Here is a 69260-nt window from a genome sequence, read left to right as displayed (position 1 = left end):
GTAACACCCCTTACCCTATCAAAGAGTAGATAGAGCAAGGAATGTCACAAACTATACCTTTTTAGATATATCAGGACTAAACAATTTCTTTTATCTGTAAATACCAAGTTTTTAGGTAATGCATGTAACTTTCATCAAGATTAAAATAAGCGTGAGATTTTTAAACCAAAATTTTCGGCAGAGTTTTCTCTATTTCATTAGCACTTTAACCTGTAATACATATGAACATCACACTTATAATAACACTAACAACTGTCACTTGATATCTTACTATTCTTTGATTTACATAACCTTCACAACTCACTCTATTTAATATGTACATGCCAAAATAAAACTGTACTATGACTCCGAGACTCAAAACAACCAGCTATGATAATGGCCTTGATATCTGATGTAGATCTCTGATAACTTCTGTTGCCCTATTTTATCTACAACCTGCGTGAGGTAAAAACCAACACGCTGAGCTAATGCTCAGTGGGTGATAGCAAACAAATAACAAAATAGAGCAAACAAGTTCACGTATACAGATAATCGGAATAAAAACATCTTCTTTTTCCGTTATTGCACATTTTCTATTTATAATAAATTACCACAGCTTAGTGCATGTAAGAGATGCAAACATATTAACACTCACTAATAAGTTCACAAAATCAAGTGTCAATCTTAATTAAGATCTTAGCCCTTATAAACACATAGTAGGATCGTCTAGGTAGATAAGGAGTTATAACGGTAGGCACAGAGTGCCGAACGGTAGGCTCAGAGGCCAAAACTGTGATAGCAGGGCTCTATGACCGTGCTTATGAGGTACCTGATATGTAACCTCAAATAAAAATCATGTATCGGTAGCAGTACTGCGAACTCTGTATGTTTATATGGCATGCCATACCCTTATACTAACCTCGACTCCTATTACGTTTACCAGGGCCAAGCACTATTAATTCAATGTATCAATGTAAAATGCATGCCATTTGAAGCTATTTGAATTCATTTTCCAAAGTCCATATATCATATGCCAAGATTTACAATATGGAAAACTCATGGCAAATAGTGCAAAACTTTATTGACTTAGCATTTTAATGTAGAAAACTACATTCTGCCATATATTGCATCAACTTTTCAAGTAGTTTAGAGTTATAATTTAACTTCATTTTCTTCATAAGAAATGTACATTTATGTCTTATCTTTCCAACAAGGTATGATTTATGCAATTCTGATCATCCTAACTTAAGTTATGAATTTTTCTTTACCAGCTGCTCAATCAGGTCTTAATCAGTCCAGTATTAGTACCTGTTTATAGTATCACAAAAATTATCAGATTCATACATTTCCATACAAATTCAAGCTTAAGTGTCTTCTACAAAGTTTTAGGTCTACTTCTTAGGATTCATTTGGCACTGGTATTAACACATTTCACTGAGTACATAATTAGTTATAGTATAATCAATACACACTGTTCTGGATGCACTAACTCTGTATCCAGTTTAGGTTCACTTCAAATTTTCATCATCTTACCTACAGATTCAGAATTTGGTCAATTCATAAAAGTTTTATATCTTTGTCTTATCTTTCATTTGGTATATCTTAGGACTAATTTCAATAAATACACAATAAGTTATAAGGCTTCCAACACTGACTGTCCTGTTAGAACCTATTCTGGCAGATTTGCACTTTTAGCTCTCATGTTAAATTTCTTTACTCTAAGCCTTTCAAACATCATTTTAACATTCATATAACATATTTATACAGTCAAAGCAACATTTCCAGCAAGTAAAATCAACCCCTAATTTCACTTATTCATGGCAGAATCCAAGGAAAACAGAAAATCATACAAACACCAAACCTTTCTTGAATTCCTCCTTTCTTTTCCTCTTCTAATCTCTAGCTATCTCCTTTCCCTTTGATGTTCCTTCACCTAGGTCAATTTATGTCTTAGGAAAGGATTGAATAAACTATAAATTAAAGTTTTATAATTCAAATCCATGCATGAAGAAATGAGATGATGCTATTTCCTACTCATTTCTAAACTTACCTTTGATTTTCAAGCTTGGTGTATATGGAACCCTAAACTTTTCTTCTTCAATCCCTTCAATATATGGCTCTTCCTTTAGATCTTGATCTTAGGATGAATTTTGGTTAAAGAAAGAAGTTGATTTGGTGAGGTTTTGGCTTGGCTTTGGTGGGAGAAAGAAAAGAAATTCTTTGGTTTCCTATGGTGTGAGCTACGGCAAAGTGAAATGGAGAAGATGACAATCCCTTTTTCAAATTGCTTGGTCATTTCTTCATCCAATAGCTAGGTGACACATGGAAAGTAAAATTTGACTTTTATATTTTAACTTTCCATATTTATACTTTAACCCACTAAACTTTTTACCATATTTCAATTTAGTTTTTAAACTTTCAATAATCATAGATTGACCTACTAAAATATGCTTTTAGCCTTTAGAAGTCCTTTCCACTTAAGCAAGCATGACGGATTTAAAACAAACACCTCAAGCAAGCACGTCAGAAAACCCTAAGCACCTCCCAAAAGTGACTCGTTCCCGACTCGCTAATCACACTGTCTACTTTATTTCTGAATATGTCCGTTTCTATATTTGAGTTTTCTATAATTCAGTTATTAGCAGATTAGAGTTATGCTAGTACCTCCCCTAAGTAGCTCGGGGTAAGCTAGCACCTCCCCTAATGCCACTTACTTTAGTAGTGAAATAGCCTAACCCATACCTAGTGATGTCACTGCTCTAGCTATGGGTTTGAGGATGTTACATCACCCCTCTCCCCTAACCCTCAGGTTTGCAGGTTCAGGATAGACCGGGAAATCGTCAAGGGTAAAAGCTATGTCTATGTAATAGTTTAGTAGTGGATATGATATGTAAAATGATGTAATGTAATGTAGGGATATGTTTCATGGTCTAGTATTGTGCTTGCCCTAATGTATAGTTAATCCCTTTTGTACATGATCTTATGAAATGTTTTTATGATGAGTTATGTTGAACCAGGCTTGACATATGTTATGTTGACCCAGCTAGAGCATTTGATCAGGGCTCTAGTATGGGGTTTGTCTGTTTAATGTTATGGTGTATGCACAGGTCAAGCTTGGTACATGGAAAGTTTAAAATTTTTATGCAAATGTATGATCATGTATGGGATTTTATCAGATGTACATGATGCATTGTAGGCTTGCTACGGGTCCCGGCGACCTTATATCGATCTGGATCCTAGTGCCGATAGCGGTCCGGTTTCCAGATCGTTACATGCAAGCTTCCGAGCATCCGAGCACTCCTTCCTGCCTTGCAAGCTTTCGAGCATCTGTTCACTCCTTTCTGCCTTGCAAGCTTCTGAGCATCCGAGCACTCTTTCTTGCCTTGCAAGCTTCTGAGCATCCGAGCATGGCCTGCCTTGATGATCGTCCGGGCTCCACCATCCCTATGAGCATCTGGGCTCCACCAGCGCTGTGAGCATCCTGGGAACTTCAGCCCTTTCAAGCTTCTAGGCGCTCTCTGGCCCTCCAACAGCTCATTCCATCAACAACTCTCTCCTGCTTCGCGACTCATCCTACTTGGTTTGGCAAGTCATCCCAGCTAGTTCGACCTCAGTAGACCAGCTTGTCCGCCAGACTCCAAAACCTTGCCTCGCTTACAAATTTGGCCATGACTTCCTAATTTGCTTTTAATCTCTTCTATAGATGTGAAGGCAAAAGCCACAGTCTTAGCCTCATTATATCTTGAAGGGGGTTTGATTTCTCTTCTACCTCTATCCCTTGCAAGCATATAATCACTAAGATCTTCTTGCTCAGAATCAACCTCTTCTTCTAGTCTTTGTCCTGATTTTACATCTTTAGTGTTCTCGAATTCATTATCTAAAGAGATGTCCTTCTCTTTAAATCCTGATGAACTCTCAATTGTTCTTTGATGAACTCTCAATTGTTCTTTGAGGAACTCCACCTTGATTTTTAGTCCTTTTACTATTCTTGTTCTGTAATGTAGGAACCTAAACAGTAATAATCTCATTTCCTGAGATTTGCCCTGTAACCTCTTCCTCTTTCTCTTCCTGCTGGTCCTTGAACACTTGTTCTTCATTGAATTTGACATCTCTGCTAATGACATACTTCTTCTCCTCCAATAACTAGATCCTGTAATCTTTGACTCCTTGAGGATATCCAATGAATATACCCTTTCTTGCTCTTGGCAACAGTTTACCCTGATCTGTATGAATGTAAACCACACAACCAAACCTCCTTAAGTGTGAATAAGAAGGCTCAGTCCCTGACCACATCTATTCTGGAACTTTCAACTCTATAGCAGTAGATGGGGACTTATTGATCAGGTAACACATAGCTGTAGCTTCAGCCCAAAAATTTTGTGACAAACTCAACTCACTGAGCAAGCTTCTGACCTTTTCCATTATTGTTCTATTCATTCTTTCTACAACACCATTCTGCTGTGGTGTATAAGCACATGTTTCGTGCCTTTGGATTCCTTGCTTCTTACAAAATGAATCAAACCATTAATTATAGAATTTAAGACCATTGACTATCTTTAATGTCTTGATCTTCTTTCATGTATGATTCTCCACTAAGCATTTTCATTTCACAAACTTCTCAAAAGCTTCATCCTTCGATTTCAAAAAAAGAATCCAAACTTTCCTCGAGTAATCATCAATAAAATAGATGAAATATTGACATTTTGACAGAGAGAAATGAATATTTGGTGATCCCTATAAATCTGAGCGAATGTAGTCAATAATTCCGTTTGTTGCATGCTTACCAGTTTCAAAAGACAATCTATGAGATTTACCAAGGACATAGCTTTTACATAAACTTAGAGATGATAGTTTGGTACCTTGAAGTAATCCCTTTTTCACCAAAGTCTCCATTCCCTTTTGACTCATGTGTCCAAGTCTGTTGTACCAAAGACAGGTTTGATCCTGAGTAGTCTCGGATAGATTTGTTTCACCAGAAATCTTTTTGCCTTACAAAACATATAGACCGTCTATCAACTCTCTTTTCATTATAATCCTACAACCTTTAACAATTTTCATTATGTCTTTCTTAGTCTTGTACCAGTAATCTTGTAATTCCAATGTACAAAGAGAAATAAGGTTTTTCTTGAGTTCAGGAATATACCTCACTTGAGTTAACATCACAGTAGAGCCATCATGAATCATGATCCTCATTGTTCCAACTCATTTGACATCGTAGGTTGTGTTGTTTCCTATTTTGACTCCATCTCTTTCTTCAAATGTGGCAAACCATTCTTTTCTCGGAGTCATGTGGAATGTGCAGTCTGAATCCAATATCTGTTATTCTTTATTCTTTGACTCAATGTTGGACAATACCTCTAAAGTTTCTGCAGTCAAAACTTCATAATCTTGCATATTGCTATTTGTAATTGTTGCTTCACCCTTCTCATTCTGAGAACCCTTATGATTGCTTTTTTCGAGTAGCAATCCTTCTTAAAATGACCTTTCTTGCCACCACACCAGCACTCTGCTTTGCTCTTGGACTTAGATATTGCCCTCAATTTGTTCTTGCCCCTATTCTTGTTGTTTCTATACTAAGATCTTTCCCTTACTACCAAACCTTCACTCTGATTTTTTATACCCTTCTGAGTATTGAGTTATACTTCTTTGGACCTTGCTGTAGTCTTCACTTCTTCAGCCTTGATACTGGTTCTTGAATACGTTAGAACCTCCCTCAACTATTTATGAGGAGGTAAAAAATTCAACAGATACACTGCTTAGAATTCTTCCTCCACCTTAGCCTGCAGATTCTGCAAATCGGACATCATCTTCTGAAAAGCGTCAAGTTCTCCTTAATGGTCTTGCCCTCGTCCATCTTGAAGCCTGAAATTAGGTACATTCTGTTAGGTAAAAGTTGTTCTAGGTAGAGTTTCTCCGGAAGTCTCCAGATTCCAAAAGCAGTCTTCTCATGGATCACCTTTTTGAGAATTTGATATAAGAGACATATAATTATCAAGTTTCTAGCCTTCTTACTCATTTCTCTTCTTGACCATTTGACCGACTGCTCAATCTCTTTCTCTTTTAATCTTACTTCTTGATCCGAGGTGATGATTAAAGCAACTCTAGAAGATTTCGAGGTCTTAGGAGTTGAAGAAAGAATTCTTTTTTGGACTGAAGTTTTGAATTTCTTTGATTCATTTTTTTTTTTTTAAGATTTCATGTTTTTGTATTATCATTGGGAGCATCTTGTAGCCCCATGATATCGAGATTTATCTCGACCTTTTCTTTCTAAAGCATGAAATATCTTCTCCCATCAAACTTTTCAACATTAAGTTTCTACATCGTCGACGCTATTCTTTTCTCAATACTAGGCTTCAAGAAAATTGATCGTCGATGAACCTCTCTGCTTACGAACTGTGCTCTGATTTTCTAAAAAACTGATCGGCGATGAACCTCCCTGCTCACAAATCGGGCTCTGATACCACTTGATGTTGCTGGAGGCTTAAACTCTTATATCTGGTGAGCAATGCAACAGAAACAAGATATAAAAAAAAAAAAGAAAGATCGAAAGAAAGAACAGACAAGAATAAAACATAGAGAGATTTACGAGTTCGGATCGATCTTTTGAGGATCGTCTTACATCTCGAAAGAGGGAATCATTTATTCACGATGAGTTACAGAAAAGAGAACCACCACATACGTGTACAAGCTCGATTACAGACCAATAAATGGAAACAACAATCTTGGCACTTTTTCATTTCGTACACTTTTTCACACCCAAAATAGAGAGATGTTTGTTCCTTAAATAACAGACTCAACGACCTTGGTAATTAAAAAACCAAAATGCCCTTTGTTTGTTTAATGAAGCTGGGTAAACTAAAAATGTCATCATTCCTCTTAATACTCTCTCACTTATCAGATGTTCTGAGCTCTTTGAAGAATCCGTGCATGCAGAGCTTTCAAGCACTCCAACCCTTCTTTTATCAGGCCTGTCTTCCTCAATCTTACTTCCATCAGACCGGTCGGCCCTTCCTTCTGGCAAGTCGGTCTTTCAGCAAATCATCCCGTTAACAAGTCATCACTTTGTCACAAATCTAATCATCTGATATCTCGCTAGAAGTTCTGAGCTCTTTTGAAGAATTCGAGTATCAGTCTTTCATTTTAGATATAAATGTGAAGTAACGTAAACGTTTAGATTTTTTTTATTCAATAGGTCTTTTAAGACATATAATACTAAAATTAAAATTTTGTTTATTAAAATTAATTAAGATAAATAGTTAAAATTGAAGCAAACGTAAAAGAAGTGACTTTATTATTTAAGATTTTAAGATTAAGATATAAATGTAAAAAATAATAAATGTTTAGATTTTTTTAATACATATTTTTTTAAAATTTAATCCATATATTATTTATTACTTTATTATAATTTTAAAAAATTACTATTAATTATATTTTATTAATCCATCAAATATGTTTCAATTCTCTAACTAAACTAATAAGCAATCCTTCCAAAAGCACGCAAAATAAAAAAAAAAAAAGGAAAACCCAAAAACTAATTATGGTTGCTTATTTATTTATTATTATTTTTATTACTTATTTATTTTAAATATCAACATTAAATAATATTTTGACTAGATAAAGTGTTTAAATTATTTTTAGTAACAGTAGCTTGTAATAATTATAATATTAAAATAATATAAATAATTAGCAAAAATGAAATTAAAATTAATATTTAAAAAATTTATGAATTATTATAATTTAGTTAATATTAAATATCTATTTTATTTATTTATAATATTTAATTTTAAGAAAAAAGATAGATAATAACAGTTAAAAAGTAAAGGAAATAAAAGTTTATATCTAAAAATTAAAGACAATAAAAAGAAATTATATGATGTGGTTGGTGTAAATATTTTGTTATTATATAAAAGATGAAATTACGAGAGAGGCGAGAAATAATATTTTATTTATGTTATTAGAAATTTAATATAGGAGTTAAAAGGGAGTTTAATAATACTAAAGGTGGAGGAGTTTTAAGAAATAAATTAAAATTAAGAAATTAAATTGAAAATGTTGTTAAGGTAGGATTTTGACCTTTTTCAAGTAGTAGGCTCTCACTTTTAGTGGATGGGTGGTTGATATTGTTGGTTTTATTTATTTATTTATTTATTGTTTTGGCATATATATATGAACCCTTAAATGTGAGAAAGAGTCTTTTTTTATATATATCATGTGTGTGTTTGGTTCCAATCTTTCAAAAACTAAAAGTGCTGAATAAGCTCTAGTTGGCACTTTTCTTGTGTTTGCCTTCTCTCTTGGGTGCTACCATTTGAGTTTGCCAGTTTATAGATTTTTATACTCTGGCATAAAGACTAACGGGCGGTTCTGTTTCTCCTGAAATCTTCTTTTTTGTCCTTTAGTTTTACTAGGCTCTATACTTTTCAGGAAGGTTTTTTGGGCAACAATAATTTATGGGATGAATTTGTATATAATTCTATCATAATTAACTATTATATATATATAATATTAAGAAAAAATAAAAAATGATATAAAGTTTTAACTACCAAGAAGTAACATGTTTGATTTGCTTGTCTTTGCATATATATGAAATAGATAGTTTGAATATGATATGCAAAATACTTGATATTCTTGATAATGCCTTGAACCTTGAATAGGCATAAAGGAACTATCAATGGCTGCAACAGTATTTTGAGAGTCTCTTTTAATAAGAACATTGATCAAACCCAAGTTTTTTTTGCAAGCAAAACAACCTTCCTATGGGGTAAGGATTCCACACGTATTTTCTATATTATCACGACCCAAAACATCTTAAATGTAAGGATACTTGTTATAGTTTAAGTTAAACTATTTTTCACGTTATTACGATCTACAGCTGTTATAAACCTTATTTTCTTCCGCTTATCAATACTAACATCAAAATTAATTTTAATGGACGAGGAGGTAAAATCCAACCCGATGTAGGATTCATCGAATGTATTTTGCTTAGTTCTTGAGTAGAAATAGCAATTTAAAAATTTTACCCGTGAAAAATAATTTCAATTAAAGAAAATTGTTGATATTTGAACACATAGAGGTTTTTGCATTTCCACATTTACTACCACATAAAAATAAAAAATGATAAGTTATCTCAGTCGTTAACTGGACCAACTCTCAGAACATGGATGATTTTAATTGCAAACTCAAAATTGAATTACTTTCGAGCACTTAAAAATAAAGATATTGGTGAGTTTTCGATTCTCCACAAAAGGGGCAATTATGTGGTATGTGAGGAAAACAATTCATTTGCTAATCCACTCGGATAGACATGCCTTAATTAACTGGTTGTATTTTTTATATAATATAATATTCTCTTCCACTTCATATTTCCTTCGTCCATAAAAAAGGAAGAAAAAAAGAATAAAAGAAAAACATGAGGACTTTTGTCGTGCTTGTGGCACTGAGCTTGCAATTTGGTGCAGTGTAGAAGCAGCACCGCAAACAAAACCAAAGGTGCCTTGTTACTTCGTTTTTGGAACTGTGTATTACGACAATGGCAACAATAACCGTCTTTTGACCCTCGCCAAAACCAATTTTGCTCCCTATAGAATTGATTTTCCTCTAGGCCCCACTGGTAGATTTACAAACGGTCTCACTGCTGATTTTTAGGTTTCCTTCTTTTCTTTTCTTTTCTTTTTTTTTTCATCATCATACATATGTCCCTCCACACTCAGATTATATATATGCTTCTTTTCCCTTTTCCATAACTTGAAATGAAAAACTCTCTTTGTTTTAGCTGAACTTTTTGGATTCACCCACTTCATTCCATCCTTTGCAAGCCAAAGTAACAGGGAATGAGGACATTCTCCAAGGTACAAATCATGCCTCTGGCTCATCTGGCATTCTTAGAGAAACTGGGAGGCACGCATTATGCATAATACATTAATTAATTTAACTGTCGTTTATTTTTTAAGTTACGTGAATTTTTAGCAGTTCAAATCAATTACATATTCTCTTTCTTTTAATATTATAATTAAGAGGTAATAACAAAAAAAACTTATATTTTTTATTTTATTGTAATTATACCATATTTTTTTTCAATTAAAATCTAATTTTTTAAAATTATTCAAATCATATCTGTTTTATTTAAAAATTAAGAGATTTGTCGCCTTATTCGTCATATCAATATTGATAATCATTATATCAATTCAGCATGTAACGTGAATAAATAGGTGAAATTAATAATAATTTAAAATTTTATAATAAAATCCCAACAAAACTAAAAATATAGAGTTTTTTTATAATTGTTTATTTTATTAATAATTTCTTTCAGAGATAACAAAAATAAAAACTGAATTTATAATTTCAGATCAACTATATATTTTGTTTTTACCACTTAAATAAGTCAGACTATATAATCAAATATTTAATTTATATATTATTAATTTTTTAAAATTCACTATAACTAGTAGTATAATTTAGAAAAAAGTGGTAAATTAATATTATACTTGAAAGTTAAAAGAATGATTTAATGCATTCTAAAAAATTATTTTATTATTTTTAATATTTTCAAATTAAATCATGTTAAATATTATTTTAAAATTAACTTTTAATACTTTATAATTAATGTATTTAATAAGGTTATTTTTTTAATTATAGTTTTAAAAATAAGCATATTAGACAAATTTAAGAAGAATAGGTTGATAATGATTTTAGTCAAAATAAGATTAAAGATAAATTATTATTATAAAATTATTGATAAAAAAATAAATAATAATATAAATAGTCATTTTTAAATATATTTAATAATGAAATAAATAACTTGATAAATTTATGAATTTTTAATTATATCTTATAATGATAGAGTGTGTTTGATTAAAAAAAAAATAAAGATATAAAGTGGAATTGCAATAAAAATAAAATATGTAACTTTTTTATGATTAATTCTAAATTTTGATAATGTGGCGTGGTAATATAATATTGACGTGTCAAGTTACGTGACAGTTTTATTAAATTTAATAACACAAGTAAGTAACGATCGATATAAATAAAATAACTTTAAAAAATTTAAATTTTAATTAGTTATTAATTTTAAATTTTAGTAATGCTAATATAGCATTTAACGTATTAATTTTTTAACGGTATAAATAACAATAAATATAATTGAAATAATTTTTAAAGATTAAATTTTAATTAATAATTAATTTTAAATTTTAGTTAATATATAGTATAGTAACATATGACGTGATAATTTTATTATTTTTTTAATGATATAAATAATGATGGATATAATTAGGATAGTTTTAAAAAATTAAATTTTAATAAGTATAATTATAATAAAATTAAAAGTAATATGTTTTTTTAACCGTTAACTCTATAGTTAATTAATATTCATAACAAAAAAAATTTGGCGCTCGAATCAAAATAGAGTTTTAAATCACAATAATCTCACGAAATTAATTGAATTAAATTAATATAAAATTTTTCTTTTTAAATAGAGAGTTAATAAAAAAATTATATATTTTTAATTATTTTCATAATAAATATATTTATAATTAATTTTAATTAAATATATTAATTTTTATATATCATTTATAAACACCTATATGCTCAAAATTTAAAAGCCTTTATAAGCTCAACTAAATTTCATAAATTAAATCAAACCGCTTTTCATATGAGCAACTATTTTCTGCCACTACTTTGTAATACAATTTAGAACTATTCTCCTCAGCAGTATTCTCTTCAGCTTCTTGAACGATACCTCTCAACAATTAACGGTTACTGGCTTAGATGTTAATTAGTTTTGCTTAAGATGGTTTAAATCTCACTTTATTATGGGATTTAGTTAGAGTCTCTACGAGCTTGGAGGCAGAAAGATAGCACTGTTCTCCTGAAGCCAACTCCGAACTTTTTTGCAGCCAAAACTCAAAAGTGATTCTGAGTACGCAAGGGAAAAGACCCATGCCATCAGTCTTTTCAACGAAGCGCTTGAAGGACTTGTTGTTCAACTTAATAAAGATCTGAACGGTGCCAGATTTATGTTGGTGGACGCCTATGGGATATCTAGATCTTCAGTAGCCAGTAATGTCCTTTTACATTCTTATGAATTTGTGATGGCTCACGTGGAGTTTGATTATTTACTGGGGTTTCATTTTGATCAGAATTTAAGGTGAGAGATGCGACTTGTTGTAAAACGGAGGCAAAAGTGGGCCATTCCATATCTATTGTCCACGTTGCTCCTTGTGACGAAAGGAGCGACTACATGTGGTTCATCAGACGGAGGCTGCCTATAGGATCAATGCAGATAGAGCTTTAAAGGCATAATCTCCTACTGATACCTATCCGGTTGACGTTGCTCCCTTCAATAATTGGCCTCCCTAGCTAGATGCTTTATCAGATTTCTAGATTAATAATTTTTGTCCTTTTTTAACTCTAGCTTAGTCTATTTTTTTCTGTTAAGTCCTTTTTGGGAAATTTCCTAGATGCTTCTTCCACCTGGAAAGAAAATACTCTGTTCTATACATTGAAGTTGGATTGCGTAGATGTTTAAATTAAAAAGCCTTTAATACGATCATATTTGCAGTTCAATAAAAAGACTAAATTCTGTTAGGAAACTATTTTTTTTTTTTCTCAAAGTTAGGAATCTATATAATATTACATGATTCAGCTCCGTGAACAGGTTGTATAACGATGTCCATAGAGCTAATTTACCGTTCAAAACAAATTAAGAAAAAAAAAAAAGTAAGCCAACTTAGCTGTTAGCATTTATTTGGGAGAAGTCAGACAATAAAAGAAGTAATCAAATACTTTTTGAAACCTAGCATCACGCGCATATAAAGAAGTTGTACTAGCAGGAAAGAAACAATTGAGCCTACACAGTAAAACTCCAGCCTCAAATCTCCTTTGAGAAACTCTTATACCTGCAAGCCACTGTTATGTTGTTGTTAGCATTTATCAAAATAATAGAAAGCACCTCCCTTATGGCCATAACACATATATAACATTAATTAATAATGTGGAGAGCACTCAAATTCAATTTTTCTCCTCATACAACCATATAACATTTGTTTCTTTTTTCTAAATAATATTGTCCATTAGATTATATTTGAATGGGAAAGAGACAAATAGTGAATGAAAAAAAAGTTATTCCTCCTTTAATTTTAATCAACTACAGTAACAGTGTTATGCTTCCCATTTCATCGCCCAAGCTTCATCATGATTTCATACCATTTATGATTCATATGTAAGCTCGTGTAAATATATAGCTATTTTAAATAGTTAAAAATTTGTAAAAATATCCAACTCATTTGCTTATTATATTATAATTGGAAATCAAAGTTGTTACTGCTTCAATTTAACTTCTATATCTTTATTTGTTTTACAAAATTAATATGAATCTGTTCTCAACTTAACCACTAATTTTTTTTTTTATTTACATCTTTATTTATTTTATATAAATAATTTAATATTAAATTTTAAATAAAAAATTTTATTAAAAATATTTACATATTAATATTTATAAACTATATAAATATGTTTATTATTTTAATAAAAGCCCCATTATCAATTCTATAGTTTTTTTATATACTGGCTAATTTTCGTTTTATCTAAATCAAAGAATTTGAAAACTTTGCAAATAAAATTTGGGTGGGGCGTGTTGAGGATCACAGTGCGCGCGTATGCACTAGATTACTCACACACACTCCAATCTCATATGTTCCTCCACTGGTACATAATTGTGTTTTCCTTCCATTTCATTTTCATAAATCATACTCTCACCCCTCTGCCTCGTCTTACCTTTGGTTGCTAGCACCTGCGAATTGCTTGTTTGAGCGGCAACACTAGGGTTTTACGCGATCTCTCTTGTCGGATTGAATTTCAGTTGTTACTTTCGTGATATCACTTTATCTCTGAGAAAATGCCGTCAGTGTACGGTGCGCGATTGACGACCTTTGAAGATTCCGAGAAGGAAAGCGAGTATGGTTACGTTCGTAAGGTAATTAATTTTTTTTTTAAAAAAAAATCAATTTTCAATTAATTATAACCATTCGGTTTCTTCATTGGATGAGTTTCATTTGGTTCGTTTTCCAACTGGAATTTTTGAGTGTTCGGATCTAATTTATGATTACAATCGATCCTTATGTTATTTGATCAGTTCATTGATTATGGCTTTGAAAGAACATAATTAGATCAAATTTTGGATTTTCTAACCAGTGGTTTCAAAGTGTTTTTAAGTTTTTTTTTTTTTTTTTTTTTAGATATGGGATCTACCTTGTATGGGGTGGGGTAATATCAAATGCTTTGCCAATAATAATGGTATTAATTTGACAAGAGATGCAGTGATTACATCGGCTTTATTTAAAAGCTATAAGTTTTTAAAATCTAGCATTCAGACTCGATCTGATAATATGTAATGTTTTCTACTGATGGATAACATGCCATAAGAAATTTGAAGATCGGAATCGTTGCACGATTTCCTAATTTTTAGCTAATTCCACCAGGCATCAAGCTCTTTTACCTGTGTTACTGTTCACTGGTTATTAGTGTATTTTCCTACATTGTAATCAGGTTATAATGCTTATTAATATTCTAACTTTACTCAAATCAAGTTTAATCTAAAAACTTTTTGATATTCCATTGCAGATATGATGAACGTCTTATTGTTTTACAGGTATCTGGACCGGTTGTGGTTGCAGATGGAATGGGTGGTGCTGCTATGTATGAACTGGTCCGTGTTGGCCACGACAACCTAATAGGTGAAATCATTCGGCTGGAAGGAGATTCTGCCACAATTCAAGGTTCTTTACAATCATGATTCATTCTTGACAGCATATGCTCTTTAATTGTCTCTTTCTCTCATTTTTTTTATTGAAATTTGCAAGAATTTTTATGGAAAGGGGGATTGTGAATTTTGATGTCAGTTTATGAGGAAACAGCTGGTTTAATGGTGAATGACCCTGTCCTTCGAACGCACAAGGTGAATTTATACTTCTTCGTTTCTGTTTTCCCAGATGGTATGTTAATTGGGTTTCTAACTTGTATGTTGACCTTACAGCCTCTCTCGGTGGAGTTGGGACCCGGGATATTGGGGAATATTTTTGATGGAATTCAGGTAGTATAGCACCATTCTCTTTGTTATGGATTTCTGCTTTAGTTTTTTCACTTTATATTGTTTTGATTCATGTCTTTCTCTCTTAAGCCTTTTAACCTTGAACCTGGCATGCACAACTGCAATATTAATGGTTAGCTATTCTCTGAATCTTTTTTTTTTTTTTTTGCTCTGTTATCAAAATAGAGGCCATTGAAAACCATTGCAAAAAGATCTGGTGATGTCTATATCCCTCGTGGAGTCTCTGTCCCGGCCCTTGACAAAGATACACTATGGGAATTTCAGCCTAAAAAATTAGGTAACACATGGAAAATTATTAGACTTATGATGATGACTGTACCTTGAATTTCTGATACATGATCACTTTAATTTCATTATACTTGGTGTCCATAGGTGAAGGAGATCTTGTGACTGGTGGAGACTTATATGCAGTAAGTTCACTAATGTTGAACACTTAAACCTCTAGCTAGTTAGATTCCTTATAGAATAGTATGGTTGGAGTTTCTGTGCATTGAATTTAATCTATGATTTTGTGGGTTTTTTGCACTGCAGACTGTATTTGAGAACAGTTTAATGCAGCACCATGTTACACTTCCTGCTGATGCCATGGGAAAAATTACCTACATTGCACCTCCTGGTCAATATTCATTGAAGGTTTGTCTTCTTTGCCATGTTATCCTGGTGATTTCTTCAAATGCTTCTCAGCAATCCCGTTTATTCCTATATAATATTTGCTTTGATTTTGTAGATGAGATTAGGTGAATAATTAGAATTGTGCTGTGGGGATTATTACATGCTAGTCTATACATGTGATATATGGATTTTGTAGGCTTTGATGCTCCTCTCATTGTTCAGTCATGTATGATCTACACAGATTTTTATTTGGTGTCTATATTTATCTGATACCCTAGTACATGTTCCTCAGCGCTGAGGACATCCCCCTGAATGGGAGATTTGGTGATATTTCTGATTGGCGGTCTTGTGTTTCTAATAAGTTGTTTAATAGTTGGCATGTTGAATGTATGCATAGCATAATGGCGAGATGTATACATATGAGAAACTTGCATTAACTTCTGAGAAGTTGGTTAACTTTTCTTTGCAAATATTACTGATTTTCACTTCCTCTTTAGGACACTGTTTTGGAGCTTGAGTTTCAGGGTGTGAAAAAACAATTTACCATGCTTCAGGTTTGTAATTTGTTTTTTTGGCCATATTTATAGTGTTGACCATATACTTGCATCTTAAAGGTTGAATTATGTTTTGGCTTGTGGTTGTTCAATGTTTAGACTTGGCCAGTACGAACACCAAGACCTGTTGCATCAAAGCTAGCTGCTGACACGCCTCTTCTCACTGGCCAAGTATTTACCCTGCATACTAATATGCTGTTCTATTTTTTTTTACTTTATTTTTTGTGTGTTTTTGAGAATCATGAACGTGACTCCTCATGAATTTGTTTCAAAATCAGCGTGTCCTTGATGCTCTTTTCCCCTCTGTTCTTGGTGGAACCTGTGCTATTCCTGGGGCATTTGGTTGTGGGAAAACTGTAATTAGTCAAGCTCTTTCCAAGGTGAGGCTTGTGCCAATTCATTTCATTTATGCATAGTATATCATTTACGATGGTGAAGATGTACAGTGTTTGATCGAGTATAATTTTTTTTTTGTGCAGTACTCAAATTCAGACACTGTTGTTTATGTTGGTTGTGGAGAAAGAGGAAATGAAATGGCAGAGGTTTGTGTTATCTCAATTTAGTCAACAACTCCTCTATGTTATGGGGGATTCTTACTGTAATCAATCATTCAGGTGCTTATGGATTTTCCTCAATTGACAATGACATTACCTGATGGCCGTGAAGAATCTGTCATGAAGCGCACAACTCTTGTGGCTAACACTTCTAATATGCCTGTGGCTGCTCGTGAGGCTTCAATTTATACAGGTGATCCAACTTGTTATAAAACTTTGGCTTGATAAAAATCAGCAAAAATACTCTGAAGAAGATCTTATGCGTGTTATTTATAGTTCGTACAAGTGCAAGTATGCTCTTTATTGCTAATTTTTTCCGAGTCAATGATCTATCTTATTGCTGTAACATTTATTCATCACAACATATAACATATCTATTATTCTTAACCTTGCGATGAAATTGTCTTCATATATCATATATTTTAAACTCAAGGGACTATTAGTTCTAAATTGGATACTAAGAGCTTGTGCTGTTTGAAAATCTAGTTCTACCCATCATTATCTCATTGCCAAATTTTTCCTTGGTTTTCTTATACCAAAATATAGCTTCTTATGGGAAATGAATACCCATATTCCTAGCTGGTTGATTCAAGAATGGTTAACTGGGAAAAAACCATAATTGTAAAATTTCTTATGTAAGGCTAAATGTTTCGCATTTGGATTTTCTTTGTTGCATTTACAACTCAGACAAATTTGCATGGATAAATTCATTTTATTTCTATTGTTGCTTCTTGTGAATAAGGTCTTGACTTCCATCTTATGGGTTAACTTTTTATTCTCAGGAATCACTATAGCTGAATACTTCAGAGACATGGGCTACAATGTCAGTATGATGGCAGATTCAACATCTCGTTGGGCAGAAGCATTGCGTGAAATTTCTGGGCGTCTGGTTAGTTCCTTTTAACTTTAGCTCAGTTAAAGAGATATTGTGCTATACACCATGAAACATCTCGTGTATCTTAAATATGTCATATTGTTAGGCACAGTTGGCACTTCCATATGGACTTGTACCAGTGCCTGATATTGTTTTGTTCTATAGAATCTTACCCAAGTTGATCATTCATAGCTAGCATACAAGCTACTTTGAGCCTGTGACATGATATGACCCGTTAACAGCAACCTTCAATGACTGATCATAAGTTACAAGAGTTGCATTGTTAAGATATGAAGAAGCATAGTTAATGATGATTGTGGCTAGAACAATGTTTGAACATCTTTCTTCTAATTATAATGACAAACTGGTTACAGAACCATTTGCAATTACATCCTTGAACCTGACATTCAAGGACATCGCGTCCTTTATATTATTAACTCTTATTGTGTTGTAGCTGTAGCGAGGGATTATTATCATCATATGTTATGTAGCTGTTGTGTAATTTGAGTTTACAGATTTATGCTGTAGTCTTCTTTTTTATTGATGAATTTAGCTGAGAACTAGCATTTTATCATTTTATCTATTTCGTTATGCTGCAAAAAAAAAATTGTTATCCAGCTTTGACTAACTCTGATTGCTTACAGGCTGAAATGCCTGCAGATAGTGGATATCCTGCTTATTTGGCAGCACGATTAGCCTCATTCTATGAACGTGCTGGTAAAGTAAAATGTCTTGGGTCACCGGAACGTACTGGTAGTGTCACAATTGTTGGTGCTGTTTCCCCTCCTGGTGGAGATTTTTCAGATCCGGTTACATCTGCTACCCTCAGCATTGTGCAGGTAATATATGCATCCTATAATATCTTTTTTTTTCCTCTTAATGAAGGTCAATAGTAACGCGCAGCTGCAAATTAGGCAGCACTGTTCTTTTCCTTGGATGGCCTGGATGCAACTATACAATATTCTTCATCTGCTGCATCTGCAGAACAATTTAGCCTCTTTGTATCTTATCTCGTTGTTAATGCAGCTGCTTATTTGTATTTTTTTAGGTCTTCTGGGGTTTGGACAAGAAACTTGCCCAGAGGAAACATTTCCCTTCTGTTAACTGGCTTATTTCCTACTCGAAGTACTCATCAGTATGTTACCAAGTTCTTTACCATCCTTGTGTATTGAGTTCTATTCTTTTTAAGCTTTTTTCCTTAATGGTTTTGAGGCTATTATTCTTTTGATCCCTATGTTGCATGCAGCTATCATTGTTATTTATTTGATCATTTTTCTTCTTTTTTCCAGGCATTGGAGTCTTTCTATGATCAATTTGATCCTGATTTTATCAACATCAGGACAAAGGCCCGTGAAGTGCTACAGAGAGAAGATGATTTGAATGAAATTGTCCAAGTAGGTTACCTATTCCAAAATCTCTTTTATTCCGAGTTCCCAAGGCCCAAAATGAGTGAAATATGTGAGTTACAGCTAACTTTATGAATGGAGAACTGATGAGCTATATGAATGGTTATGTTCATTTATTGTTTTTGCCTCAAAAAAAAAAATTGAGGTTCTGCTTCTTTTCTCCTGCCTTCTTAACGGGATGGTTTAGATTTACTTCAGAGCACAACATTCTGTATAATTTATTGGGCTTGTCTGATCAGACATTTGGACTATTTGATACCCCAGTTATTGCCGAAATAAAACAGAATGTTATGCCTGTTGCACCTCTGTTATTTGGTTTGTGTCTTGCTCTTCTGGTGTAGTTAATATAGAATGGAAAGTTTAATCAATTTTTAGATCTGCTAATACTGAATGCCAATGGTTATTTGGGAATGCAGCTCGTGGGAAAGGATGCTTTAGCTGAGACAGATAAGATTACTCTGGAGACTGCAAAGCTTTTGAGGGAAGACTATCTCGCTCAGAATGCATTTACTCCGTAAGCTTCAACATCACTGCTGAATCTTTCTACAAAATATATCTGAATGATTTCAATAATTTGTTTTTTGGGGTAATCTAGTACTGATTCTCTTTTTATCTTTTGAATGACGGACAGATATGACAAGTTTTGTCCTTTCTACAAATCTGTCTGGATGATGCGCAACATAATTCACTTTTACAATTTGGCCAATCAGGTAGATCCCCACTCTCCCTCTCTCTCTTATTAAATGTATAACATGTAAAGGAGAAACAGTTCATATCAATCCACTGTTTCCCATCTGTATTTTCTAGGGTGCCTGGTAGCTAAGTTTTCTTTCCTTCCATCTTTCTTTTGCTTCTCCTGGAATAAGCGATGGAAGGAAACAGAAGTTCTTTGAAATTCCCAAGCATTGCTTTCTGTATTTACTTTCCTTGCCTTCCACTTTTGAGTATGGTGATTTCAGTGGCAATTGCATAAAATTTTCTTCATTGATGAATATGGTGTTTCTCTTTGTTGCTGAGAACATGGACAAGAGAAAGGACTGAAAAATAGGGTTGGTCGTGGTGGAGTGCTTTCATTGGTTGTAGTTATCTTGCTTTGCATGTTCCAGCCACGCCATTGTGGGCTGGTTCTGCAGGATTTAGTGTTAGTATTGACCTCAAGAGATGGATAAGTGAATTCTTTTCCATTGTTTTTGGCACATTGTTGTAATTTTAACGAGAGAAGCTCAAATTTACCTGCAAAACATCAAAAGGATTGAAGATTATGAATCTTTGATGCTTGCAGGCTGTGGAGAGAGCAGCTGGTATGGATGGCCAGAAGATAACATACAGCCTCATCAAGCATCGGTTGGGAGATCTCTTCTACCGTCTAGTGTAAGCGAAATGATGATGCTAGAGGGAATCTCGTTCAATAAAAATAGGGAATATCGGGATCATAACTCTAATAGAATTATGTTAAGAACTAGTTGATTATCATTGTTGCAGGTCTCAGAAATTTGAGGATCCAGCAGAGGGAGAAGAGGCCCTTGTGGCAAAATTCAGCAAGTTACACGAGGATCTGACTGCAGGTTTCCGTGCCCTGGAGGATGAGACCCGATGATTTTGGAGTTTGAAATTTTGGTCTTATCATGAGTTATAGAAGCCGGCAGTTTGGTTTCTCTTTTTGTTAGATTCTACAGACGGAGTGTTGGCATGTCTAATGGTACATGTTATGGGGCGTTGTTTGGCCATAATTTTAGTGGGATTGTGATAGCTGCCATGTACTATTTGTCATATTTGGTTTCAGTGCTACTGGGAAGCAGGGGACATTAACTGTTCCATGTGTATTTATTCAATAAGGCGTGTATTCTGATGCTCTGCCAATATGTATGATTTAATTTGTTACTATTATTTTTATAATTTAAATCTGTCGCGCTCTCTCTCCCTTTCTTTCTTCAACGGATGCTTCTTCTCTCTGGAATTATTCTCATTGAGGCTACTGGCACAATCAAATTCTTAATTATCTGAAACTCTTGTAGTTCCGGCGCTAGGTTGCTAGAAGATGCTCGTTTGCTTGCATGCGGACCATCGCAATGTCTGCAAGATTTCCAATGATTGCGAGTCCGACACCAATCTTGCTTGTTAAGGCACATGAACAGTAGTCCCCGGAATGATGGTGTGGAAAGCGAGAGCCGGGGCGGACCAGCAGTAGAATTCAGATTTTTCTTTGAACCAGCAGTAGAATTCGGGTTTTTCTTTGGAGTTGCATGCAGACCTTAATGAGATCAATAGGGTTGGTGGAGCACCCATCAACTATTGAAGCTATGCTTCCTTCAACAAAACCTTTTAGATCCATTTTTGAAAACTTAATCCAAAAATCAAATCAATAAAAATAAGATAAAATTAAGAGGCTTATATTTAAAAAAAAAAAAAAAGAAAGAAAAAATAATTACAAAAAAGTAAATTTACTATAATTACAAAAGAAAAAATAATTATAAAAAAAATAAAAATTTACTATAATTATAACAATAAAAATTAGGAGTTTCAGCAATTATGATTGTGGTTAAATACGGATTTAAATTACAGTTAAATAGCTGATTATATAAATTTTAAATAAAAATAAAATAAAATAAGACAACGTAACAGATATATATTAGATTTTATTTCTAATTAAATTAAAATTTACTATACTTATAATAAATTTAAAATTTAAAGCTTTTTAACCGACTCCAAACGTACAAGAAGTAAAGTTTGAATATTTGAAGTTTTTAATTTGACCCAGTTCAGCTTGTTTTCATTCGTTTATCTCCTTTTCATAATAAATGAAACATGTGATCTGTTTTTGTATGGCACTAGCAGCAGCAAAAGCGAGAAAGCGAACCAATAAGCCACGGGGATATGCTGTGTTGATATTGTCAGTTCATCAAATGGAAGAGATTAGGAGAGTGGAGAGTCGACTAATAAATCCACAATGAAAGCACGATACAATTTCATGTCAACAGAAAATCACTCTAGAGGCTAGGCTAGACTAGACTACTAGAGGATAGGTGTATAACAACGAAACTTTAAATATAACCGAGGAGAATTTGAACATGTAGGAAAGCTTGTCTTTCATGCATTGAGCAGTGGATGGCGACTTTTAGCCTGGGCCAACTTTAGGAATGTCATAATGCTCGCTCATGTTCGCCAAATACTGGTTGAAACCTTGAATCCTGTCACGATGAGATTTATCAGCTTCTTTGGCCATTCTATGGATATCAATTTTCTCTCTCTGCTCTATGTATCGTCTCTCTGCAGGTGTCAGATGATCATCATAAGCAGCAGCTTTCCCTTCTTCACTCACTTTGCCATTCTCATTTACAACATCCTCTCCAGTGACAGTTAACTCTTCTGTTTTTTGGTCTGCACCATATACCAAAAGGATTACAGATTCAACGTTAATCTGCTTGATGGTGTCAGCAAAATTAATCCCAATCCTCAGAAATTTTTATTGAAATCCAGCACAAAAATTTACAAGCAGAGATCAAGTTTTACAAAGAATAAAACCAAAAATAGGCCTCTTCCAATAAATGTGATAATCAAAATTAAAATAACTAGTCATCCTAAACCTTTAATAAAAAAAAACATAAAAAGCTAGTCATCCTAAACCTTGAATCCAGCGAAAGTGCATAGATGATACAACATTAAATTACATTAAAACGCTCTAACAGTAATCTCGAGGTCATTCAGTTGCTATTGCTGTCACAGGCCCCTAACCATGGCACTACCGTTACTCGGCTATATTTGGTCGGAACATACTAATTCTCATCAAATCATGTTGAGTTGCCTTCAAAATTATAAATTTAATCATGAAACACTTCAATTGAGTTTGATGAATTCACTACGAAATAAAGTCCTACCACATTACAGGGGTGAATAATGCAATATCCAAAGTTGATACAGATGAAGTTAGCATTATATGTGCTATCAAACAAAGTGTACTTTTGAGGCACCAACTAATTCAGTTCTTTTCAATTTAAAAAAATTTCATTTCAAAATAAATTGAAATCATGCATGATTTTGGAAGAATCCATTTGAATTCTTTTCTCATAAAATGAATTGTCCAAACAAAGTCAATTAACTATATCATTTTTCTCCTACACTAACAGTTTCCCCCTTTCTTCCATTTCTTCTACTTCCTTAGTGCCTAAAATCAAGCTAACAAGGTACAAAACTCATGGTGGTGGTTTTGTTCTCGGACTCGCTTTAGAGACTAACATAATACAAGAAATTATGTTAGTTGGCACAACCTTGCCCCAGTTACATTGGTAGCTCCAGAGCATAACACTCACAATCTCTGAGAATGTTTCATGCAATAATTTAAGTAAAGAGCAAGTATTGAAGAAATGAGTATGAACTACCAGATGAAAATAAATTTGAGGAGCAAAAAAGGATATTTAAACCTGCAGAAAGCTCGTTCTCCAAGACTTCAGAAACTTGATCGTAGTGTTTCTTTTGTTTCTTTTTTTTCTTCAGTCCACCGGGCTTCACATTCAAGGCTTTTCCCTTAAGTTTCAGCTTCCCACCAACGACATTCTCGTAAGCCGACATCTCATCCAATCAAAAAAGCCTATCAAAGAGTAAAATTACAGAAAAAAATTATTTTCCCACGAGATTAAAACATCTCTGTACTGTATGCTTGATAATTGTTCTATTAATCCCTGAAAATCTGAAAAAAGACAAGTATTTCCGTGAATCCATTGATTTGTCCTTTATCGTCATATTCTTACCCTGATAAATTTAGGAACGTGAATCAGCAATCGAAACTACGAAATCCGAGATCTGTTACCAAATGAACTTTTTAAACCAATTTCAACAGATTAACGCCAGAATTTAAACCCCCATTCCAAAGGAGAAAAAATGCAAATTACAGGGATACAGAAAGAGCAACCAAATCAATACGCATAAACCCTAATATCGTACCTGGAACCGCTGAGAATCCAATTACTTCTAAGTTTATTAAGGTAATTTCGGTCGGCCGGAGGGTAATCGGTATTCGGTTCAATTTCAAAGAGATTCTCGTCTAGGCTGTGTTATGGGCTCGTCCAGGGATTATAGTACGTGGTGGAATGAACCGGTTACTATGCCGTGTATATTATTTTATTTTATTTATTTATTTTATTTTTTGCCAGAGTTATAAGGGATTGAACCGAGCCTTGCTACCACCAGACTGTGAGTTCAATTTTAATGTTTACTGCATTGGCCATTCATCGTACGTATTATGTTTATATTGAAACAATTATATACTCACTTTCTTTTCAATTCAGATTCTGAATATTTTTATTAACCAAATAACATATTTTCAAATTTAAGAATTTTACAATTCAAAATATTCAACTTCTTTTTGGCAAGCGATATTTTTATCCATATCCTTTGATTATATATTTAATCATAAGGGAGAAATCAAGAGAAATTAAAAAATAAGATAAATAATAATAGTAAATGGTTTGATAGAATATTAGTATTGGAGAAATATAATCTCTTAGAAAAAAGAATATGGTAAAAGATTATTATAATCTCGCAAGTCCAGTTATAAACTTTGAAAATGTAATTTCTTTATTTTTCTTTTTAACTTTTCTCTAATCCTTAATATCAGAATTTAGAGAAATGGAGTTAAACTTTTTCTCATCTCTTTCAATTCCCTGTGTTAATAAGTAACAATCTTCGCTTCTCAATAAAAAAGAAAAGAAAAAGTTTAAGATCTCCGCATCCTTTGTTACTCGCAGAAAACACGGGACAACAAGCATGAGATTAAACTCAACAGTAAACATAGTTGTTATACAACAATAATCTGAAACATCCCTAATGTCAACTTACAACAAACAAGGCAGTTAAATTGCTTAATACCCATCAGGCACACACCCTGACCTGACCTGACTGAGCAGGTTTAATGCCCTTTGCACCTCAGTAGATTCCAGGAATGATTCGATAGGGAACCTTCTCACAGTACAACTTCCAGTACTTCCCATACCTGAACCAAACATTTTCTCATTAATTTCATATCATCTTCAATATATAATCCAATTGGAACATCCTTGTTACTTGAATTTCTTAAAATCTATTGGAGATGTGTTATCATAGTCTTGATTCAGGGTGAAGTAGCACTTACTTGGAGCGACATCGATCATCATCTCTCTTAGCTCGATCAAAGAGAAGGATTGTAAGAAATATCACATAGAAGTAGGGTAGAAACTGCAACACAAAATTAACATTCAGGCAAACTATAGGCTACACATAGTGAAATTATCGCCCAGGTACAAATGCTTACATGATTAAAAAGAGCTGGGACAGTCCAGAAAAAAGCAGCTAATATTTCAGGAACATAATGGAAATGACGAGCTAAGCCCCACCTACAAGTACATATCAAGATTATCATTGCTATCAGTCGAGAAACCCAGCTTAAACTTGGAATGTTGTATTCAAAAGGATTACAGCATGAAAACTGAAGAGGCCAACCATGTTCCACTATATTCATGGATACAACACAACGAGATGTTGCTGAATTTCACAAGATTCATGAATTCATATAACTGAGGCCCCCCAACCCAACAATCGTCATACTCATACACACACAAGAGGAAAAAAAAGTAAATAGTTACCATCCAGAGGTTAAAAGAAGGCTGTTCTTTGTTTCCCCAGATGATGTAGTGTATGAGGCTACAATCTGTTAAAAATATCATATTAGACAATGTCCGCTTGTTATGGTTAAAAATTATGTTTGCAATTGGAAAGGTATAACAAAGCAAGGAAATGAACTCACCTTTGACGGAGCCTTTCCCCAAACCAAACATTTGCCATTTGTTCTGCGAAATACTTGCCTTTGTCTGTCACAATCATAGTTGATATATATGCAGAGAATGCCTGCCACTAATATGTAAATTGCAAGCTGGAAAATATAATTAAGGTGGTCAGAATCAAGTATGTCTGCAGAATAACAGAATTTAAGATGAGAATATTCTTAAAGAACCCAAAAAAAGGTGATATACTCATCCACTAGATTTGAATTATGCCCTAGCGCTAGCATAGCACTTAACTTACAATATAATGGATGGTTTTGATTTGTTCTAATAAAAAAATCCAAAAAATTATGGCACATACTTTTTTGCCACAAAGAAATGAAGCAAATTCACTTCTGATTGTTGATGACATAAATTTATTTATATTTCAATCATTCATCTCCTATAGTTTCAAACTAAGGAAAAATATTTTAACTATCATATTTTCAAATTCAACTTCACATGAACACCACAGGTTCCCAACCATCAGATTTCACCCCAGTTCAATCTAATAATTGGAAGCTAAACAAGAGAGAGAAAAACTTTACCTGAGTTCCAAGGTTTACAGGATGGTTGACCAAGTACATGCCAGGAGAAGTATACAGAGATGGTACCCATACCAGACATCCCCAACAAATATAAAATCCAGCTGCCAAAGCCAAAAAATAAACCACAAATTAAGCAGCAGTGCCACCAAAAGTGGGAATAAGACATTTATGAAATAATGCTCTTATAAACAAGCCATGAGATGCAAGAAATATAGTTTAGGCACCACAGAGAGCAGCGAGGACATTACTTCAAGTTAAAATGTTTATTGACAAAAATATAAATGCAACAATAAAAAAACTGTATGACAAAAAAAATCTTGGAACTCCAAAATGTTTGCAAGTTGATTATCATATCCACAGGAAACTTGAAGATTTACAAAATGCTAAACTTCAAGGCAGTTATGGAGAAGTTCTTTATAAATTAGAACAAAGATGCAATATAACTCTCTAAATTTCATTTCCCTATCCTCCTGAAGAAAATCATTAAACATACAGGCTTATTATTAAGTTCTCCTTGTCATTCTAGGATACATTGATGCTATTGCTATCCAATTAATGCACCAACAGAAAACCGGAAACAGCAAGCCTGTAATAAAAAAAAAAGGGTGGAACATAGGTGAACCTCGATCATGCGCAATATCCATTGTGTTCCAGTACCCAGCTTCCCACCAAAAAAACTTTGTAACATACACCAACATCAATATCGTATTTACAAGCATGGAATCAGCTACTTTGCCATTCTGCTCATACTGGAAAATACAGAAAACTGAATATTAAAAGACAAAGTACATTAATGTATTATACCATGAACATCTAATAAGAAAATTCAGAATAATTATTTTATGCATTATCATATCAAAGGATTAAGGCCAAAATGACCTAACAAAGTACCATTTTTGAAGGTGTATAAGGAATTTTAACAGTAAAGAATTTTAGATTCATCAATGCATAAAGGGATAAGTAATGCCAATCCTAGATACTTTTTATCATTACATGAATACATGAAAAAAAAAAGCCTCTAGAATCCAATGATCAGATAAACAACCCTGCATACAATAGCTTCCAACATCATTACTGAGGGATGTGACAAACCGTTTAAACACTACATATACAAACATTAAAATTAAAAGCAATTAAAATTTTTATAAAAGGACATCTACCTGCTTAATGCAGTAGGTCAATGCCAGAACTGCCCATCCCATCATACCAAATCTACAGTTTGTGAAAACTTTGATGTCAAAGTTCTTCCCAATTCGAGGATATAGCTCCATACCCTACAACAAAAAGATACATAACAGCAAGGCCCAGACGACCTAGAACTCAATTATTGGTAAAATAAGAATGCAGCCTCAACACAAAGATAATGGTGACACTTTTCCAATGTCCATCCCTCATGCTTTACCTATAGTCTCTGGAAGCATTTATAGTTCATTGTTTTGTTGTCTCATGGAAATCTCTATTGACAACTTTCGTCTTACACTTTTTTTTTTTTTGAGGCTGGAGAGAGAATGTTCATGTCTGCTTTTGCAGATATCTCATTCTTGAAACTTGTAGTCTTTACCACAATTTTTTGGATTATGTTTTGGCATGTGTGACTGCGTTTTGTCTTGTGCGCAAAATACTTGGTTAAAATGTTTCAGTTTCTTAAAATGAGACGGCATTGATGAAAACAGTATCCGCATGTAAGATACAAGAAAACAAAAACAAAAAGGACCATGGTGATAAACTGAATCATTACAGAAAGAATTTTTTGGAAATGTTTGTCATAAATGGCGACTCATCTACATGTATCAATAAATATATAAGTGTAAAGAAGAGAGCTGAAGTTCTAAACTCACCCAATAGAAATCCATTATTATGTTTCCACACGAACCAGAATCAGTTGATGATGGTGCCAGATGACCCTTAGGACACAAAATATTTACATAAGGTATTCAAATACTATTATGTTATTATGTAAACCAAGAATAAGTTGCCTACAAGAAATTTCCTACTTTTATGTATAAGAAAACACAGAATAAGAAGCTTCCAAAAATCAGAGCTGAAAATATTTCTCCCAAATGATCATAAACGATTGAGGGGTTGAATATCCCAAACCTGCAGAATATAAACATAAAAGAATTAACTCAAAAGAGAGGTAATATTTGTCTATATATGTCACTCAGCAATTATATGTCAAGATTTGCTTGGTAATATCCTAATCACTACCTAGTTCCTAAAATATTTCCTTTGGGAAAAATCTTGAAGCACGTGACATGTCAATTTTTCCCAAGCCCTAGCTCTAGTGGGCCAATTATTAGGCACAATAAGTGATATGCAATACCAATAATTAGCTGTAGTACATCCTTGCTTTTTGGTTTCCAGAAATTTAGGTACAGCAAAAGTTAATTGCAAGAACTAAAAGAAAATGGCAGTAAATATATTACAGTGTTTAAATACAACTGGTATAGTGAAAAAAGTTCTCACCACCAAAGGCTTAGATAGGTAAGTAGAGTTACTAGATATGCTGCCACACCATTTGCCTGCAACAATTATGAAATGTAAGCTTGTGAATTGAATCATATCTTAAACGTAGAGAATATGAAGAAAAAAAAATAGATAAATTGTCCTTCCAATCTTTGGCAATTATGATTAAACAATGGGACAAAATCACTAAGCACTATTATAAAATAACATCAAGTAACCTTGTAAATTGGTCGGTTCCCTTGAGGAGAAATTGGACCCTCAACCGTCTTTCCAGGCAAAAGAAGCTGAAGTGCAGCCTCAAATGCCGCATAACAGGCAATTATTTTCCATGCTAAAGCAGTGGGTCTTGGCCATATGTTTATAAATCCCTGCAAACCATGTTGCTTCAAGTAATCCCATGTTTGGGAAACAGAGCCATCAGCATGAACCATTGTGTACCATCTACATTAGCAAAAGAAACAAATAAAAATCCTAATTTTGAAATTTACTTCAAAGAATTGCAAAAAATCATTACCAATCAAAAGACACTGCATGTTCCAAAATAGTACACAAAACATATATGTCAACCATTAATATCACTGCCAATGGAGCACAGTGCTTGCTATCTTTCAAGCCACTTTAGGGAATGACGCATCAATATTTCCAATAATTAGCCCCGAATCCTGTCAATATGTATCTGAGACAGGTCTTCAATTGAATGTCTTCATCCGTTATTTAATCTTTGAACTTTTTCTGAAAATACAGTTTCAATTCATAATATCAAACACAACATTGTATTGTGGCTTCATCTGTTTCATTGGAACAGCATCCTCAATATATTAGCGCACATGCACACATACGAACATGAATAGAATAACAAATATGAATAAAAGAATTTGAATCCAGAGTGAATAAAACAAAGGAAACTAAGAACAAGGAGACATATAAATCCCGAGATCTTTTAAAGATTTAGGGTGAATGATTTTAGCATTCAATAAACACCCCAAGAAAAATGAATCGTGAGATTTATCAAGATCTGAACACCCACATCCAGTTTTGCATATATGAAAGGCTTATTCACGGGCGCGATGTCCATTTTCCTATAAGCGAAGAAGTTGGGCTACAAAGAAAGAGAAACTTGAAATGAGATTTGAGTTGGAAGGGAAGAGATCTTACAGCAAAATAACAAAGGGAGGGCAGAAAGACAGAAGTGCAAGCATCGACGCGTAAGTAAGCATCGGCGAATGTACAGTATTGGATTCTGCCATTCTCTCAAAGTCACGAGCCAAGTTGGAACTGCTCTGTGAACTGAGTTCCTATTAGAAGGGGGATTTGCTTGATTAGCTTGACTTGGAAGAACCAAATAAGCGTGACTAAAGTCTTGATCTATGACTATTATTTTGAAAATAACAAAAAAAAAAAAAAGTTCCCTTTTGAAAGAAAAAGGAAAAAGAAAAAAAATCTTCTAAACAAAAAATAAAAAAGGAAAAAGAAAATATCTTGGTTTCCGGGCGGCAATGACCCTGGTTCGTTTCTATTGGTCACCGGTTCGGATTCAGGACGCGTTAATGAGTGCCATTAAAACAAAAATGGACCGAGCTGTTTCTTTTTTAAGAAAATTATGTTTACCCTTCTCAGTACAGAAAAACCCCCTTTTGGTTTTGAAAATAATGTTAAAATATCTCTCATATTTTAATAAATAATAGTACTGTTAATTTTATTTATTAAGTGTTAAAAATATATAAAAAATTTTTAATAATTAAAATTTATTTTTTCTCCCCTACTACCAAATATCTATAGATAAAAAAATATATATCCTCATATTATCCCAATCAAGTTACATGTGACATGTTTTAGGGCTTTTTACTTTTCCAAGTGAAAAAAAAAAAAAAATCTCAAATCCTGGTGCGATAAAAAGTATTTTTCCAATCAAGGTGTATTTTAACTCTATTGCACTTTTAAATGCGGTAAAGTTTACCGCACTTTTGAAGTGCGGTAAAAGAAAATAATTAAAAAAAAATATTTAAATACATTACCGCACGTGTGACGTGCGGTAATGCATGAGTGCGGCTCTGCCGCATTCAATCAATTGAAAAATATAAATTTAATTTTTATTTAATTAATTTTATTTATTTAATTATATATTAAATTTATAAAATATAATTATAAAAATTATATTAATATTATTATAAATATTAATTATTTTAATTAATTTATAATAAAATATTATATTTTTTATATTTATTACTTTATTTTATTATTTTTATTACAGTTAATTTATAAATATTTATAAATTATAAAATTATAAAAAATTAAAATTTATTTTATTTTATATTTTTTCATGTCAAAATATTTTATAAATAAAAAAAATAATTTATATAATACGAGAGAGGATGTTTGTTCATATTTAATATTATTTTTTGATCTTATTATTTGTATATATATTAACTTATTTTTATTACATTACTGTTTCTAAATATTTAGATGTATTTTTTTATTTAATTTTTTATATTTTCTACATTGATAAATATGATTAATAAAATAAATTATATATATATCATTGGTATTAATTAATATATTTTCTTTAAATTGAATATTGAAAATTGAAGAGTACATATACATAATTAAATTTACTTAAATATATATACTATCAGATTAAGTATGTGAATACTATATTAATATATTAATATAATTATATTTTATAAATTTAATATATAATTAAATAAATAAAATTAATTAAATAAAAATTAAATTTATATTTTTAAATTGATTGAGTGCGGCAGAGCCGCACTCATGCATTACCGCACTTCAAAAGTGCGGTAATGTATTTAAATTTTTTTTTTCAATTATTCTCTCTTACCGCACTTCAAAAGTGCGGTAAGCTCTACCACACTGTAAAAGTGCGGTAGAGTTAAAATTCACCTTGATTTGAGAAATACTTTTTATTGCACCAGAATCTGAGAATTTTTTTTTTTTTTCACTTGAAAAAGCAAAAAGCCCCATGTTTTATCTGTTTCAAAATGCAGCTCTCTCTGTGCCTGTAACTACCCTGGATTGTAAAGTTTGAGAAAAATCATAACTCTCAATGCAAGGGAAAAAAATAAATTTAAAAGGAGAAATAGATTACATATTCAGTATAAAAACATAACTTGAAGTGATAGACGATTATTCGTTGATGACCGCTGGATTTCTCCATCCCATTATGAGGCCGGGTCGATAGTAGCAGCTCACAATCAGGAGGCTCCTAAGCCCTCGAATAAGTTAGACCAAATCCGTTCATCCACCTGATCGGACTCCTATTTAAGTCACTCAATCAGACCGGCCCGGTCCATTTCAGCCTTAAAGCCAGCCCGTTCCTAGATTCCGGTCCTTTTCCCTCAAATCCGGTCACAAGAAGAAAAAACTGCGGGTCCAGTCATTTCGCAGCCCTGTTGGCGCCGTCTGTAGGAAAGCGAAGGAGATCTTTTCATCGCCAGAGTTCCTCTATTACAATACCCACTGAGATCCACGATGACTAACCACAATGAAAACAACATACAAAAACAACTCATGAAAACACAGTAATGGGCCCATAATCACCAATGAAAGACCAGATCCTGACCTCCCACAGGAGCTCGGGACCTAAGAGAAAGAGGCTCTTATCTCACAGCCAAGGGAGGCAAAGTGCCGTGTCGACCTCAAAAAGATACTAAGGCAGAAATAAAAAGTCTAAATCCAAACTCGGATTACAAGCTATTAAGACGCCGACCCCCAAAATTAACTGATGACACTAAACCAGCTCGACTAGCCTAGAGAAAGATCTAAGCAGCAAAGGACCCAGTCGAGGCATACCCGAGAACTGAATCATCAGACGAAAGACGACAATGGGCCAAAAGTGTCGACCTAAAAACACGAACTCAGAAAACCAAGCAAAAGAAAGCCGAGCTCAGAAAGCTCAAAAATCAAACTGAAGAAAACACACCTCCTATAAGCTAAGAAAAAGTCCAATGGCGTGAGAAGATAAGGCCTCAACCTCAAATCCTGTCGGAACAGAACTAAAACTAAGAAGGCCAGCCCTGTTTATCCCCTTAAAAGGTACATAATCCATTTTACTTTGATTATACAAAGGCTATACGCCTGAGATCATATGCATGAAGTAATGAAAAGAAAATTGAGGACGACTGGTCAACTGTTAAAAACCGAGCTCAGGCTGAGGACCTAATGGAGTCAAAACCCGTAAAGGAGCACAGCTCAGAATCTTATCCTTACAGTAAATCCAGCTCGGAAAAAGCCTACAGGTGAGAAGGCCCCTGTGAAATTGAAGAAATTTACAAGCCAGAAGCCAAGTCTTGGGCTAAGTCTTCAGCCCTGGTTAGCTTAAAAGCAAGCGGTAAGGGACTGTGTGCTCAATTCCTTATGAATTACGGGGAATAGTTTGAGTATTTCATTCTGAAAAAATTTGAACAAATTGTGCTTGTAATAGTTTAGATAGCTCGGTAGAGTATTAAAAAACAGACAAAGGCAAAAATAATTCAAGCGTAAACACAAGACATGAAATAACTCAGGTATGAACATGAAGTAAGAGACAGAAATAAATTTTCATTAAAAGAAAAGTATATTACAGCCTATTCTCATCACCTACGCGGAATAGAAGGAAGACCGTCCTTAAAGGACTTACATGCCTAGGGGCGTTATCATCTACATAATCTGCATTTATACTATCTACATTACTGATTGTGGAAGACCCAGCACTCTCTGGCTCAGATCTCCCAGTACCCTCAAAAGGAGATTCAAGCCGGATAAAAGAGAACCTTCAACGACAACAGATGGGATATGACACTTGGCAAATTCAGTAGCGTTGTCACCCTTTTGCTTACTTAAAGCAGCACAAGAAAGCCGGTAAAGCATTCTGAAGGGCAATGGAATAAGTAAATGTTGCAAACCTACACACATACTATGTTGGACTAATTTTAGCAAATTACCCTGCTTCCGGGTTTAAACATAGCCATCAATGCATTGTCCCTACTTGCATATTTGTAAGCTAAACTTTGAATATCACGGAACACATATCGGAAAGCATCAACGGAAGCTTGACTGAGTGCAGTAGATCTCTGTTTCTCATAGCACAAGCGCTCTACATCAAAATCAACAGCAAACTGATCATCTTCACCATTCCCAGCAAGGAAATCCTGACACGAATCTACCATGATCTGCTTTATATTACATGTGTGAGCCGCATCTTGTATTCCATGATAAACTTCAGAAATCATGTTATTCCCTGTAATTGAGTCAGGAGCAGACATCAGAGACACCACGGGAGCGTCCTTTTTCTTCTCAAGAGGAGGGAGGACAGGAGCCGGTCTCCTAGAAGCCTGGGACTCCTTTGGAATGGGAACCGGGGCAGGCACTTCGGTAGGGGCAGGATGCTTGCCCCCAACCTCCTCCGCTACACTCCCGCCATCTGCAGAACCGGACTCCCTCTCCTCTGTAACCTGAACACCCTCGACTGGAGCCCCCTGAACATTCCCCATAGGCGCAATCTTAGTCTCGCTTGCAAGGACCTTCACCTCAGCTATGGAGGTCTCGAGTCCCCCTCTGAGAGCATCACCAGAGGGCAAGGCAGACTTCTTCCCCGTCAACCCGGAGTTCTCGCTCGATCTCGAAGTCCGTGGAGACCCAGGGGCTTGAACAGCTTGAGTGGCCGAGCCCGACTTGCTGCAGCTTGACGACCTTGAAGATTTAGCATCTCGAGGGCCCGACTTCGGAGCTCGGGCATGAGCAGAGGAAGGAGGCCGGAAAGACGACTTGGACGATCTTACTTCGGCCACTTGTTGGGAAGTCTCCCCCCTCGATCCCCCGCTAGGAAGGCGCCCGAGGCAGTACTCATGTTTTACCAGGAGAGCACGAAATTCTTAGAGGGCTTAATCTGATCCATTTTCATTTCAGAAGCTGCAAAAAATCCAAAATCGGGGCAAGTCAGAAGACTTCTCGGTGAAAATCACAAAAGCAAGATTAAAATGGGCCTCCACGAGGGACAAAGTAATAAGATTTTTTGCTCGTCTTGACCCCCCTGAAGAAGGCGATGAACAGACGCGCCGTGAGTGTGAACCCCCAGCTCAGACAAACATATTCGAAGGAAAACAAAATCAAGTTCACATCTTTTTGAGGGTCGATTAAACCAGAAGGATGAGGATCGAGGAGAACGATTCTCCCCTTCCGGCAAGGGGCACTAACGTAAAAAAAAGGGATATCCAGGTATTTCTTGGGAATGAAGTTTCAGATGTTAGACGGGGTGATGCTAAACTCTAGGTTGACGACATCCGAGAGATTAGAGCTATCCCTGGTAAAAGAAGAAACGTACCGTGAATATAAAGATAGGGGAACGCAGATAGCAGTGTGCACGAATGACCGAGGAAAGCAGGAACTGGGAGAAGACGGAGAAAATTTGGAAATCGATATGACGATAAGGTGAAAGGGTGTTCTGAGGCAAATTGTATTTAGATGGCGCGGTCATAATGATTCTCGATATTTACCCCCTCATCAGTCGGGCAATAACTGATGAGAAGGTAAATGGGTATTTGATGACCGCTGGATTTCTCCATCCCATTATGAGGCCGGGCCGATAGTAGCAGCTCACAATCAGGAGGCTCCTAAGCCCCCGAATAAGCCAGGCCCAACCCGTTCATCCACCTGATCGGACTCCTATTTAAGTCACTCAATCAGATCGGCCCGGCCCATTTCAGCCTTAAAGCCAGCCCTTTCCTAGGTTCCGGTCCTTTTCCCTCAAACCCGGTCACAAGAAGAAAAGACTGCGGGTCCAGTCATTTCGCAGCCCTGTCCACTCACGCGCCGAAGGGAATTAAATGCTTGCCTGACACAAGGAGGGTCCTAGGGTTATCCGTACGTACGGACCTGTACTAAGGGGTAGGTGGTCCTATAGCGGAGATGTCATCTCGCGTGAGGGGGAAGAAAGAGGATAAAAGGGAGGAAATACTCTGCTCTAGGGCTAAGCTTTTTCTAAGTTCACAAAACCCCTATAAAACCCTACTTTCTGAATCTCATATCATCATTCGTGATTTTGAATAAACAGAGCATCTCAAAGTGCGCATGACTTCCAAATCAGCAAATTTAGATTAAAATTATTTTTATCAAAGCATGCTCGGGAGCATTAACTTAGCTCGTAACAAGTTAAATACACCTTCTCACAAAACAAGAGGGTATAGTGACACAATAAGGAGCTGATAGGACAAAATTAAATTTTAAATGGTAATAGGTCTGATTTTATTTTGAATAAATTATATTTTAATTTTTAAATTTTAATATAATTAATAAATCAATATTTTTATTTTTAAAACTTAAATTATTATATTTTTATTCCATTAAAATTAAAAATTCTTTCATGAACAAATATTTTAAATTTCAAAAACTATCACTTTACTCTTTCTTTTCCTATGATTACTTCACTCTACATTATCTTTCCCTTAAATAAAAGAATTGATGAAATCAGGTAGATTGTGGCAGAAGTATTAGTGGCCGCAGCAGTGACGATGGGTAGCAAAAGGTGATGGTGATGGTGATGGTGGCTGGAGTGGTGGAAAGAAAGCAATATGATATTTATTAGGACGCACATCAAAGCTGGTCACAACGGCTTGACCATGGCCACCTACTTTGCTCGTGGACGATTATTTGATGATTTCTTTTTTTTTTTTTTTTGGAAGAGCCAAGCTTCTTCACCAAGTCTTTCTTTCAATTTTTTGGGTTGCTCAACTCTGCACTCTTTTATCCAATTCTAAACCAGCAAAATGGAACCAACAAATGCTACTTGGAGCTAGTACCATAAAGCCATGATGGTCTCTAGGTCACCTCTTCTTCACTTTCTCTCATCCTTTCTCTGCTATTTTGAATTTAATCGTATAATATGATAAAAATACCTCTTCTTCACTTTCTCTCATCCTTTCTCCGCTATTTTGAATTTAATCTTATAATATAATAAAAATAATAAAATTTGAGACGCATTAAACACTGTTTTTAAAAATTTATTTTATAATCCCCTAAAATTAAACAGGTTCTTTTAAGGTAATTTTCAGGATCAGAACAATAAAAATTTATCTCTAATTTATAACTCAGCAAAGAATATATAGAACATATAATAAAATAGAAAAATGGGATTACATCTCTTTACAAAAATGATGGCTATTTATAGTGGAAAAAATGGTCGTTGTAAGCGGTTATAAAAATCTTGAGATAATAAAATCATAACGGTCATAGATTTAAATATCAAACCTACAACCGCCAACAAATCTCATAAATAAAATCTTTAACGACCATAAAATCTTCAACGACTATAAAATCTTTTGAAATCTAAAGTAATTTTACAACAATCCCCACATATTTCAAAAAAATTTTCATTGCTGGATTTAAAAATTTAGTATATATGTTTCAAATATGGTGTCTTTTCGACTGTGAACCAGACCTAGATTAATAAGATTTAACATATAGAGTAATCGGTAAAACTTTTATTTTTATGAATCAAAAACTCTTTTTTTGTATGCTAATATCCCATCAATCTCATAAAACTCCACAAATATTGTTGTCAACGTTGTTTTGCACTAATAGATCATGCGCGCACCTGATAGTTTATAAATGCTCTAGAAATTATGCCACAATCTCATAGAAGCGACCCCACTCCACTTTTATATAGGTGATAGTGTATACTGCAATATTTATATATCGCCCATAAGGGATATGAATATCATTAAGAGTTTTCATCTCATCTTCTTATTAAGAGTTTTCATATCATCATCTCATTAAAAACTTTCATCTCATCCTCTCATTTATACACAACGACAAATAGTACTAGCAGAACTAGGTTAAGTATATAACATTTTCAAAGTTTATAGGGTATTTTATCAGTTTTCTTATAGGTATCCTATTTTATAGATGACAACTTCCCCCAAAAGTTATTAGGTGAGGAGGAACTTATTAGTAAAGCATTCGTCATTTCTTTTAATATTCTTTTTTTTCTTTCCGCTACTCCATTGGATTCAGGTGAATAAGGTGGAGTAAATTCATAAATTATTTCTTATTTTTCACAAAAGTTATTAAATAAGATATATTTTCCACCTATATCTTATCTAATCCTTTTTATTTTCCTATTTAATTGATTTTCTATTTCAGTTTTATATAATCGAAATATATCAAATGTTTTATCTTTATTTATAAGCAAATATACTTTAGTATATCTAGAATAGTCATCAATAAAAGTTAAATAATATTTTTTACCACCTCTAGTCATAGTTTGCTTTAAATCCCCTAAGTTTGTGTGTATTAAATTAAGCGGTTCAGATTCTCTATGCATAGTTGAACATGATTTTTTTGTTGACTTAGATTTTACACAAATCTCATATTTATTTAAACATGTATTACCAGTGTCAGATATTATACTAAGATATTGCATGTTTTTTAATATAAGAAACATTAATATGTCCTAATCTAACATACCATAAATCAAAAGAATCAAGCAAGTAAGCAGAAGAAGATGCATTTCCATTTGTTATTGCAGAAACATTGAGAATAAAGAGTTCCTCATTAAAATAACTTTTTTCAACAAAAATGTCATTTTTAGTCGGTATAATTTTGTCTGACTCAAAAAACACATTAATCCCAGCCTTTTCCAATAGAATTATAGATATTAAATTAGCTCACACATTAGGTACATGAAATACTTTATTAAGTGTCAAGGTCTTGCCAGATATGAGTTTGAAAATAACTTTTTCTATACCGGGGACACTTGCGGTCTAGAATCACCTAAATACATGTTCTTCTCATTCTCCCGCTATAGTGTAGGAGGTAAATATATTTTTATTTGTACAGATATGCACCAGAGTTTATAATATTATTTCCTTCAACTAAATTTACTTTTGGTTTAGGAGGATTGTCATTTATCACTTTTTTCTTACACTGAGGTGCATGATGATCCGGCTTACCACATACAAAACAATGTCATTTCTTTTTAAAGGTGAAATTATTAAATTTAAATTTGTAATCGGATTTCTTATTTTTGTACATGTTATTTGATTTGTGCACTTTTTCTTATACAATGTTTGCTCTTGTAGCCAGCTCTTTACCTTTTGCAACTTTAAATTCCCTTTGTTTGTATCTTCAATCTTCAAGATGTCAGGAAAAAGTTTAGTATATGAAATAGCAGGCAGAAGAGGCCCACCATTTATAGTAGCAAGAAGCGCAGCGGCAGTAAACATAGTAGAGGCAGTAACAATGTCATTGGAAGCAAGCAATGCATAAGCAAAAACAGTGACAACGTTTAGTTTCATTTGTGTAAAGTTTAATAAACCTTAAGATTGTTAGAAAAATAAGATAAAAATAATAAAATTTGAGTCGTGTTGGACACTGTCCTTAAGGTATTATTTTGTAATCATTTAGGATTAAACAGGTTCTTTTGAGATGTAATTTTCAGGATCAGAATAATAAGAATTTATCTCTAATTTATAGTCTAGTAGATAACATAGAGAAAATAGAATAAAGTAGAAAATTGAGATTTTTTTATGCCATTGTAAGCGATTATAAAAATCTTGAGATAATATAATAAAATTATAACGGTCAGATTTAATATTATATTTAAATATTAAACCTGCAACCGTAAAAAAATCTCCATTAAACATCATATGGATGCAGGACCTTGAGTAACCGAGAACATATGCACTTCCAATGTATTATGCTACTATGGGTATTTCTTGTAATTTTATATTTGAATATAATATTATTGCTTTTGAGGTCCTTGACAGGGATGTATTTGAATATAATGGGAAGAGGTGCCGGAGGAGATCAATTAAGATGGAGAAACACAGCCATTTCTCATGTCTCCATTGAAAGGATTTTACTGGCGATGTTTGTTAAGCATTAAATACTTTCCCCAGGAGTTCATGTTTGAATGGTCTTTGGCCAACTTGTTAAGGCAATGCTAGTTAGCTTATATATAAGCAAAAACGGTGTAGTTTAATACTAAGGGAGAAAATCGATTTGGTTAATTCGGTGTTTAGCTAAATTAATAAGTACAATTAAGAAATCGAAGTGGATTGATTCAATTTATCACAGTTTTAGGAGAGAGTTCCTCCCCGGCTGTTGCACTTGCATATGCATCGCATAGATATTTTGGACCACCTTACTACACAAAAGCCCATCTCTTCCCGTCGATGCTACACATCTATATCACAGTCCAACAACAACACAACACGTAACACCCTCTGGTGACGTCAGCCTGTGCTTTTAGCCTGATTATGTAAAAGCCCCTGTAACTCCATCACAGCTGTTAGTTAATATCCGATCTTTCATTGTTAACGTCGGCCATTAGTATTATTATTATTTTTTTTATCAAAACAATTTTGGTCTTTCAACGTTGATGCCCGTCTCTGTTTCTCTCAATTAGCGCTCTCTTCTCTTGCACTTTGGTTGCCATTGACGAGAGACTACAAACCCTACAATTCCATTCAAATCTCGCAGATTTGTTTCTGAATTCCTTGGCAACCAATCCAGATATTGTTTAAATATCATGAAGATCCTCAATTTTGGTAAACATCAGGTCAGTCCTTTCATTATTTCTTTTGCAGTTTTTTCTTCCTTTTTTGCTTGGGATTTTCTCCTTTTATATATATATAAATACCTACATAATTTGCCATTTTTTATTGCCAATTAGGCCATAGATTATGCAGCTTAAGCAAAATGCTTGTTTCTGTTTTTCTTTCTCTTCCTAATTTGTGCTTTTCGAATTTTCTCCTTCATGCCTGAAAATGGAGCAACAGTTGACCTGCTTAAAACGGGAAACAGATGCTCTCTTTATGTAATTAAATGGCATCCTTACCGATATCTAACCACTTAGTTGTTTGAAAATTGAAGTTTTTTGATATGGGAAATGATTAATAGCTCAAGCTCATTGCCCCATTTTCCTTTCAACGTGTTACCTATTTTAGATAAAGAACAAGGAAGCAAGCTTATGAATTATGAGTAGAGAAGCTTCTTATCTTTGCTTTTAGCTATCCCTCGAATCATCCATGAACGATCTGTGCTATGAAGTGCGTGTCATGTAGAAATCATCAATATTTGATATGTAGAACCCTAACTGAGGACATTGGTCAAAACTCTCAAGTATAAAAGATCAAACTTCATTCTGGATAATGGAAATATGCAATTGAAGCGTTATGTGACCAGCCTAGTGCTTGGATTTAGAATTTATGGATGAGCAAGGATTTGTTGAAGCTCATATTGTGTCCTGTTTATTGTTTATCTTAACCTGTCTATTTTTCACTTGTTTTGCAGGTTGCCTGATTTCTATTGAAATGAGCAGTAGGAAATATATTTCTTGCGATGAAGTTTACAGTTTGATGCCGATTCAATATTATTCGACATGCAATTTATATCAAATGACAGTCACAAGGAAGATACTTTAGAAAGTGAACCCATCCTATGCCAGTCTACCACTTCAGAGCGAACTGAAGAATCATCATCTTCATGTGAAATTATATCTATATCACGGGATTGCCATGGTGATGATTTAGAAAGTGTTCACATTGATGAAACTTGCCATCTAGTGAATTCAGATCAGCCTCAGTGTCGTATATGTCTTGATACTGGAGGTCTTTACTACCTATTCTGCTTGGTACCTTTTTTGTATCTTAAATTTTCTTGTCCCAGTTGGCATGCAAGATTTTTGCGAGACAAATTAAGATGATATTTTGGATTATGCGAAATTTTTAGCCCACAAGACGTGGCCCATGTTGGTTATCTGTAGCTATTAATTTGTGTTTCTGAACCTAATTGTGTTAGCACATGCTAACTTTTTTCAGGAGATGACCTAATTGCACCATGCCATTGCAAAGGCACTCAAAAGTATGTTCATAGGTCGTGCCTTGACAACTGGAGATCAACCAAGGTGATTATTATTTCACAGGCAACCCTTTGCTTGACTAGCAGAATGCTCATTGGCTTCAAATAGTACTGTTTCAATTGAGATTAAGGGAAACTGAGCCCTCTACTCTTTGTGGTTCTGTTCGGTGGTGCAAAAGTTTATGCATATTTCTGAATAATAGATTCATTTTGTTTGACAAATATAGATTGTGAAACTTTTCAATGATTAGTGCTTCTTATTTACTTCCATAGTATTTGCAGGAGGGCTTTGCTTTTGCTCATTGCACAGAGTGCAGGGCATTGTTTGTATTACGTGCCAATGTCCCACCTGACCGCTGGTGGTTGAGATTGAAATTTCAGTTCCTTGTTGCCAGGGACCATGCATTCATTTTTATAGTTGTTCAGCTGGTATAGTAACCGACTATTTCATGACAATTGATCAGTTTGATGTTGTTTAATTATATTGTTTGGCTAAGTTATCATTATTCTGGACCCAACTAGTTGAAGTATTTTCCATTATGACTAAAATGGCTTCCAGTTCTGGCATGCATCACTTGGTCTCCCTTAAGTTGGGTGCAACATTACTTTTTTGCAATGCTTCAATGTGTGTATTATCTAGTTCACATATTTTATAGTTATTTGCATATCCTGTTGTTTAGTGGAGTTTGTGCTGTTGGCTGCTTCCATGAAAATTGAGCAATTTTATTTTCCAGAATAACATCAAGCAGTAGCGTGTTAAATGTCTTAGCAAGTTTCTTTTAATGTTGAGACCCTAGACTTCCAGTTGAACCTAGTGAATCTCTGAGGTTTAAACCGTGACTTCTTCAAGTCTGCTATCTTTGTACCATTGGCATTATTTTCATAGTCTCTCAATCCTTATTTTAACCTTATTTTGTGTTCAATGCTGAATCTTACCTTATTTCTATATTTAGATTCCTTAAATTTCCTATAATATTTGTGGATTTAGAAGCCTTTCATTGCTTTTAATATCTGTGTCATATTTCTAAATTTTAAGGCGCTGCTACATTATAGAGATATTATTGAAACTGTAAATTTCCCTATTTGTGACTTGGGCCAAGATATAGAAACTAAGGGTTCAGCTAATCTATATTAGATTAACTGCTCATAATGAAAGTTACAATCATGCACGTCTCAAATTATTTTCTTTAGGATTCTGGGTGTCTGTGCTTAGAAACCTCTTTATGAAGCCATTCAGTTCCCAGAATAAAGATGCTAATGCATGTATATTAGTGTTATTGAATTGTCATCTATTGGAAGTTCAATTATTGCTCTGAAACATCCAGAACAATGTAATGTTCATATATCTACCAATATATAGGCGGCTGTTTCCATGGATGCTAGGCTATATTTTTGTTCTGTTAATGCTTTGTTTCCATGAGCGAAGTTCTTTTGTTATTATTATTGTTTTGTGAATTACTAAAGTTATGTCATCATCAGATTGTCGCATTATTGGGGATGCTTGTCTACAAGTTTTATGGGGAGGAGCTCAGAGAAATGTTTGGCTATGAAGAACATCCTTATGGGTTTTATACTATGGCTGGTATGCACAATGTTATTAATGATCAACTTTATGTTACTTCAGCATGCTTTACCTCTGTGGTAGGATCAACATTTGGGTAGGATGTGGGATAAGGTTGGGGTTACCATGTTTGACACATAATAACATTATAAAAGTTCAACTCTATCCGTAGCTTCTCTTCTTTACCGTTTGGTCTAGTAATTTTCGGTTTCTTTGACTTATCAGTTATCAATTTAGATCTTACCAACACAGGTTAATTCACTTGGATGTATGAATGTAGTTCCCTTTTGTTTTTAGATAGAGAGAGAAAGGGGAATGGAGGGGTGGAGTGGGTGAGATGGATAGTTTTAACTAACTTTTTGTACTGCATTATATTATAGTGAATAATGGATATCTTCAAGAAGTTCTAAAATTAGTATTTCACCATTTCCTTTCTAGGGAATCCACGGCCTTTTATTTAGGTGAAATCACTAACAATTGTTTCTCCTATATTTTTTCCTAACCTTCTACTCATGTGAGGACTTCCAGGAGAGTAATAGTTCCAATTAGCTGTATATTTAGCTAGTAAATCATAATATGGTCCATATTTTTTCACTTTCTTTCAAATAAGTGCTACTTGAATAATTTTCCCAAGGTATTGTCCATTATTAAACAAAGTGGGTGTAGTGGTAAATTCACATACAGTTTTAAATTGTTCAGTCATATGCCTGTTAATACAATAACGGCATATTCTTATGGTTGAAGGATGATACTTGAGTTGACCTGAAGTTGTTGGGAACATGCCTGTCTTTTAGTACAGGAACTTTTTACTTGTTAAATTCCTGTTCTGCAATTACCAGGATTTTTAAGAGCCTAATTCGTGACTGTCTCCTGTTCTGATGTGCTCTAATCTGTATTTGTAAATTTGAGGATGAGTGGCGTTATTGCTCCTTATGCTTTGAAGTCATCACCTTTATTGTGTTTATTGATTTTGTATGGTATCTTTGTGATTTCCACTAATTCTATGCTTTTTTTTTGTGCAGTTTTAGCTATTGTTTTGGTGGGTTTGCTTTATGGTTTTTTCATTGCAATTATATGCGGACAGAGGATCAATGAACGCCATTACCATGTTCTTGCCAAACAAGAACTAACAAAGGTCTGGTTTCCTATTCTTAAAGCGTATTGGAGTTTGTAAAATAATTTCCAATCAAAGAAATCTCATTTTTGTCCCCAAATTTTGGAGTGGTATTCAATTTTATCAAAACTTAAGTTTTTGGCCATTCTACCCAAACATTTTGATCTAGGATCAAATTAGCCCTTTTGCTTTACCAAGATTGAAATAATAATTTTTCAAAATTTTTAATAATAAAATATTAATTTTATATTTTTAATATAAAAATATTTATTTTTATAATTAAAGTTAGAAAAATAAATAAACTAATTAATTTTTATCTTTAATTATAAAAATAAATATTTATAATATTAATATTTATTATTGAAAAGTTAAAAAATTAGTATTTTAATTTTTTTGGTTAAAAATGGGCAAATTTGATCCTACATTAAAGATTTTAGGCAAATTTGGTAAAAAAACTTATTTTGAAACAAAATTGAATTTTATCCCAAAATTCAAGAGCAAAAATGAGAATTATTCCAATTTTTAATGAAGGTGATTTAGAGTAATAATTTATACTCGGGATTCTAAGATTTGGAGTAGCTCCATGTTAATGTGGTTATGTGGGTTTACCCAGGAGGTCTGCTTTTAGAAGAGCAAACCTCCTCTCTGAGCTCCAAACTATATATATATATATATATCTATCGAGTCTCTTGTATTAATTTTGCAATAAGATGAAGGCTATTATCAAGCTTAAGCAAAAGACTTCCTGAAACATTCGTGTTGCTTAAATGACATGGAAGGATGGTCCAGTTTTTCTTCCCTCTCTTCTCTCTCTCTCTCTCTCTTTTTTTTTTCTTTTCTTTTCTTTGTCTGATTGATTTTCTAGATGTTCTAGTTCTTTATTGAACATCATCACTTTGGTATGGTAATAATGTCAGGAATATGTGGTAGAAGACCGAGAAGCTAGCAAAATTGTCCCTGAACTTGATGCCAGCCACGTCACGGAGCTGAGAATGTTGGGCCTTTATTAATTTGGAATGCTCTGCATTGCTATAACCTGAGTGAGTAATTTCAACTTTAATGTACATTTGATGTTGCAACACTTTCTCTCTGTAGCCAGCTCTTCCTCTTCTCTTGATAGAAGGCTTATAAGTTTCTAATCAACCTCTCTCCTTAGACTGCCTCTACTTAAGTGTCGCAAAAATAAATGCACAAGCAGTAATTGAACCTTTTTGGCTTGCTACTAACCATCTTTTAGTGCTTGAGGCCTTTCTCATACATATTAATCTTGTATGCACTGTTAGTTTGATTTTCGCAATTTTGGTTATTCAAATATGTTTAATGTGTCTTACAAAAAAAAATATGTTTAATGTGAGTCTGTTTCTCAGAAAATGTATTTGTAAGTGAATGGAGATTAAATTTTTTATTAAAAAGAAAATAATCTTTTGGAAGTATTGGGAAATTAGGTGAAAATGGAGTAGCATATAAATATAAAACATGATAAGAAGGGCTGGCTTGTCATAGATGATCTTCTGATGCTAAATTTGGAATGCTGTTGCAAGTTTTGCACCGTTTAACTTATTAGATGAATTATTGGCATCCTTTACCATTTTGTTCCTTGGATGTGTTGTGCCTGCATCTTTGCGTCGTGGGAGTTGATTCTTAATTTTTCTTTTCCAGGTCCATTTGTGCATCTCGGAGCGAGTAACTGGATTGGTTTTTAATTATATATTCCAACTACACACTGATGGTTTATCTTTACGAATTCCTACACGCGTATCCCCGCCGTTCTTGTGTATTAAGCAACCAATTTTTCATTGAGAAATGCTTGTTAACATTTGTTTAATTTTAAGAGAAAAATGTCCATAACTTCTTGTTCGTGAGAACAAGTAATGTACTTAAAGAAATGAATCATTTTTCCCTTTCCTTTGTTCTTCTTCCAGAATTTACTAACACGAATGTCGTCTTATCCTTTTCTTCTCCGAAGGATAAAGCTTATAAAATATGAGAAATCATTAACCATGACGACTCGGTAATGCAATCATGTGGATGTTACGGGCAATATTCAGTTGTAGCAACCGACACGCATTTGAGGAAAAGAAATCTGTGAATTTTATAGACAATTCAACTAGCTGGACTTGGTTTCCTCCCAAAATAGATATCTTGGGGGCAAAATTGTTTATTGCACTGGATTTTATTATTTTATTTCATCAACATACCAATCCAAACCCTCAATATATCTCTACTAGGAACTTCCTTGCCGCTACAGGATATGAGGACAACAGATACACCATTGCTGGAATTCCTGAACGCATATGTACAAAGGGAAGGTGAAGATCTGAACTACAAATCAGAAAATAAAATATTCAGCAAGCTAAAGGGGGTACAAATAATATAACGTGATTGCTTCACTTCAAACAAGCATTCAGTGTAGAGTCCAAGTTTCAAGGTAGCAATGACCTCGGTAAATCATTGCCACCTCACCAAGTTGCATCTGCGTAGCTCTTCCAATCCATGCAGTTTGCAAAATTTCCATGTCATTTGAATCTTTGCTTAAAATTTACAAGTCTAGATGAGCCTGGCATATAATTGCGAGAGAGTCAATAAACAATAGAAGTAATGTTTACAAGTTCGAAAAAGTAAAGGGTTTTGCCGCAAATCTAGTAAGCAAAGATACAAATGTACATAAATAACGCGGGAATTTAGTGGCCAGTATGAATGATGATATGCCAAAAGCATCAGTGTTCCATGAAAAATATTCATGCCAGATCTACATGGTAATCTACAAATGTTTCTAACCTGTAACCTCCCATAGTTTTTTCCTTCCCTTTTTTTCCCCTCACAGGGACATGCTGTTAGGTGACGTCATAAGCCAGCTTTCCATATCTTTTGATTTTAGGATATGAGAATACTGTCACCATTTTACAAAGGTTCCCCTTACACTATATTAAATTTATACTTTCAACTCAAATTTGATTCCCAGATTAAGAAAATGCCTCCTTCAATTGCAAGATTTTTTGGTAACAAAATTCAACCTAATTTAGCATCCCAAAATTTATAATCATCTCTCCAAACTTAAACAAATATCTGAAGTAGGAATGACAGGCTTTTCAAACTCAACTACATGGACAGCCAAATATTCACCAAATGGTATGCTAAACTTGCTTATTAGCCTTTAGCAGATACTATTAGCACTATAAATATAAAGAGAAAAATAGCAGTAGGCAATATAGGCATAGATAAGGAAAAATCTCACTCACCCAGATGCTAGTTGTTTCGATTCGCAATTCAACCTTCCTCATCTTCAGATTTAGACGCATTATTGGAGGCTGCCTCCACCTCCACCTCCACTTCTTTATTTGATGTCAAGTTCAGCTCCATTGAATATGGGAGTGCACCTGTAATGGACATAAAGGGGAAAGGGAAAAAGGTATCAACATTGTATTGCAATTTATTCTTTTGACGGACTGGCTTACTAGTTGAAGGATGCATAAATTCTACAAACACGAAGAAAATGAAGTCCCAAAGGTGTCACCATATCTACAAAATTAAGGTGGCTTCACACCCTCGTCTGGTCCCTCCTACCTATTTCTATTTCCAAGCTTTAGCAATATATGAGTTTTAAGGGCAACACTGATTTATTAACATATTTATCTGCTAGACAACTTTTATAGACAGAGCACTCTACATTGGGAATTTTCATGAACAGCTAGAAAAAAACAAAATCTCTAAGAACAATGGGAAGCAAGAAATGTCCATCTCAGAAGCAGAAGCTGGAAGCTAGGTCTAAAATTGGACGAACAAGCGATGCACCTAAATGCAAATTGGTCCCCGTTTGTCCCCTCATCCTCCTTAAGCTTTACAAAAAATGTTATATTAGGAGACATATAAATCATCGACCAAATCACAAGTTTTTGAAGGCATGCACAAGAAGGGGAAGTGCGAAATTAAAAATTAAACATAACTGTACCGATATAAATCGAAATGAATTTTCGTTTATTCCAGCCAAACACGACCAAACAACGGCTTTGTTTTTCCAATAGTCAATACCAATTCACGAAGAAGGCATCCAAAATTGAAGCATTTGGATGCAATCCTAATTACGAGTCTTCCAAAATGGAAAAGGCAATCAATTACCTTTAATAAAGTAATCAGAGGAAGGCCAACCTCTGAGTGTGGTCATGGAGAGGGACTCCTCATCGGTCAAAGGGTTGGCGAGCTTCTCAACCAACTGGGCAATCCCAAGGGATCCGGCGGTGGATCTAGGAGGTGGGACCCAGTAGGAGGAACCAGGGAGGAAAGGAAGCCAATCGGGTGCAGCGCGGCGGACGAGGATCCGATGAATGGCATCCTCGAGCTTCCGAAGCAAGGGGTCGGTGGAGGAGTCATCTGAGAGGTCGGTGTGGTAGGGATGGGAAGGGGTATTGGATTGGGAGCGGAGGGATAAGAAGCGAGTGAATGCTTTCGCCGGAGCGGTGGTTAGGTAGGTTTTGGTTTTGGAAGAGACGGAAAGAGCCATGCTTTTTGTACGGAGGACAGATACGTCGAGAGTTTAGAGTTGAGAGAGAGATATAATATTTGGATAAAGCACACAGAGAGTGGAGGTGGAGATGGGTCTGGACCTTGAGCTGTTCCTGAGCTTGCTCTCTCATCTTCCCACGTCATCAATATCAATGCAGGAATAATATAATTATTTTTAGAATAAATTATATTTTAATTTTTAAATTTTAAATATATTTAAATTAGATTTTATTCTATCTATAAAATTGAGTAGGAAGTAATTTGTTGGAATTGCCAAAGGGAGTTTGTAATTATAGTGACTTAGAATTGGAATTGAAGGCAGATATGGATTTAAATCAAACTCTAAATTGAACCAAATTCATTAAATAAAATTTTAAATTTAATTTCAGGATATTCTATGTTTTTAATTCTGGATCAAAATACTTTTAATCCTTTAATTTCTATCTTTAATATAGATATAACTGAGCTAAATAATGCTATTATTTTTGCACTTTCTGCTCTATACCCATTATCAGCATGCTATTCCTTCAATTTCCAAAGGCAAATTTTAATAATTATTGGGAAGGATGCCTCATGCCATCTTCTCAATGAGTAAACCCTCTCCCTCTCCCTCTCCTATTAAATGGTATTTGTGCAGTTAGCAAGCCTTGTTGTTTATTAACAACTGGTTGATTAGTATTGCAAGAAAACCCATCAAGATAAAAAGTGCTTATCATTTATGAAGATTATGCCACGCTTTATAACATCAAGAGAAGTGCTAGTTAAAATATTATTCTTTAAGGTTGAAATTACTTTTTTTTTTTTTGAAATATTATTTTATTTTAATTTTAGATCTATCGATCGATGTTATTTCTCAATTTAAAAAAATAAATGATACATTGTTTACATTTAACTTTTTAAATAAACTAAATTTAATTAATTTAAAATATTTCTCAGGGAATTAGATAACTTTTGGCTTTTCATAGCTATTGATTTGTAGTTTTAAGTACGTCAAAGCTAAATCCTGAAGAGAAGAGAATTTCTTTATAAACTGCATAGAAAGCTGTATTATAAAAAGGCTAGAAGAATGAGCAGAGCAGAGCAGGAAACGATTTCCTTTTTGCAACGGTAACCGTGGAGTCCAAAAATGACAAAGCTATATCTGCTTCACAAAAAACTTTTTATTTCTTAACCAAAATTTCAATAACCATTCTTCACAAAGACATGTATATCTATACAAGCTCAAAGTTCACTGTGATCAGATTCTTGTCGTCCTTCATCAGATAGGCTTCGTTTCACCTTTTCCTTTGTCTTGTGCACTGTTTCACTCGCTATTTTGGCTGCAGTTTTGGCAGAGTCCTCTACCGTTGCTCTGGTCTTCTCCAAACTCTCTGCAACTGCTTCTTTCACTTTATCTCCAGCCCCCACGTCTGTCGGCTCTTCACCCTCATTGCTGCCTCTGAAACTAAATCTCGCAAAACAACATTATATTTTTTTTTAATCAGATGCTAAAAATTAGAAATGGGTAAATTCATATAAATCTCAAGGCATGTACTGTACTCTATATTTGGAGGAAAGAAATAGGCCTGAGCTTGACGGACGATGGTCTTAGCTCTATCCCAACAGTTTGTCCTTAGCATCTCTGAAAATGAAACAGCTGGCCCCTTTTCTTGGTCCTTTTGTCCTTTACATCCCACGGGGAAAGCAACGATGGAAAAGAAGCATAAAATGAAAAGAGCAGATCCTCTACTGAGCCTCTTCATCTCTTCAAATTTGCAGCTGATGATCTGAATTATGAAGGTGAAGAGGGCGATGCGGAGCTTGGAAGGGAAAAGGGGAAGCTTTTTGGATCCATGCAACTGAGTTTTTGAGACGCGTGTACAAAAGGAGTGGAAGATTTGAAAACGTGGCTTCTGCATGGTTTTCTTTGGCGACACATTTCACGATTTTATTGGTCATGTCATCAAAGTTTTTTTTTTCTTTTTCTTTTTCTTTTTAATAGAAGATTGAGGTGATGTACTTAAATTTGAATTTATTAGTTGAATTATATACGCATTGAATTAAGTTAAATTAAATATAAAAAAAAACTAAATAAATATTTATAATCGAATTTATTATGCGCCCATGAAATGAATGCAAGGTTGATTGGGTATGATAACTGTAGTTGTCCCCAGTTGTTTGGCCTAGATTGTGGGAGTTACACGAGAAGCTAGCTTTTGCAGAGGGAAACTCACTACAGTAGGGTAGAGAAATGTATTTCTCCAGTTGAAGTATGCTGAATTAATTTATTTCCAGCTAGCCTTCCCTGTGTAGTTAATTAACAGCAATGGGGTGGCAGGTGGTCTGAGCAGCAGCAGCAGCAGGAGACTATTAGTATTAGTATTGAATATGCATGCATGGTTTTTAATGTTAAAAATTACTGAGTATCTTTCATTGAAAGCATAGAATAGAATAGAATTAGCATGCAGTTCTCTATCATTGTGTATAATACTATAAAAATTAAGAAACCACAAACTTATGTGGGAATTTTACTATAAAGATTGCTAAATTAAAGGGTAAGTTACAGGCAATGGCAATGGCAATGGCAATCTCAGCAAAAACGTTTTTGTTAAGAAAAATATCTTAATATTCACTCATTCATTGACAGTTTACAAAATGACAAAAAATGTATTTTCATCTTTGGGCTTTAATTTCATATTAATATACTAAAATCATTACATATATATTCTAACAAAAATATGTTTCATCTAACTTACCATATTATCTCAATAATTTTCTTTTTTTTTTTACAGGCAAAAATATACTATTTCAAATTCTTATTTTCAATAATAATAATAAAACTAAATTAATGGTGTATTTAAAGTTAAAAAGAACATATTTGATTGTTATTTATTAGTCTGATGGTTTAATTATTAAAATCCCAATCTTCAATCCTAAGAAAACTTGAAGAGGACACAAATCCCTGTTCATGAAAAAGAAACCTAACAAACATACATTTCTTTTCTTAAGAGATTCACATTTTACAACTAATACAAATATAATAAAAATCACACAGATTTTGTCTATGATTCAATTTCCCATCACAATAGGTCAAAGAAAAGGACATCCAAAGGGTAATATAGGCATTTAACCAGAAAGGTGGAGGACCTATCTGTCATTTCGTTGAGTAACAACACAGAGAAGATGTTTGTTGGGTTGGGATAATTATTTTTGTTAATTGCTAATTATGTCCTATTTTTAATAAATAATAAATATAAAAAATAAAAAAGGGTTTGCTTAATAATCATTTTTTCTTTGAGTTTGGAGGCTTCTGCCGGACGAGACACCTCACCGGTTGTTGCGGCTCTCTCAAGTGACACTCACAAAAAAAGGAAACATTTTTAGAGTGAGATAGAGAGAAAAGGAAGAAACTTTTACTTTTTAGTGAGAGAAAGACCGAGTCTTGATAGATTTTCTAGCCTAGTAGTTGTGCTACTACTACTAGCATTGTTGTCTTTTGATTCACCCATGTTGTTGTTGTTGCAATTAGTGTTGTCTCCTAAGATTCTCCAGATTTCAACTACTCTTTCTCCCATTTGTTCTTCTCCAGGTATTGGTTATGCTACCTTTCTTCTCCTTCCTGTTTTGCCCCTCTTCCTGCCCTACACTTCTTGCGCTCAAAACGCCTTTTCTGTGCTTAGATCTCCCCCGCTTTCTTGTTTTTTGCTTGAATGTCATCTGGGTATGCTTTAGTTTCTCGATTTGAGCTGCGAAGTTGCCCTTTTTTTTTTCCAAATTTGCTTTTAGACCCTGTTTTATTTTGGTCAAATCTTATAGGTTTTGATGCCTTATATAGTTTTGGCGCAATATACGCTTTTATTTTTTCTTTCCTTCGATTCTGTTGAATCCTAGATTTGTCTTAGCATTTAGTCTGTTAAATATACACTTCTTCTCTAGATCTTGGTTTCTTAAAAAAATTAATAAATTGTAATGTTGTTGTTCTCTAAAATCTAGTTCTGGTGTAGTTTTTGAAGGCTATATTCTAAATAGTAGTTGTTGTATCATCTATAACTCATTGCGTCAAAGTACTAGATCTTAGAGTGAAGTGTTCTTGGAATCATTCGACAGTTGAATGTTAGATATAACGAATTTGACAATGTTATTTTTTGTTCTTCATTCTCTACTCTAGTTTATTTGGCGATCTGATGCTTTGCTGTTTTAATTGTTTGGCTGCTTTTATAATTTCAGCAGTTTTTGGTGTTCTGGATCTATTATTATTATTATTATTATTATTAGTTTCTTTGCCTGAGATGGGTTTCAAATGGCCTCTCTTTTATCTCATTCTCTTTTTCGCTTTTTTATAGTCCTCTTATGTGAAGTCTTCATAAATTTTTGGTTACGCTTTGCATAATTAAGGCTAGGCTGTTTCTCACATTTGATTGAAGCTAACTAGTTCCACCCACTTGTTTTATCTAGCTCATTGTAAGCTTTTTTCTTTTCTTTATGTTTGTTGGGCAGGTCATATATCTTTCTCAAATCAAATTCTTATGTGAGGCCTTGTTTAAGACTACTTATTCACATACCTTAATTACTGTTAAGCAGCGAACAAATTTTCTAAATGTTAAGGTGTTTTCTGTTCCTAGGTGGGCTTTGACTACTACATCAACATACAGAGTAGCTCTCTGGCATAACATCTACTGCAGTCTTTTAAAACAGCCAGATGGGTTCTCGATTCCCATCTCATCAGCTTAGCAATGGCCTTTACGTATCAGGCCGGCCTGAGCAGCCAAAGGAAAGGACTCCAACGATGAGCTCTGTGGCGATGCCATACACCGGTGGTGATATCAAGAAGTCAGGAGAATTGGGTAAAATGTTTGATATTCCTGTCGATGGCTCAAAGTCTAGGAAATCTGGACCCATAACTGGTGCTCCTTCAAGGACAGGATCATTTGGAGGTGCTGCTTCTCATTCAGGACCCATCATGCCTAATGCAGCGGCCCGGGCTGCCTACACCACATCAGGTGCTGCATCTTCCGGAGGCATTTCTGGTTCAGCTTCAATAAAGAAATCTAATTCTGGACCCTTAAATAGACATGGAGATCCAGTAAAAAAGTCATCTGGCCCTCAGTCTGGTGGAGTAACACCCTCTGGCCGCCAAAACTCTGGCCCCCTTCCTCCTGTTCTTCCTGCAACTGGTCTCATTACATCTGGGCCTATTTCTTCAGGTCCCCTAAATTCATCCGGGGCACCACGAAAGGTATCAGGTCCATTAGAGTCTATGGGATCGATGAAAAATCCAGGATCTGCTGTTGTTCACAACCAAGCAGTTACTGTGCTTAGCCAAGAAGATGACTTTTCTTTCAGAAAGAACTTCCCAAAGCCAATTTTGTGGTCACTAATTCTACTTTTTGTAATGGGTTTCATTGCTGGTGGTTTTATTCTTGGAGCAGTGCACAATGCCATTCTCCTAATTGTTGTTGTGGTTCTTTTTGGTGCTGTTGCTGGATTATTCATATGGAATACCTGCTTTGGGAGGAGCGCAATCATGGGTTTTATTGCCAGTTACCCAGATGCCGAGCTGCGACATGCCAAGAATGGGCAATTTGTGAAGATATCTGGGGTAATGAATATTTTTTTTTTCTCGATCATGTTTGTGATATATGATGTATGCATATGTTTTCCTTGATTATTTTTGTGATGGAATTAAATCAAGTCTAAGGGCCAACGCCATTTTCCTTCTCTATTAAGAATTGAAGGCATAATGTAATTAAGTGCTCTCAAGTGTTTACTACACACCAAGCTATGATTAGAGGTTGTAAGCTACTTCTGGGGTGCGCCAAGTTGCATTAAAGCATTATCTGAGAAATTGTGCCATGATCATACTATTTTTTGAAGTGTCTCATCAATGGATATTTGTGGGAGATGACTTGATGGATGGGGATAAATATCTTTATAGAAGCTCAAGGGGCTTAAGTTCAAGTGTTATATTGGAGATTTGATTTCTTTTATATTTATATTACCAGAACATATGAGGGGCTTATCTTTTATGTATATTTGACTTTTGGTTATTGTTTGTATCTGCTTAAATCGATGTATCCAATGCTTTGTTGGGTTTTTATAGGTGGTCACCTGTGGTAATGTGCCTCTTGAGTCGTCCTTCCAAAAAGTTCCTAGATGTGTATATACGTCCACAAGTTTGTATGAGTATCGAGGATGGGATTCAAAAGCAGCCAACCCTACGCATCGTCGTTTCACTTGGGGACTCAGATCATTAGAAGTGAGTAATTGGAACACTGACTTGATATATCTATTGGATGGCCACCATGTGTTCAATCTTGATATTTCCTTGTATACATATGTAGTATCATATTTTGGCAATTTTGATAGGTTGGGATACTTGTGTCCGTTTTAAAAATTTTAGGACTTGGGAACTGCCTTAGTTATGCATCCTGCATCATACGAGTGGTTGCCACTGAAGATGTTGCCTGCCAGACAGCTGTACTGTTTTGTAGTTTATAGTAACAATGCATGCCCTTTCTTGTGTTGCCATTCATTTCTTTTTTGCTGTCCAGCCCAAGTTAGGTTCATTTGCTATTTCTTTCTTCTCTATCACTGCATTTCATAGCAACAACATCATCTAATTCTTAATCCCAATTCCCAAACTGGTTGGGGGTCGGCTGTATGGATTCTTTTTCGCCTTTCAGCTTTGTTTGAGACCAGGTTTTGAGATTTTCACTTCTGACTGGGGTCTTTTTTCTATAAATTTATTTGACAGAGACGCGCAGTTGACTTCTACATTTCTGATTTTCAATCTGGGTTGAGAGCGTTGGTTAAAACTGGCTATGGAGCAAGGGTGAGTCCTTATGTTGATGATTCCCTTGTCATTGATGTCAACCCAAGTACTGAGGAGTTGTCCCCAGAGTTTGTCAGATGGTTGGGAGAAAGAAATCTTTCAAGGGACGATCGAATAATGCGCATGAAAGAAGGGTAAGAGCAAATTCAAATAAGTTTCTTTCCCCCCCTCGTAGTAGGATGACGATAGAAAACACACAAATTTCCCTTATTTGGGAAGAGTATTATTATCTTAGGTCAACAGTAACAAATGGGTGGATAATGCTTGAATCATGCAGCAGTGAGAATCAGGATGATAGTTGCTTAATGTGTCAAAAAGTGATAGTATAAGCCTTCAGTTTGCTGGCAATATGCTGCCAACCTCAAGTTTAGGGATATTAAAATTAAAATAAACCCTAATTAAATAGTTTTGAGATGTGAGAATAGGATATAATGTCTGAATGGCATTTGATGGCAAACAGAGAAAAGTTGAGGAAATCTTAGCCTGACTGATATGGTTCAGCTAAGTACTAGACTAATACTATGCACAATGGTGAGTTAAGTTGAAAAAGTAATGCCTTGGAAGTTTTCATTTATCAGTTTGTAAATTTGTAAGAAATTGCAAATGTTGTTTGTCCAGGTATATTAAAGAAGGAAGCACTGTTAGTGTAATGGGAGTTGTTCAAAGGAATGAGAATGTGCTTATGATTGTACCTCCACCGGAGCCAATTACGACAGGGTGCCAATGGGCGAAATGCATCTTTCCTGCAAGTCTCGAGGGTATTGTTTTGAGATGTGAAGACACCTCAAAGAATGATGTCATCCCAGTGTAGTAATGTTGTAGACTCAATATACTGTTATCTTTAATTCTTTTCTATTCACTATTCATATTGACGAGGCTGCGATGACTATGATGATGGTAAGGTAATGGCAGTGGCGGTATTAACGAGTGAATGATGGTCACGGTTGTCAAGTGGCAGTGGTGGGGTGTATAGTTTGTGTTTCTGGCATTTTATTGTTATTGTTGTTTTTTTTTTTTGTTAAATTAATTTTTCTCCTAGGTCTTTGTAATGGGGTTGGTTTGGTGGAATTGTAGGGAATTTTACATGTTTGAGGAGATTTCGGTTATGTTAAATAGAAAGAAAAATGTTATCAGGTATTCAGTATCATATGAAAGTAGAAAGTTCGTTTGTTGCTATTGGAGCTTCTTGGTTCTCTTTATATTCGTGTCCCTAATCAAAGTGAAAATGGGAAAATTAGTCGTAAAAGAGCTACTTGTTAGTTGTTACTCCCCTACCAATTACCAGTTTGAGCTTAGCTTATGTCAGCCGACCTACCCAATTGCCACGAGCATTAATTTTGGTAGGATTTTCTTCTCTGCCATTTTTATGATTCCTGAAAAATGAGAAATCTTCTTCAACTTCAGGACTTCAAATTCGCCAATGTAGCTAAATTTACATGTGAAAGATGCAAAAGCGCCATTCATGAGTGGCGTCTGGGGATGTATTCTTATACTCAAAATGGTCTTTTTATTTGCAAAAAGAAAAAAACTATATTTTTACAAAAAATTGTTCCAAAAAGAATTAAATATTATTATTTCATATTAACGATGAAGAATGGATCGGCACAGGACTTCACACCTTGGCTGGCTTTATGATGCCTACTACTACTATAAGCCAAGTGGCCTGCGATTTATTTATTTTCTTAAAAAAAAAAAACCTTATTATGACAAGAATTTCAATTCAAAATCTTATACTTCTAAACAAAACTTTAATATTAAGGAATTATAACTCGATCCTACTATTTATTTAAAAAAAAAACAAAAACAAAAAGAAAAAGCTATATGAACATAGATTAAAAGCAAAAGCTATTTGAATCTTGCAATTCGTTTCCATCAAAATATCATATATTATAATCAACCTATTGACGGCCATCTCTAACACCAATTTTAAGACAAAAACTGATTCAACTTTCTCTACAATCATGCATTTCCAATAGAGGTAAACCTCATACATGCCATGTATCACATTATTTCAAGGTTGCATCACGGAAAGCCCAAATTCACATCATCATTAGAAAAAAAAAAAAAAAAAAAAAAAAGATGCTCGGGCAAAAACAAAATCAAATATGAAGTCAGTTAACTACACTTTGGATGAAACTCATAGCACGTTCTAAAATTGCTGGGGCATAAACCTCATTAAAATATTCCTCAGTTATGTCCTGCCACCAATGCCATGTGCTCTATCAGGTCCAGCACTCGGTTGCTACAGGAAAAACGATAACAGTACAACTTACCAAATCAACCATTATAAAAAGATCGCAATTTAGATTTTCGTGCATCTTCAGATTAACAAATGAGATATATATTAGAGAGAGACGCTGTACCTGTATCCCCACTCATTATCATACCAAGTCACCAGCTTCACGAACGAGGCACTCAATCCTATGCCAGCCTTGGCATCAAATATGCTTGACCTAGAGTGATACAAATTCATTAAAATGATCAACACCATTAAAAACACATTTCAAACTATAGAACAATTTCAGATCCTGTTGTAATTTTCAATCCAACGAGATGATACAGCACAGGTCTCAAAATCAGAATGCTACTGTCAGCCATTCCTATGCAAAATGTTTGTCAAGTTATCATGTTCTTTATCAGTTAAAAATGGTTTTCCATATTATGCCATCAGCAAGAGAACAAACATCACACAATATCAGCACAAAACAACATTCCAGAAAATATTAAGATATTGCTGATGTATTTGCCAACAGAAAACAGTTTTTTCTTCTCCATTTTCCAAGGGAAAATATAGAACACATTCACATGTCAATAGCAAAAAATTGTTTTCTAATTCAAAATAATCATTAACTATTCGTAACTTTCATAATTAAAAAATATATTTAAGAAAAAATTATAAAAAAATACATTGTGATTTCATCGATTTTTCACTTCAAGATCTGTGGTTCAATTTAGGGCTAACTTAGGACATGTGATTTAATTTGTGTCTAAACCATACCTCATGGTATTGTGCCATTTGCAAGTAAACAACAATTTATAGACCCTATGCTAACATGGAGCCCATATCAGTATTATTTTGATATAAAATTAAATCACAAATCTTGAAATAAATCATATATCCCAAAGTAAAAAACTTATGAAACCACAAGCTATTATTTTGTGCTTCTCCCTATATTTAGAAACTTAATTATTTTACTTTTCAATCTTTTTACCACTTATAATTCATTCATATTATAATAATAAAATTAATTATTATAATTTTTAAATAAAAAAAAATTTCAAACAATTATTCTATTTATTTGTGAAAATGTTATAATATCACTTTTATTATGGAAAATGCAACATTTTCCATTTGAAGAACAATAATAAAACAAAACTTTTATCATAAAAAGAAAACAGTTAAAAAAACAAGTTAAAACTATTTTCCAAATCAAGCTAAATTTTGGAGAACTAAAAAACTAGTTTTTCAGTTCTCCATTTGGAAAATCAGCACATGTGACCACGATATTCTTCCAGCTTTCTTAGAGAATTTTACCAAAAAGCAACTCTAATTTTCTACAAGTGAACAGGTCCTGAATTGCCTCATGATCTTAAGTTACCAACAAAGAATCCTCGTGTATTGCTAATAATTTATTATTGTTATCACACACACACACAGAGAGAGAGAGAGAGAGAGAGAGACCTTGAGTCACCAACAAAATCATTAGAGACAACATCCTCATCAGTATAACCAAGAATGCCTTTTAGGGGTCCCTCCGATGCATACCTTCATGTGAAGATTAGAACTAATTTAGTCATTGCTGAATATAGTCCTCAAGAAATTGGAAAAACCCAAACCAGCAAAGCATAAGGTCCCCAACCCCCCCCCCCCCCCACCACCACACACACACAATATAAAAAATGCAAAACCAGAAATGGCTGATTACTTGATAGCTGCTTTGACATCTTCATAAGATGCACTCTTTTGAAGTCGACAAGTCAAGTCCACAACAGAAACATTAGCTGTTGGGACACGGAAGGCCATTCCAGTAAGTTTTCCATTGAGTTCTGGAAGAACTTTTCCAACAGCCTACAATACCAAAAGCATAATTATATCTGAGTTCTTTACCAAACAATAAATCCATGTTCCACAAAGTTCTGCCATATTTAGAAATTACCTTTGCAGCACCAGTGGAGCTAGGAATTATATTTTGTCCTGCTCCACGGCCCCCACGCCAATCCTTCATGGATGGACCATCTACAGTCTTTTGTGTTGCTAAACAAAAAAAATCATAGCCATGTTATACACATTGATTATGATCTGTTAACAATCACAGAACTTGCAAGAGAGAGAGAGAGAGAGAGAGAGAGACCTGTAGTTGCATGAACAGTTGTCATTAAACCTTCAATAATACCAAATTCCTCATTAACGACCTGCAAAATTTGAGGCACATTGTAAGATATATTAAGAGATGGGGCAGCTGCTATCTAATGCACTCGAAAAAGTCTAGATTTTGGGATTGTTTTGATATTTATATTATGTAGGAATCATAAAAATATTATTATTATTACTACTATTATTATTTAGGAAGTTGTATTTTAATAATTTAGGAAGTTAATTTAGGATTCCTAATTACAACTGGAATTAGGGTTCTTAAATCAGTAGGACTTCAAATACTCTATATATAGGCCTAGGTTCTCTACATATTCTGGAGAGATTTATTATTATGATTGTTATTGAAAATTAATGAAGTTTAAAGAATTAGTTTCTTTTCTCTTTATCTTTGGTTTCTTCGTGTTCTACATCACTCTCACATCAATTTCACAAGACAAAGCTTACTGATTAGGTATGATACTACAAACATATAAAGATTCAAATCAGGCATATCTGTCCACTACTGCCCTTATCAAATGACTTGGAAAAAATAATAGTTAGGTTTACAGAACAGATCAAATGTGCAATAATTCTTGAAATATAAGGATGCAAACAGACCTTTGCAAGAGGAGCAAGACAATTGGTGGTACAGCTTGCATTAGAAACAATGTCCATGTTGGGCTTGTATGTCCTCTCATTCACCCCGACTACAAACATTGGCGCATCAGCAGAGGGAGCTGATATCACCACTTTCTTGGCACCACCCTGCAAAGCAGAGTCACAAACAAGCTCTCTTCTAGATGAGATTGTATGTGTAATAGAGACAGGATGAAGACTTATGATTCATACCAACCTTCTTGTGAGCTGAAGCCTTATCAATTGTGGTGAAAACCCCAGAAGATTCAATTACATACTCAGCCCCATAATTGCCCCAAGGAATCTCTGCTGGGTCCCTGTATAGAGATTAGTTTAATTGTTAGCCTGAAGTGCTCATATCAAGACAAAAAGGCTGATAACGGTTCCTGTTGCCATCTGATTCAAGATGCTAAGAAACACACCCACAGTGAGCCCACACCTATTTTATGGCCTAGACAAATGTAGGGGGTAAAATTGCTGGGTGATACCTTCTGCTTGAAACTTTGATTTGTTTTCCATTAATTTCCAAGGTGGACTCATCCAAAACCTTGATGGATCCCTTGTATACTCCATGAGTAGAATCATATTTGAACATGTAAGCCTGGATAATATGCAACAAAAGAGTGTTACACACCCATAATTCAAAACCAAAGAACCTGAGCAGTTAAGAAGAACTGAACCACTGCACTACCCAACAACCAAGAAAAAGGAAAAAAAAAATTGACTTCGATCTTACTTTATTATATATGAATATCCAAATTTTCTTTCACCAAGAGAATTAACTCTTTAAGTCATTTTGACTGCATTTGTGGAAAGCAAAAATTATGAAAATCAAGTACAGCTACCTTTTTCTTTTTTCAGGGAGTGGGGGGGGGGGGGGGGGCTAAATTTGGAGCAGTAAAACACCAATAGATGTTGTATTATAAAAAGATGCTACAGAGTAACCTCAAAGAGATATTTGAGAATGGAATCAGAGGAACCCAAGGAAAGGAAACATTACCTAAATCATTTTAGAAGATTTTCCTCATCCAAAGTGTGGCACACTGGAACTAATAACACCATACTTCAATAAAAATTACAACTACATTCTACTCACTTGCATAATCCATTAAGACCTTAGTTATGTTAACTTTCACCTTTCTAACAAGATAGCATAGGCTCCATCCACTCCTACTAAACCCTATACACATGCAACGCTCCAGTCTTACAAACAGCAACAACAAGGATGGATCCCCAGAGGAAGATAAGAAGGCTTGAAAGTATTAGTTTTATACCTATGTCTAATGTTAGGAAAAAAAAATGGTTAAGAAACCTGAGTGCATAACCTTACCATGTACTTAGTGTCAATGAAAGGATCATTAACTGCCACAATATCAATATCATCTCTCATAGTTGCAATTCGCAAAACCAATCTTCCAATGCGACCAAAACCTGCATCAGCATAGTATTAAAAATTGTTGCTATTATAGTACATAACTTAAACCAAAAAAAACCCTCATTTAAGAAGACATGATAATAACAAGGGTAAAACATGAGATTAAATTAGATTTATATTTATATATATACAGCACAAAAATAAATTAATAATATGAACACATACCATTGATTCCAACTTTTGTCCTCCCATCACTCCGCGATTCTAAACAAAAAAAGATAAACTACATTAGCATGCCAGAAAATACATCTCCCAAGTTCCAACCAAATTTGATAATGGAGCAAACAAATGCAAAATTAAGGATTCATACTCAGGACAGCAGGAGGTATTTCAGTTGCTGTGGCCTTGATGGATTGGAAACTTCTTGCACTGCGTCTACTGAATGGTTCGTACTGTTTCAGTACTCATCTAAAAGTAATACATATAACAATTCTACTAGCCAAAGTAAAATATGCATCTAAATGCATGCTAACATGGCGCACATATGAATCTGAAATACTTAAGCACTGAATGACTCAACTGTATGGAAGATGACCGAGATGGAACTGAAGTGACAAAAATGCTCTGGGAAGATTTTAGATGATGCTTGAAATTAATGCTGGAAACCTGAATATTTGGACAGAATAGAATAGTATTAAACTAAATGTCCAAAGATATAGACATATAATTCGTAAATATGGCTACATTCAAATCCTTTATATATGCACTATCATGTATTGCTCTCTAAATTATATGGAGAATTAGCAATATCCACCATCTGGTGGAGCAAGTAATCTCTTAAGGAAGCGCGAAAACCAAGCAGAATCCACATATAAATAAGCAATAAAAAGTGAATAAATACCAGAAACTGCAGACATTAGCTGATATATACAAGTACTTGAGTTAGTGAAGGACAAATATGACTAATCTGTGGCAATATTTTACCTTTTATTAAAGAAAAAAATTCATAAGTTCTCTGACACTTTTATTTTTCTCCGTTTACTCACAAACAAAACAGAAAGCCATAGAGTAATTAAAAAAAATAGAACACTGAAGAAAATAAGAATAAATGAATTAAACGCAAGTCTTGTTCTGTGTGGAATACGCACACACACATATATATATATAGAGAGAGAGAGAGAGCAAGAATATTCTTATTTCTCATTGATCAGCTTAACTCCTCCAGTTTTCATTCCCTCTCCTCAACCCCGGCCCCCAAGAAAAAGAAAAAAAGCAACGCAATGAAACTCATTTCTCCATTTTAGTATCTGTAACTGTAAGCACATTTCTGCTCGGCATCCAAAAGAGAGCACAAGAGTCTCCAAAATTTTCAAAAGAATAATCAATATAATCCGATAACCAAAACCAAGCTACAAAAATCACAAAAAAATGAGACATGTTCCAAAGAAGCTGGAGATCGAATGAAAGTAAAAAACCTTAAAACGATCGGACGATGAGGGAGATAGCTCAACGTGAGGAGCTTCGATCAAAGGAGCGGTAGATGTAGATCTGAGGAGAGAAGAGAAAGCCATTATAGCCTGTAACTCGTATCTCTTCACTCAGAACCCTATCAAAGAGGAGAGAAGAGAGAATGTACGAGAAAGAGATGTTGCTTTGTTTTTTTTTTTTTGGGTTTTCTTTTTCCTTTTTAAGGTTGCGGCTGCTGGGAGTAGGCAGAAGGCGAAATGAAATGAAAATTTTTTCTGTTTTTAAAAGCAAAGACCAAAGAACGGACGTTTTGAGCGGAGTTTCTTACGAGGGCGCGCGTCATGTAGCTGGCTAGCGTTTCCTTCGACTCCTTATTTTAACCTTTAAGCATTTTATTTTATTTTATTTTATCACCTGGAGTTCTGCTACTGTGACAGCTGTCTATTTTGAGCTCTTTGCTTGTATCGCATCATGTGAAGTAAATTTAAGCGTACTGCAAAGATAGGATGAGCTCATAGTATCTGTGTGAGTGTGTCTGTAGATTAGCATTGCCAAAGATGAATAGACGCTCCGACTTACGACTGCGTTAATCACGTAGGTGAGTTTGTCAAGCAGTGCGAAGCTGAGAAACCCTCAACATGGCACCTCGAAAGCCACGTCAGACCAGTCCGGGCCTTTTCGGCCTTTTTTCTTTGTTTGGATCTTTTAAGTTTTGAGATTTTTAATTTGGCCCCACGAGGTCAGCTCGTTACACGTTTGCTGTTTTGGTTCTTCGGCATCAACCAACGTTTCTACCTGTGTGTGGGTCTGGGTTGGTTGTTGGGAAGGAGAAGATTCGCCGTGCACGTGGTCGGTGGTCCTTATTTTCGCTCACCGTATATTATAAATTATTATTCTCTATACAGTCAGTTGTATTCACTTCCCATTTCTCGGGAAAATCTTTTCTCAATAATTATTGTATTTTAAATTCAAATGTCTCAACACAATAAATTAAAATTCAATAATATTAAATATAATTTTTAATAATATTAAATATAATTTTTAATAATATATAAATATTTCTCAATTTATTTTTAAAGTCAATTATCACTCATGATATAGTTATTGTACCTAATCTCTCTATTTAGAATAAAAATTTGATAATAATTTAATTTAATTGATTTTTTTAATAATTTTTTATTTAAAATAAAAAATTTAATTTTTTTAATTTTAAGAATTTCATTTTTAAAAAAAATAAATTTTACATAATTTTATAAGAATACTTTTTTTTCCAATATAAACTATGTCAAACATAATATACAAAAAATAATTTAGTTATTAAAATTTTAGTACGTTAATAAAATAATTTTTCTACTAAAACTTATTTTTTTTACTATTGTTAAGATTTATTATTAAATAATCAATAATTTGATCTTTTAAATTTTATTTTAAATAACAATTTAATCTCTTAATTTTAAATGTATAATAATTTTATATTTATAGCTTTAATATTTTGTAATAATATAATCTTTAATTGTAATTAATTAATTTTTGATAAATCTAGATTTCTTCGTAGTACATGATAGATTTGGTTTTCTTTCTTATCCCATCATATGGGTCCCTCAATACCAGTATTGATAAAAGAACCTGCAAAATAAGGAAAGATAGTCAAGGTCTACCGGGATGCCCCCGGTGGAGACCTTCCGACGTTCAAGTCAGGTTCATGAATCAGTGTAGTATCGATAGGTAAGAGTTGCAGAGAAAAAATAAAAAAATATGGAGCCGAGGAAGAAGAAGACCCCCAAAAGAAGATCCCCTCTCCTTTTTACCTGCTCGTGAAGTCTCCCGGCCTCCCTGCTATTGTGCTACCTGTTTATGTCACTCAGACCTGTACGTACGGACGTGTCAAATCCCCTCTCCATGTCAGACGACCATTCAATTCCTCCGAAACACGTGCAGGCAGGGCTGCGAAGTGATTAGACCAGCTCCTCTCCCTCACGTCACATTACCAGGTTGGACTTCTTCCTACTGGATCCGGGTTTGCGGGTGATCCATCCGACTCGGCGTGTTTGGATCGAGACCTGAGATGCTAAGTTAGTCAACCTAAGGGGTTTTGTGGGTTTTAGACCAGTTAATTCACTTGAACCTGACCCGCCTAGGGTAAATGAGGCCCAACGATCATTAATTTTTATAATTGAGTTGATTCCTTCGATTTTACGGTTGATTAATATTAAATTTAAATGAAAATTTATTTTATTAATTAAATAAAAATTTTAAAATAAATTATTTTTTAAAATAAATTATAAAATTGTGAATTGTACTCAATTTCAAGAATAATGCAGTAAATTACCTAAAAATTGTTTTTCATTAATTTTATAAAAAAAATTAAATTTGGGATTTTATAAATTTTAAATACTTTGAGTTTAAATTTATTGTTTATTAATTATAAATTTTACACCTGAAAAACTGTCACATAAAAATAAATTTATTTTGCTTTTATTTTAAATTATATGTTATTGATGTTGCTTAAATTTAAATTGATAATGTGGCCGAGATGAAACTGTATTACTGTGGTGGGTCAAAATCTGCAAGGGAAACAATGTGAGGTGGTGGTGAATGCTCACAGCAGTTAGAAGTGTAGACAAACCAAACTATTCGTGAACTATTCGAGTTTCGACTCGATAAAAGTTTGATCAGACTCGGCTCGTTTCCTAGACGAGTTAAGTTCAAACTCACTTTTTAAGCTCATTTAATAAACAAGTCGAATTTGAGCTTAGCAGTATTTGGCTCGTTTAGACTAACGAGCTCGGCTCGTTTTCAAGTTATGAACAAACTCGTGAGCTGACTCGTGAGCAGGCTCGCGGATAAATTCGTGAGCAGGTTCGCGAACAAGTTTGTGAGTAGACTCGTTCGCCAACACCAATCCCACATCGAAAGTTGAAGGGATATGGAGGATTGTGACTTTTCTATAAAAAGACAACTTTTTTACATTCTTTTTCATTAGTTTTGAGTTTGAGAGATTTCAATTAAATAAAAAAAATTTAATTTAAAAATCTCTTAATAACCTTATAATTTAAATGAATTTGAATTATATTGAATTTGTTTATAATATAATCGAGCTCAAATTCGAGTCTAAATATGCTCAAATTCGAGCTTTTTGAATGAAGTTTGAGTTGACTTGTTAATATGATAAATGAGTTTATTATGAATCGAGCTCGAACCGAGTTCGAGTCAAGTTCGAATTTAATATTTATTTTATGAATCGAGCTCAAATTTATAAATGAAACTCGAGTCAAGCTCAAACTCGAACTCGAACTTTTAAATTTATTTTCTAATCAAGTCTGAACTTATCAAAACTCGACTCGGTTCGATTACAGCATCCACTCCGATACTTAAGTCAGTAATTGAATGAAAGAAAGTGTAATGGAAAGTTTAGAGTTTCGGTGTTAAAAAATTACGTACTTTTGTCTCTGTAATTTTTCTCCCTTTATATTGTAGGAGATTAGGATGAGTATAGTATTTCTATGATAATCTAACGGTAATTTGGCCTTTGCTTGATATGGGATATTGACAGCTATTTAGGTAGAAATCCCGCGATCACAGGTATAATTGAGACATGTCAGGTCGTGTTTAATAACAGTAACTTCGCGTAGAGACTCACCTTGTTGAGAAAGGGGCGAGTCTTTTAGTGATAATTCAGATGCTAAGGTGTCTGGATCTTTCTTATTTCAGGACGTACCGCATCTTTGATTCATCGGATCATTGCCACGTGGATCTATCTCATGATGACAGCTCATAGCTCACTTTTGGCGGTTGTTATGTAGCACCAGAAGTCTCCCTGCTAGTCTTTATTTTTTCATATTCGAAAGGGATATCTTTTCTCGAGGTCTAGGGCACGTGGCTCCTTAGGATTGATTTTTTGCTACTCACGCCATTTCACCTACCTAGCCTTTTGATGACAACTGTAATGTTTATCATGCGGCATTTAATGCCTGCCATTGAAACTATCCTATAAAAGTCTTTCGTCTTCCCCAAACATCACTTTTGCATCCTTCTATAACCATTTTTACTCCACAACTCACTTTTTATTTCTATTTCCTCTATTCTTACCTTTCTCACGGTAACTTCGTTGTCATTTTTTTTTAACATGGATAGGAACACCTCTTCTTCCCCTAGCGAGGCCTTTGTTTCCAGCTCCTCATCTGATGGTTCCATCCGAGTGCCAATTCCTATTATTCCATTGAGAGAGGCCCTATAGAACGAGAGTGGTCTTCTCAATGATATCTCATTCGTCTTCTCTGAGTGCAATGTGGATTGTCTACACGATACTTATCACATTCCTCCGGAATCTTTCCAAATTGCCACTCCCTCTCCTTGCATTCGTACTAATGACTTGATCCCTACCGGTGACACTATCATTATCTTCGAGGAGCAGTTAAAAGCGGGTCTTCGCTTCCCTTTAGACTCTTTCTTCGTGGAGATCCTCTGATTTCACAACCTTTCAGTTGTTCAGCTCCATCCTACTGACTAGAAAATCTTAGTGGCCTTTCAATTTGTGTACTTTAACAATCACATTGAACTGAGTGTAGTGATTTTTTCTCAGTTATACTAATTGGGTACCCGTAAAAATGAGGAGTTCTGGTATTTTGGCAGTCGAAAGTACTTGAACATTTTTTACCGGATGCCTTCTTCTTTGAAGCGGTGAAAAAATGATTTTTTTGTCCTCCATCATCAGATGCCGAGGGGTTTATTAATTATAAATTTTACACCAGAAAAATAATGATAATAACTGCCACACAAAAATAAATTTACTTTTTTCCTGTTTTAAATTATATGTTATTGATGTTGCTGAAATTTAAATTGATGACATGGCCGAAATGAAACTATACTGTGATGGGTCAGGACCTGCAAGGGAGATAAAGTGAGGTGGTGGTGGGTACTCACGGCAGCCACTCCGATGCTCAAGTCAATAATTGGATGAGAGAAAGTGTAATAGAAAACTTAGAGTTTCAATGTTTAAAAATCGCATATCTTTATCTTTGTAATTTTTCTCCCTTTATACTGTAGGAGATTAGGATGAGTATGATATTTCTATGATAATATGGCAGTAATTTGGTTGCCTGCTTGATACGGGATATTACTAGCTATTTGGGTAGAAATCCCGCGATCACAGGTATAATTGAGACACGTTAGGTCGTGTTTAATAACGGTAACTTCGCATAGAGACTCACCTTATTGAGGAAGGGGTGAGTCTTTTAGTGATAATTCAGACGCTAAGTTGTCTGGATCTTCTTTATTTCGGGATGGACCACATCTTCGATTCATCAAACCATTGCCACGTGGATCTATCTCGTAATGACAACTCATAACTCATTTTTGGCGGTTGTTATGTAGGATCAGAGGTCCCCTTACTAGTCTTCATTTCTTTCTATTCGAAGGGGATATCTTTTCTCGAGGTCTGGGGTATGTGGCCCTTCGGGATTGATTTCTTGCCACTCACGCCATTTCGCCTACCTAGTCTTTTAACGACGACTATAATGTTTATCATGCCGCATTTAACGCCCGCCATCGAAACCATCCTATAATGGTCCTTTGTCTTCCCTAAACATCACTTTTGCATTCTTTTGTAACCTTTTTTACTCTACAACTCCCTTTTCATTTATGTTTCCTCTATTCTTACCTTTCTCACGGTAACTTCATTGTCATTTTTCTTTTAAC

General features: G+C 34.3%; 8 protein-coding genes across 16 annotated transcripts; 3 read left to right on the top strand and 5 right to left on the bottom strand.

Annotated features, from left to right (window-relative positions):
* Positions 1–13592: 13592 nt before the first annotated feature.
* On the top strand, positions 13593–21020 carry LOC110599878 (V-type proton ATPase catalytic subunit A). The gene is made up of 20 exons (XM_021736471.1): positions 13593–13951; positions 14627–14753; positions 14877–14932; positions 15011–15067; positions 15251–15362; positions 15458–15495; positions 15617–15718; positions 16195–16251; positions 16351–16422; positions 16530–16631; positions 16731–16793; positions 16866–16998; positions 17588–17694; positions 18324–18518; positions 18728–18814; positions 18969–19073; positions 19502–19599; positions 19717–19795; positions 20368–20456; positions 20568–21020. Exons 1-20 carry the CDS (start codon positions 13874–13876, stop codon positions 20680–20682), a joined length of 1872 nt encoding a protein of 623 aa, XP_021592163.1. The 5' UTR covers positions 13593–13873; the 3' UTR covers positions 20683–21020.
* Positions 21021–21938: 918 nt separating this feature from the next.
* On the bottom strand, positions 21939–24293 carry LOC110631356 (protein FAM32A-like). 3 transcript variants are annotated; one of them, XM_021779158.2, is made up of 4 exons: positions 24024–24198; positions 23831–23897; positions 23504–23670; positions 21939–22463 (listed from the first exon to the last, which is right to left on the bottom strand). In XM_021779158.2, exons 3-4 carry the CDS (start codon positions 23649–23651, stop codon positions 22201–22203), a joined length of 411 nt encoding a protein of 136 aa, XP_021634850.1. In that variant the 5' UTR covers positions 23652–23670; positions 23831–23897; positions 24024–24198; the 3' UTR covers positions 21939–22200. The 3 variants fall into 3 exon arrangements, with proteins under 3 accessions (XP_021634850.1, XP_021634849.1, XP_021634848.1); XM_021779157.2 differs by having other exon boundaries at positions 23831–23882; XM_021779156.1 differs by lacking the exon at positions 23831–23897 and having other exon boundaries at positions 24024–24293.
* Positions 24294–24790: 497 nt separating this feature from the next.
* Positions 24791–30275, bottom strand: LOC110631355 (7-dehydrocholesterol reductase). Its single transcript, XM_021779154.2, has 13 exons — positions 30046–30275; positions 29109–29331; positions 28891–28946; positions 28419–28521; positions 28263–28328; positions 27585–27698; positions 27047–27173; positions 26425–26525; positions 25861–25986; positions 25700–25764; positions 25369–25450; positions 25210–25292; positions 24791–25071 (listed from the first exon to the last, which is right to left on the bottom strand). The coding sequence occupies exons 1-13, from the start codon at positions 30135–30137 to the stop codon at positions 25005–25007; spliced, it is 1305 nt and encodes a 434-aa protein (XP_021634846.1). The 5' UTR covers positions 30138–30275; the 3' UTR covers positions 24791–25004.
* A 9919-nt stretch (positions 30276–40194) lies between these two features.
* Positions 40195–46325, top strand: LOC110599632 (E3 ubiquitin-protein ligase MARCHF8). Of its 3 annotated transcripts, none has more exons than XM_021736106.2 (8): positions 40195–40444; positions 41179–41495; positions 41706–41791; positions 42019–42174; positions 43225–43327; positions 44329–44441; positions 45338–45460; positions 46080–46325. In XM_021736106.2, the coding sequence occupies exons 2-7, from the start codon at positions 41267–41269 to the stop codon at positions 45428–45430; spliced, it is 780 nt and encodes a 259-aa protein (XP_021591798.1). In that variant the 5' UTR covers positions 40195–40444; positions 41179–41266; the 3' UTR covers positions 45431–45460; positions 46080–46325. The 3 variants fall into 3 exon arrangements, with proteins under 3 accessions (XP_021591798.1, XP_021591800.1, XP_021591799.1); XM_021736107.2 differs by having other exon boundaries at positions 40199–40444; positions 42028–42174; XM_021736108.2 differs by lacking the exon at positions 42019–42174 and having other exon boundaries at positions 40197–40444.
* Positions 46326–46537: 212 nt separating this feature from the next.
* Positions 46538–49041, bottom strand: LOC110599633. Of its 2 annotated transcripts, none has more exons than XM_021736110.2 (3): positions 48567–49041; positions 47660–47797; positions 46538–46977 (listed from the first exon to the last, which is right to left on the bottom strand). In XM_021736110.2, the coding sequence occupies exons 1-2, from the start codon at positions 48916–48918 to the stop codon at positions 47688–47690; spliced, it is 462 nt and encodes a 153-aa protein (XP_021591802.1). In that variant the 5' UTR covers positions 48919–49041; the 3' UTR covers positions 46538–46977; positions 47660–47687. The 2 variants fall into 2 exon arrangements, with proteins under 2 accessions (XP_021591802.1, XP_021591801.1); XM_021736109.2 differs by having other exon boundaries at positions 46673–46977; positions 48537–49033.
* Positions 49042–49847: 806 nt separating this feature from the next.
* On the bottom strand, positions 49848–50868 carry LOC110630731. Its single transcript, XM_021778285.2, has 2 exons — positions 50460–50868; positions 49848–50364 (listed from the first exon to the last, which is right to left on the bottom strand). Exons 1-2 carry the CDS (start codon positions 50816–50818, stop codon positions 50142–50144), a joined length of 582 nt encoding a protein of 193 aa, XP_021633977.2. The 5' UTR covers positions 50819–50868; the 3' UTR covers positions 49848–50141.
* A 1327-nt stretch (positions 50869–52195) lies between these two features.
* LOC110600033 (uncharacterized membrane protein At1g16860) lies at positions 52196–56907 on the top strand. Of its 3 annotated transcripts, XM_021736718.2 has the most exons (6): positions 52197–52488; positions 53397–53427; positions 53522–54498; positions 55000–55155; positions 55654–55865; positions 56350–56907. In XM_021736718.2, exons 3-6 carry the CDS (start codon positions 53599–53601, stop codon positions 56540–56542), a joined length of 1461 nt encoding a protein of 486 aa, XP_021592410.1. In that variant the 5' UTR covers positions 52197–52488; positions 53397–53427; positions 53522–53598; the 3' UTR covers positions 56543–56907. The 3 variants fall into 3 exon arrangements, with proteins under 3 accessions (XP_021592411.1, XP_021592410.1, XP_021592409.1); XM_021736719.2 differs by lacking the exons at positions 53397–53427; positions 56350–56907 and adding an exon at positions 56103–56314 and having other exon boundaries at positions 52196–52488; XM_021736717.2 differs by lacking the exon at positions 53397–53427 and having other exon boundaries at positions 52198–52488.
* Positions 56908–57670: 763 nt separating this feature from the next.
* On the bottom strand, positions 57671–63880 carry LOC110630957 (glyceraldehyde-3-phosphate dehydrogenase GAPCP2, chloroplastic). 2 transcript variants are annotated; one of them, XM_043950316.1, is made up of 14 exons: positions 63572–63880; positions 62677–62762; positions 62467–62531; positions 62322–62360; positions 62052–62152; positions 61210–61322; positions 60939–61038; positions 60704–60850; positions 60084–60144; positions 59889–59986; positions 59658–59800; positions 59414–59497; positions 58095–58184; positions 57671–57973 (listed from the first exon to the last, which is right to left on the bottom strand). In XM_043950316.1, exons 1-14 carry the CDS (start codon positions 63665–63667, stop codon positions 57919–57921), a joined length of 1278 nt encoding a protein of 425 aa, XP_043806251.1. In that variant the 5' UTR covers positions 63668–63880; the 3' UTR covers positions 57671–57918. The 2 variants fall into 2 exon arrangements, with proteins under 2 accessions (XP_043806251.1, XP_043806250.1); XM_043950315.1 differs by having other exon boundaries at positions 62467–62534; positions 63572–63878.
* Between the last annotated feature and the right edge of the window lie 5380 nt (positions 63881–69260).

Source organism: Manihot esculenta, chromosome 14 (genome assembly GCF_001659605.2).
Source record: "Manihot esculenta cultivar AM560-2 chromosome 14, M.esculenta_v8, whole genome shotgun sequence".
Lineage (NCBI taxonomy): Eukaryota > Viridiplantae > Streptophyta > Magnoliopsida > Malpighiales > Euphorbiaceae > Manihot > Manihot esculenta.
This window is presented reverse-complemented; position numbering and strand designations above follow the sequence as displayed.

Excerpts from the sequence above, each read along its gene's own strand:
- LOC110599632 (XM_021736106.2), top strand. The coding sequence starts at position 41,267 with ATGCAATTTATATCAAATGACAGTCACAAGGAAGATACTTTAGAAAGT. Across the intron at positions 41,496-41,705 it reads TATATGTCTTGATACTGGAG|GAGATGACCTAATTGCACCA; the intron begins GTCTTTACTACC and ends AACTTTTTTCAG. Across the intron at positions 44,442-45,337 it reads CCAAACAAGAACTAACAAAG|GAATATGTGGTAGAAGACCG; the intron begins GTCTGGTTTCCT and ends TAATAATGTCAG.
- LOC110631355 (XM_021779154.2), bottom strand. The coding sequence starts at position 30,137 with ATGGCAGAATCCAATACTGTACATTCGCCGATGCTTACTTACGCGTCG. Across the intron at positions 29,332-30,045 it reads CCTCCCTTTGTTATTTTGCT|ATGGTACACAATGGTTCATG; the intron begins GTAAGATCTCTT and ends TTGCTAATGTAG. Across the intron at positions 25,987-26,424 it reads CTGTAAACCTTGGAACTCAG|CTTGCAATTTACATATTAGT; the intron begins GTAAAGTTTTTC and ends TATATTTTCCAG.
- LOC110631356 (XM_021779156.1), bottom strand. The coding sequence starts at position 23,651 with ATGTCGGCTTACGAGAATGTCGTTGGTGGGAAGCTGAAACTTAAGGGA. Across the intron at positions 22,464-23,503 it reads GGAGAACGAGCTTTCTGCAG|ACCAAAAAACAGAAGAGTTA; the intron begins GTTTAAATATCC and ends TATATGGTGCAG.
- LOC110599878 (XM_021736471.1), top strand. The coding sequence starts at position 13,874 with ATGCCGTCAGTGTACGGTGCGCGATTGACGACCTTTGAAGATTCCGAG. Across the intron at positions 18,519-18,727 it reads CTACCCTCAGCATTGTGCAG|GTCTTCTGGGGTTTGGACAA; the intron begins GTAATATATGCA and ends GTATTTTTTTAG. Across the intron at positions 19,796-20,367 it reads TTTACAATTTGGCCAATCAG|GCTGTGGAGAGAGCAGCTGG; the intron begins GTAGATCCCCAC and ends TGATGCTTGCAG.
- LOC110599633 (XM_021736109.2), bottom strand. The coding sequence starts at position 48,918 with ATGGCTCTTTCCGTCTCTTCCAAAACCAAAACCTACCTAACCACCGCT. Across the intron at positions 47,798-48,536 it reads CTCTGATTACTTTATTAAAG|GTGCACTCCCATATTCAATG; the intron begins GTAATTGATTGC and ends TGTCCATTACAG.
- LOC110630731 (XM_021778285.2), bottom strand. The coding sequence starts at position 50,818 with ATGCAGAAGCCACGTTTTCAAATCTTCCACTCCTTTTGTACACGCGTC. Across the intron at positions 50,365-50,459 it reads TTCTTTCCTCCAAATATAGA|TTTCAGAGGCAGCAATGAGG; the intron begins GTACAGTACATG and ends TGCGAGATTTAG.
- LOC110600033 (XM_021736718.2), top strand. The coding sequence starts at position 53,599 with ATGGGTTCTCGATTCCCATCTCATCAGCTTAGCAATGGCCTTTACGTA. Across the intron at positions 54,499-54,999 it reads AATTTGTGAAGATATCTGGG|GTGGTCACCTGTGGTAATGT; the intron begins GTAATGAATATT and ends GGGTTTTTATAG. Across the intron at positions 55,866-56,349 it reads ATAATGCGCATGAAAGAAGG|GTATATTAAAGAAGGAAGCA; the intron begins GTAAGAGCAAAT and ends TTGTTTGTCCAG.
- LOC110630957 (XM_043950315.1), bottom strand. The coding sequence starts at position 63,667 with ATGGCTTTCTCTTCTCTCCTCAGATCTACATCTACCGCTCCTTTGATC. Across the intron at positions 62,763-63,571 it reads CATCGTCCGATCGTTTTAAG|GTTTCCAGCATTAATTTCAA; the intron begins GTTTTTTACTTT and ends CCAAATATTCAG. Across the intron at positions 60,145-60,703 it reads GTCTTGCTCCTCTTGCAAAG|GTCGTTAATGAGGAATTTGG; the intron begins GTCTGTTTGCAT and ends CAAATTTTGCAG.